The 70948-nt window shown below is 45.1% G+C and overlaps 6 protein-coding genes across 6 annotated transcripts in view; 3 read left to right on the forward strand and 3 right to left on the reverse strand.

The window, feature by feature from the left end:
• Window positions 1-11306: 11306 nt before the first annotated feature.
• Window positions 11307-22312, forward strand: LOC123395190 (E3 ubiquitin-protein ligase listerin). The gene is made up of 14 exons (XM_045090130.1): window positions 11307-11504; window positions 11645-11707; window positions 11815-11892; window positions 12416-12507; window positions 12909-13011; window positions 13846-13998; window positions 14930-15588; window positions 15685-16171; window positions 17068-17555; window positions 17736-18531; window positions 18982-19672; window positions 19770-20806; window positions 20930-21400; window positions 21541-22312. The coding sequence occupies exons 1-14, from the start codon at window positions 11322-11324 to the stop codon at window positions 21997-21999; spliced, it is 5760 nt and encodes a 1919-aa protein (XP_044946065.1). The 5' UTR covers window positions 11307-11321; the 3' UTR covers window positions 22000-22312.
• Window positions 22313-32167: 9855 nt separating this feature from the next.
• Window positions 32168-35539, reverse strand: LOC123395192 (exosome complex exonuclease RRP46 homolog). Its single transcript, XM_045090134.1, has 7 exons — window positions 35299-35539; window positions 35113-35213; window positions 34151-34171; window positions 33875-33947; window positions 33715-33782; window positions 32744-32873; window positions 32168-32652 (listed from the first exon to the last, which is right to left on the reverse strand). Exons 1-7 carry the CDS (start codon window positions 35522-35524, stop codon window positions 32549-32551), a joined length of 723 nt encoding a protein of 240 aa, XP_044946069.1. The 5' UTR covers window positions 35525-35539; the 3' UTR covers window positions 32168-32548.
• Window positions 35540-35758: 219 nt separating this feature from the next.
• On the forward strand, window positions 35759-39758 carry LOC123395191 (nucleolar protein 12). Its single transcript, XM_045090131.1, has 6 exons — window positions 35759-36411; window positions 36507-36565; window positions 37471-37540; window positions 37677-37799; window positions 37929-38057; window positions 38974-39758. Exons 1-6 carry the CDS (start codon window positions 35842-35844, stop codon window positions 39421-39423), a joined length of 1401 nt encoding a protein of 466 aa, XP_044946066.1. The 5' UTR covers window positions 35759-35841; the 3' UTR covers window positions 39424-39758.
• A 225-nt stretch (window positions 39759-39983) lies between these two features.
• On the reverse strand, window positions 39984-40916 carry LOC123395193 (protein NUCLEAR FUSION DEFECTIVE 2). The gene has a single exon (XM_045090135.1). It carries the CDS (start codon window positions 40711-40713, stop codon window positions 40189-40191), a length of 525 nt encoding a protein of 174 aa, XP_044946070.1. The 5' UTR covers window positions 40714-40916; the 3' UTR covers window positions 39984-40188.
• Window positions 40917-41153: 237 nt separating this feature from the next.
• Window positions 41154-41735, reverse strand: LOC123399620. The gene has a single exon (XM_045094018.1). The coding sequence runs from the start codon at window positions 41733-41735 to the stop codon at window positions 41349-41351; it is 387 nt and encodes a 128-aa protein (XP_044949953.1). The 3' UTR covers window positions 41154-41348.
• Window positions 41736-64983: 23248 nt separating this feature from the next.
• LOC123395197 (heat stress transcription factor A-1-like) overlaps window positions 64984-70948 on the forward strand; it is a 7259-nt gene continuing 1294 nt past the window's right edge. The window contains exons 1-2 of the mRNA XM_045090141.1: window positions 64984-65400; window positions 70410-70948. The exon at window positions 70410-70948 is cut by the window's right edge and continues 1294 nt beyond it. Of these exons, the coding sequence (XP_044946076.1) occupies window positions 65143-65400; window positions 70410-70948 (797 nt within the window). The 5' untranslated portion in view covers window positions 64984-65142. The remainder of the gene's footprint in view (window positions 65401-70409) is intronic.

The raw sequence follows: 70948 nt of genomic DNA on the forward strand, positions 1-70948 counted from the left end.
GCCTAGAATGTAAGCAGCTTCTCCTAGGTCCTTCATAGAGAAACTTTTATTCAAGTAACCTTTTATGCTTTCCAAAAGCTCCACGTTGTTTCCAATCAGTAATATGTCATCCACATATAATATTAGAAACGCCACAGAGCTCCCACTCACTTTCTTGTAAATACAAGATTCTCCAACCACTTGTATAAACCCAAATGCTTTGATCACCTCATCAAAGCGTTTGTTCCAACTCCGAGATGCTTGCACCAGTCCATAAATGGATCGCTGCAGCTTGCACACTTTGTCAGCATTTTTAGGATCGACAAAACCTTCGGGTTGCATCATATACAACTCTTCCTTAAGGAAACCGTTAAGGAACGCCGTTTTGACATCCATCTGCCAGAATTCATAATCGAAAAATGCAGCTATTGCTAACATGATTCTGACGGACTTAAGCATCGCTACGGGTGAGAAGGTCTCATCGTGGTCAACTCCTGGAACTTATGACAAACCCTTTGCCACAAGTCGAGCTTTATAAACGGTCACATTACCGTCAGCGTCCGTCTTCTTCTTAAAGATCCATTTGTTCTGAATAGCCTTGCGGCCCTCAGGTAGTATCTCCAAAGTCCACACTTTGTTCTCATACATGGATCCTATCTCGGATTTCATGGCTTCTAGCCATTTGTTGGAATCTGGGCCCACCATTGCTTCTTCATAATTTGCAGGTTCATTGTTGTCTAACAACATGATTGATAAGACGGGATTACCGTACCACTCTGGAGCAGTGCGTGATCTCGTCGACCTGCGTGGTTCAACAGAAACTTGAACTGGAGTTTCATGATCATCATCATTAACTTCCTCCTCAACCGGCGTCGCAACGACAGAGGTCTCCCCTTGCCCTGCGCCACCATCCAGAGGGATGAGAGGTTCGACAACCTCGTCAAGTTCTATCTGCCTCCCACTCAATTCTCTCGAGGGAAACTCCTTCTCGAGAAAAGTTCCGTTCTTAGCAACAAACACTTTGCCCTCGGATTTGAGATAGAAGGTGTACCCAACTGTCTCTTTTGGGTAACCTATGAAGACACACTTTTCCGCTTTGGGTTCCAGCTTTTCAGGCTGAAGCTTTTTGACATAAGCATCACATCCCCAAACTTTAAGAAACGACAACTTTGGCCTTTTGCCATACCACAGTTCGTATGGTGTCGTCTCAACGGATTTTGATGGTGCCCTATTTAAAGTGAATGCAGTTGTTTCTAATGCATAACCCCAAAATGATAACGGCAAATCAGTAAGAGACATCATAGATCGCACCATCTCTAACAAAGTACGATTACGACGTTCGGACACACCATTACGCTGTGGTGTTCCAGGCGGTGTTAACTGCGAAACAATTCCACATTGTCTTAAGTGAGTACCAAACTCGAAACTCAGATATTCACCCCCACGATCAGACCGTAGGAACTTGATCTTCTTGTTACGATGATTTTCCACTTCACTCTGAAATTGCTTGAACTTTTCAAATGTTTCAGACTTGTGCTTCATCAAGTAGACATAACCATATCTACTTAAATCGTCAGTGAAGGTGAGAAAATAACGATATCCACCGCGTGCCTCCACGCTCATTGGACCACACACATCGGTATGTATGATTTCCAACAAGTCATTTGCACGCTCCATCGTTCCGGAGAACGGAGTCTTAGTCATCTTGCCCATGAGGCATGGTTCGCACGTGTCAAGTGAATCAAAGTCAAGTGACTCCAAAAGTCCATCAGCATGGAGTTTCTTCATGCGCTTTACACCAATATGACCCAAGCGGCAGTGCCACAAAAATATGGCGCTATCATTGTTTACTCTAACTCTTTTGGTCTCAATGTTATGTATATGCGTATCGCTATCGAGATTCAATATGAACAATCCTCTCACATTCGGTGCATGACCATAAAAGATGTTACTCATAGAAATAGAACAACCATTATTCTCAGACTTAAAAGAGTAACCGTCTCGCAATAAACAAGATCCAGATATAATGTTCATGCTCAACGCAGGCACTAAATAACAATGATTTAAGTTCATCACTAATCCCGATGATAGTTGAAGTGACACTGTGCCGACGGCGATTGCATCAACCTTGGAACCGTTTCCTACGCGCATCGTCACTTCGTCTTTCGCCAGTCTTCGTCTATTCCGCAGTTCCTGCTTCGAGTTGCAAATGTGAGCAACAGAACCGGTATCGAATACCCAGGCACTACTACGAGAGCCGGTTAAGTACACATCAATAACATGTATATCAAATATACCTGATTTTTCTTTGCCCGCCTTCTTATCTGCCAGATACTTGGGGCAATTGCGCTTCCAGTGACCCACACCCTTGCAATAGAAGCACTCTGTTTCAGGCTTAGGTCCAGCCTTGGGTTTCTTCGGCGGATTGGCAACAGGCTTGCCGCTCTTCTTCGAATTGCCCTTCTTGCCTTTGCCGTTTCTCTTGAAACTAGTGGTCTTGCTCACCATCAACACTTGATGCTCTTTACGGAGTTCAGACTCTGCGACTTTCAGCATCGCAAACAACTCGCCGGGAGACTTGTTCATCCCTTGCATGTTGTAGTTCAACACAAATCCTTTGTAGCTTGGCGGCAGTGATTGAAGGATTCTGTCAGTGATAGCTTCTTGCGGGAGTTCAATCCCCAGTTCAGCTAGACGGTTTGAGTACCCAGACATTTTGAGCACATGTTCACTGACAGACGAGTTTTCCTCCATCTTGCAAGCATAGAATTTATCGGAGGTCTCATACCTCTCGATCCGGGCGTTCTTCTGAAAGATAAACTTCAACTCCTGGAACATCTCAAATGCTCCATGACGCTCAAAGCGACGTTGAAGTCCCGGTTCTAAGCCATACAAGACTGCACATTGAACTATTGAGTAGTCCTCCTTACGTGCTAACCAAGCGTTCTTAACATCCTGATCAGCCGTAGCGGGTGGTTCATCTCCTAGCGCAGCATTAAGGACATAATCCTTCTTTCCAGCTTGCAAGATTAGCTTAAGATTACGAGCCCAGTCTACAAAGTTGCTTCCATCATCTTTCAACTTAGCTTTCTCTAGGAACGTATTAAAATTCAGGATGACACTTGCGTGAGCCATGATCTACAACACAAATATATTCAAAGTGGACTTAGACTATGTTCAAGATAATTAGAGTTCAACTTAATCAAATTATATGCTAAACTCCCACTCAAAAAGTACATCTCTCTAGTCATTTGAGTGGTTCATGATCCACTTACACTATCCCAAGTCCGATCATCACGTGAGTTGAGAATAGTTTCAGTGGTAAGCATCCCTATGCTAATCATATCAACTATATGATTCATGATCGACCTTTCGGTCTCATGTGTTCCGAGGCCATGTCTGCACATGCTAGGCTCGTCAAGCTTAACCCGAGTGTTCCGCGTGCGCAACTGTTTTGCACCCGTTGTATGTGAACGTTGAGTCTATCACACCCGATCATCACGTGGTGTCTCGAAACGACGAACTGTAGCAACGGTGCACAGTCGAGGAGAACACAATTTCGTCTTGAAATTTTAGTGAGAGATCACCTCATAATGCTACCGTCGTTCTAAGCAAAATAAGGTGCATAAAAGGATTAACATCACATGCAATTCATAAGTGACATGATATGGCCATCATCACGTGCTTCTTGATCTCCATCACCAAAGCACCGGCACGATCTTCTTGTCACCGGCGCCACACCATGATCATCCATCAACGTGTTGCCATCGTGGTTGTCGTGCTACTTATGCTATTACTACTATAGCTACATCCTAGCAAAATAGTAAACGCATCTGCAAGCACATATGTTAGTATAAAGACAACCCTATGGCTCCTGCCGGTTGCCGTACCATCGACGTGCAAGTCGATATTTCTATTACAACATGATCATCTCATACATCCAATATATCACATCACATCATTGGCCATATCACATCACAATCATACCCTGCAAAAACAAGTTAGACGTCCTCTAATTTTGTTGTTGCATGTTTTACGTGGTGACCAAGGGTATCTAGTAGGATCGCATCTTACTTACGCAAACACCACAACGGAGATATATGAATTGCTATTTAACCTCATCCAAGGACCTCCTCGGTCAAGTCCGATTCAACTAAAGTCAGAGAAACCGTCACTTGCCAGTCATCTTTGAGCAAAGGGGGTTACTCGTAACGATGAAACCAGTCTCTCGTAAGCGTACGAGTAATGTCGGTCCAAGCCGCTTCAATCCAACAATACCGTGGAATCAAGAAAAGACTAAGGAGGGCAGCAAAACGCACATCATCGCCCACAAAACCTTTTGTGTTCTACTCGAGAAGACATCTACGCATGAACCTAGCTCATGATGCCACTGTTGGGGAACGTCGCATGGGAAACAAAAAATTTCCTACGCGCACGAAGACCTATCATGGTGATGTCCATCTACGAGAGGGGATGAGTGATCTACGTACCCTTGTAGATCGTACAGCAGAAGCGTTAGAGAACGCGGTTGATGTAGTGGAACGTCCTCACGTCCCTCGATCCGCCCCGCGAACAATCCCGCGATCAGTCCCACGATCTAGTACCGAACGGACGACACCTCCTCGTTCAGCACACGTACAGCTCGACGATGATCTCGGCCTTCTTGATCCAGCAAGAGAGACGGAGCGGTAGAAGAGTTCTCCGGCAGCGTGACGGCGCTCCGGAGGTTGGTGATGATCTCGTCTCAGCAGGGCTCCGCCCGAGCTCCGCAGAAACGCGATCTAGAGGAAAAACTATGGAGGTATGTGGTCGGGCAGCCGTGAGAAAGTCGTCTCAAATCTGCCCTAAAAGCCCCATATATATAGGAGGAGGGAGGGGGACCTTGCCTTGGGGTCCAAGGGACTCCCAAGGGGTCGGCCGAGCCAAGGGGGGGAGGGCTCCCCCCCCAAACCGAGTTGGACTTGGTTTGGTGGGAGGAGTCCCCTTCCCTTCCCACTTCTTCCCTCTTTTTTTTTCTTTTCCTTTGATTTCCTTCTCTTGGCGCATAGGCCCCTTTGGGGCTGTCCCACCAGCCCACTAAGGGCTCGTGTGTCTCCCCAAAGCCTATGGGCTTCCCCGGGGTGGGTTGCCCCCCCCGGTGAACTCCCGGAACCCATTCGTCATTCCCGGTACATTCCCGGTAACTCCGAAATCCTTCCGGTAATCAAATGAGGTCATCCTATATATCAATCTTCGTTTCCGGACCATTCCGGAAACCCTCGTGACGTCCGTGATCTCATCCGGGACTCCGAACAACATTCGGTAACCAACCATATAACTCAAATACGCATAAAACAACGTCGAACCTTAAGTGTGCAGACCCTGCGGGTTCGAGAACTATGTAGACATGACCCGAGAGACTCCTCGGCCAATATCCAATAGCGGGACCTGGATGCCCATATTGGATCCTACATATTCTACGAAGATCTTATCGTTTGAACCTCAGTGCCAAGGATTCGTATAATCCCGTATGTTATTCCCTTTGTCCTTCGGTATGTTACTTGCCCGAGATTCAATCGTCAGTATCCGTATACCTATTTCAATCTCGTTTACCGGCAAGTCTCTTTACTCGTTCCGTAATACAAGATCCCGCAACTTACACTAAGTTACATTGCTTGCAAGGCTTGTGTGTGATATTGTATTACCGAGTGGGCCGCGAGATACCTCTCCGTCACACGGAGTGACAAATCCCAGTCTTGATCCATACTAAATCAACTAACACCTTCGGAGATACCTGTAGAGCATCTTTATAGTCACCCAGTTACGTTGCGACGTTTGATACACACAAAGCATTCCTCCGGTGTCAGTGAGTTATATGATCTCATGGTCATAGGAATAAATACTTGACACGCAGAAAACAGTAGCAACAAAATGACACGATCAACATGCTACGTCTATTAGTTTGGGCCTAGTCCATCACGTGATTCTCCCAATGACGTGATCCAGTTATCAAGCAACAACACCTTGTTCATAATCAGAAGACACTGACTATCATCGATCAACTGGCTAGCCAACTAGAGGCATGCTAGGGACGGTGTTTTGTCTATGTATCCACACATGTAAATGAGTCTTCATTCAATACAATTATAGCATGAATAATAAACTATTATCTTGATACAGGAATTATAATAATAACTATACATTTATTATTGCCTCTAGGGCATAATTCCAACAAGAGCAGCGGCAGGAGGAGCAGCCTCAAGAACAAGCTCTGCAGCTGGTTCGGCTCTCCCTTGGTCACCCTCGTCCAGGCAAATCGCCCCTGACAGGTCGAATGACACGAGGTCTTAGAAAAAGAAAGAAGCAGGACCTATGATAGAATTAGAGATGCGATAGTATAAAACACTCGACGTCATTACAACGCACCTGGCTGGGACGAGACGACGTTGTCCGTGTCCATGGGATCATCTTCCTGACGCGCCGGAGAGGTGGCAGAAGTAGCGACTCTGTCGAGTGAAATCCATTCGACCAGTAAACAGGAGTTCACTCGGATATCAGAAAGAATTAGAAGATCAATACACTTACGTGGAGGTGACGGGGACATCAACCCTCATCCGCGGCAGAGCCTTCCGAGGTTTGGACCCACTCGGTTTGGCCGCCTTGGAAGACTGACCCGCAGGTTCAGCGGCGGCATCCCTGGCCCTCTTGGTGCTCCGAACGCTCGGAACCGCTGGAGCAGCGAGCGGGGCGCTCGAAGATGCCGGAGGAGCCGAGGGAACGACAGGGTTGTGTCGGCGCTTGGTCCGATGCTCTAATTGCGGAGGCGGCGAGTCCTGCTCCTCATCTTCCTCCTCTTCCTCGCTAATCTCTTCCCCCGACTCCCCGCTGTCGGAGACATACTCAGCGCTCTCCACGCTGCCCTCTTGGCTACCTTCTTCCTCCTCCTCGTCTGGGTTCCCGTTCGAGACAGGAGAAAACCAGTTGGTCCACTTCTGCGTGAAAAACAGTTGGCGACATCAAGCGATAGGCAGAGATTCAAAAAAGCAATGAAACCAAAACAGATACGTGCACTCGGCGCATAGTACTCACCCGATTCGGAGGAGGATTGTCCGTGCTGAAAGCCTTCACTCGCCGAGACCCCCTGGGGTTCTCGCAAGCGCCAGTGATCTGGAGCACCCACGACGCCACCTTCTCCTCGGTCACACTCAAGACGTTGGTCTGAGTGGAGTCCTCGACCCTCGAGTAGTGCCACATGGCGTGGCCGCGGGCCTGCAGCGGTTGTATGCGCCGACCAAGGAAAGTCTCCAGCAAATCCATGTCGGTGACTCCTCTCCTGACGACGTCCACGAGCGTGTCTACCAGGGGCTGGACGTCGAGCTTCTCTGCCTTCGTGAGCGCGAGCTGCTTAGGTGGAGCGGGACAATCTAGGCTAAAAGGGGGCAGCCCTAAGGAGGCATTCGGACAGGCGACGTCTTGGCAATAAAACCACATCGACTGCCAGTTTCTGACCGACTCGCTCAGCTGGAGAGCAGGATAACTACTCCGACTCTTTTTCTGGAAACCTAAGCCTCCGCAGAGTTGGAGAAGATGCGTTTTATCATCCGACTGGCTGAGTCGTTTCATAGTCTGAGATCTGGCAGAGAATATGTGTTTGAACAACCCCCAATGAGGGGGGCAGCCTATGAAGCACTCGCACATAACGATGAAAGCGGAGAGATGGGCGATGGCATTCGGAGGGAAGTGGTGAAGCTGTGCCCCAAAGTGATTCATGATGCCCTTAAAGAAAGGATGCGGGGGCAGGGAGAAACCTCGGTAGACATGGCTGAGCAGCAAGACGCGCTCCCCCTCCCGGGGCGCCGGCTCGACCTCGTTCTCCGCCGGCAGCCTCCAAGACTTGTGGACGATCATCCCGTCCTCCACCAGCTGCAGCAGATCCCCCTCCGTCACCGTGGAGGGGAGGAAGTCGTCTTGAATCCACCCCGCCGGCAACGGCCGCTGCCGCTGCTGAGCAGGAGCAGCCGCCTTCCCCTTCTTCTTCCTCGCCTCCATCTTGCTGGTCTGACCCTTGGTCATGGCGGAAGTTGCGAGTTCGCGGGGAGGGAGGAGGAGTGGAGAGGGCAGGCGCGCTGGAAGAGGCGAGGAGGACGAAACAATGGCAAGAGATCCGCGCGGGCGTAACGAAAAACCCTTGCCGCCGGGATTTAAGTAAGGCTCCGACTGAGTCGCTGGCAAGTGGACCCGAAACCTTATCCTCCGACCTGCCGCGGCGATATCAGTGGAGGAGTTGAAGGCGCGAGAATCGAGGCGTCAGGCGCTACTCGAGCGCGCCGGCGTCATCCCCGCTGGGCGCACGGAAACTGAAATTTGAAGATCCCGGAAAATCCGCCGCTGTCAGTTGATGGGTCGCGTCAAGAGATACCCCGAAAACACTCGGTATCCGACAGTTTGTTCCACGGAAATTTCCACTTGGATCGTTGGTCAGAAAATATAAAATGGATCGAGGCAAGCAACGCCCAAGCCAAATCCGTTCTAGTCGGATTCAAACTTCAAGCATTGCCTCGTCGTTCCAACCCCAATCCATTTGGGGACTAATGATGGGGTTATAGTCCTAGGGTAGGGTCATAGGCCTGACCTATAGGTCCTACCCAAGGACTACCCCTCACAAAGAACAAGAGCCTTAGTCAGTTCCGACTGAATTAAGGAGTCCCCATCATCCAGTCGATAACAGGTCCTCGATGATCCAGTCGGGGACTAACATTCGGAGGATATCAAGCTGACCGACTGGAGACCACTCGGTACATCGTAACCCCCTGGAGGGAAACGGTCGTACGTTTCCATGCGCATTTATTAGCATTTAGGTCGTACGTTACCTGTAACGTACGCATTCAATCGCCACTACTCCACCCCTGTACCGGAACCGTTGTGGAGGGTAGCGCACTCTATATAAGCCACCCTCCCCGCTGGTAAAGGGGTTAGCAACTCATTGTATTCCCTATTCCACTCGACAACAAGCTCCTTGAGCACTGAGACGTAGGGCTATTACCTCCACCGTAGAGGGGCCTGAACTCATACACTCTCGCCGTAGCTAGGACTCTGCCCATCATTTTCGTACCCTACACATCTACTGTCAGGCTTATACCCACGACACCCATCATTGGAATATACAAGCCAAGTTATATAATAAAGATTCCCACTAGCATATGGTGGTGACAAAGCAACAAGCTCTCAATCATGAAGAACGTGGTGCTATTATGAAGCACAAGTGTGGAAAAAGATAGTAGCATTGTCCCTTTTTTTTATTTGGGCTCTTGGGCCTCTTTTTTCTCTTTTTTTTGTATGGGCTATTTGGCCTCTTTTTTTTATTTCCTCACATGGGACAATGCTCTAATAATGATGATCATCACACTTTTATTTACTCACAGCTCAAAGCTTAGAACGATGATGACTCTATAGGAAATGCCTCCGGCAGTGTACCCGGATGTGCAACGATCTAGCTTGGCGTATGACGTTGAAACATCTCGCTATCTATCTTACGATCATGCAATAGAAATATGAGAGTGACGGAACAAGTCATGAGACGGAACGGTGGGAGTTGCATGGCAATATATCTCGGAATGGCTATGAAAATGCCATAGTAGGTAGGTATGGTGGCTGTTTTGAGAAAGGCATATGGTGGGTTTGTGCACCGGCGAGAATTGCGCGGCACTAGAGAAGCTAGCAAAGGTGGAAGGTGAAAGTGCATCTATACCATGGACTCACATTAGTCATGAAGAACTCACATAGTTGTTGGGAAAGTTTTTATTAGTAATCGAAACAAAGTGCTAAACGCATACTCCTAGGGGGAGGGTTGGTAGGTGTTAACCATCGCGTGATCCCGACCTCAACACAAAGGTTGACAATCAATAGATCAATTATGCTCCGACTTCCTAACATAGTGGTTCACCATACGTGCATGCTACGGGAATCACTAACTTCAACACAAGTATTTCTAGATTCACAACACCCTACTAACATAACTCTTAATATTATCAAGTCCACGTCTCAAAACTAATTGAGAGGAATCAAGACTTCTCTTTCTACTCAATGCATATAAAGATGAAGGTTTTTTTATATCCTCTTTGGGTACCTATCACATTTGGGACTACTAAGCCAACTACCAAGTCACACACCGTCGTGCTCTAAAAGATATAAGTGAAGCATATAGAGCAAAATTATCTAGCTCACAAGATATAAGTGAAGCACTAAGAGCATTCTAGCAAAAATCACGATGATTGCATGTCTCTCTTTCTCTCAAAAAGGTGTGCAACAAGGATGATTGTGACACAACAAAAAGAAAAGACACTTACGATGCAAGACGCTTCAAGCAAAACACATATCATGTGGTGAATAAAAATATAGCTCCAAGTAATATTACCGATGGATTGAAGACGAAAGAGGGGATGCCTTCCCGAGGCATCCCCGAGCTTAGGCTTTTTGGTGTCCTTGAATTTGGCTTGGGATGCCTTGCGCATCCCCAAGCCTGAGCTCTTTCCACTCCTTATCTTTTTGTCCATGAGAACATCACCCAAAACTTGAAAACTTCACAACACAAAACTTAAACAGAAACTCGTGATAACATTAGCACAAGAAAACAAACTACCACTTATTATAGCAAACTTGAATTCTATCTATATTTCAGATACAATACCCATTTTAGAACAACTCACTACTAAAAAATATAAAATAACAAATAATATATTTAACGGTTCCAAATTTTTTAAATTTAGACCCAGCCAGTACAGATAAAATCAAAATGAAACAACCAACGACGATAGTCCACGGGAGAAGAAAAAGACTTTATACTATGAATGAAGAATGACGTGTCATAGTATTATTAGCCTGGAGTTACATCAAGCGTTAGCCTCTAGTAGACATGGGGATTCCGGGTTTCAGACCGGGTTTCAAAAAGGCCGACCTCAAAATACGAACGGAGCCCAGGCCCAACCCGGATCGGCTGCCGGCGTGGCAAAATGCTAATCTTTCGTGTTTTAAATTACTACTGAAGCTATTTTTAGGATTAGTACTATAGTAACATACATATATTCATTTATACCCCTTTCGTCTCAAAATAAATGACTTAATTTTATAATAATTTTGTATTAGAATTAATAGAAACCCGAGTCCCTTATTTTAGGACGGGGTGAAGGAAGCCCCAAAATCATGTTTCATCGGGCTTCGGGCCGAGCTGCCGGTTGGAAAGTTTATTTTCATTTTGTTTTACCAGACACAAGCTCCTCCTCCTCTCTCGCGTCGGTGCTACGCTACTCCCCCTATACTGCGGCGGCGGCCGGCGGCCGGCGGCGACACACAGAAGAAGAAGAAGGATGGGGAAGAGCAAGGGCCGGGCGTCCAGCAGCGGCCTGGCGGCGTCGCTGCTGCCCGACGCGCAGGGCCCCGCCGTCCCCGCCGTCGGATTCGGGGGCTACCACGGCGCCTCCCGCGTCGACCCCGCCGCCCTGCACCTGCTCCCCTCCGACGACCCCGACGCCCCGGCCCGCGCGCCCCCCGTACGCCCCCTCTCCTCTCCTCTTGTTATAAACCCTACCGAGTTCCGCCGTACCACCACTCTAGCTAGGCCAGGCTAGGGTTTCGATTGATTCGCTCGCTCTCGAGCTCACTGACAAACCTTTCTTGTTCATGCCGGCAGGATGTGGACGCCCAATTGCTTCAGCACCTCAGGAGGCTCGGCCGAAAAGATCCAACCACCAAGGTCTCCATCCCTCCTGCTTCTGCGCCCATAAATCATTCATTGTTATGATGTTATCACAAGAAGCAACTTGACTCAATTAAATTCAAATTCAATTCAATTGGATGCAGCTCAAGGCATTATCTACGCTCTCGGGGCTCTTTGCGCAGCAACCTGCCGACCAAGTTGTGCAGATTGTTCCTCAATGGGTACTTGCTCTCTTCCCCTTGCTTGTGTCACATAACATGTTTTCTTACTCATCATATATGCTCCTCATTCCATCATTAGTTGATTCTAGGACTGATTCATTCTATCTTCCTTAGCAGCAGCACCTGCAATAATATCATTTCTGTCTGTGAGAAGGATACGCCAATTGCCAAGCTAGTATTGTTTCCAGTTCCACAGCACGTACTAATGTTAATTCATTCACCCATGTAGTAAAACATATACAGCTGTAGATTAGCATCTATCTTCTTCCGCTGTGATTCATTTTCTATTCTATTCTCCCTGGTACGCTTGAATACCTGCTACAGCTGAATGCAGGGACGAAATGCACAGTTTCCTGTTAAGTGATTGTTCGTTTGGTGACAGGATCCTGTTTTTTCCTTCAGAGTGTTTTGCTCCTTTCATCTAGTGATGATACCGCATCTATTTCATGTCATGCTTATGACTCGTCCTGAAAATATGCTGCACCTACAGTAATCAATCTACCTTCTCCATTTTATTTTATAGGCCTTCGAGTACAAGAGGCTGCTGCTTGACTATAACAGAGACGTCCGTCGTGCTACTAATGATACCATGTCTAGCCTAGTCACTGCAGTCAAGTATGACCATCTCCTTTCTTTGGACTTCTTTATATGCAACTGCTCTGTGCTCTACTGCTTTTATCTTTCTCTACCATGACATGGCTTTTCCTCCAGTTAATAAAGGCCTTATGCTCAGGATTCTGTTTGCTCCCTCCCTCTGTTCCCATCAACCTGACACTTGTTTTTTGACCAAAGATTTGTTTCTGCATACTTGACACATACAAGTCCACGCTAAGATTTATTGATCTCTGCTATCTTGTTACTTGTGCTTGAGATGTTACTCTGGGCCAGCATATATAAAGAATATGATCCTTACTTAAATATGCGTGGGTGTTTATTCCAAACTGACAAAATATCTAGAAACACAGCAAATTCTTTCAATCTTCAATGGTTATGGATGTTTGAACTGACTGTTTCAGGAAGGGTCTAGCTCCGCATCTCAAGTCTCTGATGGGTCCTTGGTGGTTTTCTCAGTTTGACCCTGCTGCTGAGGTTGCACAGGCTGCTCGTCGTTCATTCGAGGTGCTGCATATGATCATCTTTCCTTTATCTGGTTGATTGATGATATTGGCTCTAAGTCATAGTTCCAACTGGATTTTGCATTCATTTTTCAGCTGCGATGTTTTTCTGCAGTAAACTTTAAATCCACTGGCTTGGAAGAACTAAAAACAAAGAACTAAAAACAAAATTCATGAATGAATTTCATGTCAATCAACTACCAAATATTTGCCCTTGATGCAATAGCATTAATTTAGGCTTATATTCAAACTTAGTCTGGGCATGTTGGCTTAGCCAGTTCATATAATTTTCTTATTGGTTGTAGCATATCACTTAACGCGGTGCCTGTATGGTACGTCCTTAAAATGTTTGGGGAAACTCAGATTTTTCCAGTAATGCCGAAGCTCAGATTTCTAATCATAGCAAACATGCTGGATGTTTAGGCTGATTAGCATATATTACTGTTAGTGTTGAACTTGATTAGCTAGTAGATGTTGCTTTTGGACCAAACAGGCTTGGTTATTTGTTTAGTTCTATTGCTCTGTAGTAACACGTTATGTTGGTTTGCTACACTGACCTGTCGAAGCATAAACAGGTAATGCTTTCTCATTCTTGAAATTAAGACCTGCTGTGCCCTGCACATAAAAAGCAAGAGTTAGCCACCTTTAAACTGAAATGCTCTTCAGTTAGCTCATGATTTCTTTTGCGCAGGCCACAATTGCTCATATTTTTGGATGAAATTTTGTAGGTTCACATATTTTAGTGCACTGTATGCATGAATATCATAATCTTTGAAGACATCTGGATGCCTCAATCGCTCATATATGACTTTCTAACATTTTTCTACTCTATTTGTAGGCAGCATTCCCACAATCGGACAGAAGGTTGGATGCTTTAATGCTGTGTGTGAAGGAGACGTTTGTGTACCTAAATGAGAATCTGAAGCTAACAGCACAAGCTTTATCTGACAAGGTTACGCCGGTGGATGAATTAGAAGATATGCATCAGCGGGTATGCTTTATGGCCTTAACCCAACGTGCAATTCTGTGATCAGTTATCTTCATGTTTTAACCTGTTTTTGTTCTGCATGCAACCTGTTCTAAAGAATTTCCAGCTGCAATGGAAATTGATTATTTCTGCAATTTTGTAAACCAGATTGATTGATCTCCTAGCTTTCTTTGGGCAGTAAGGCTAAGATCAAGTATTCTGTTTCAACGTTTTGGAGTTTTGACTTTTGAGGCTCATACTTTAGGATTCTATGGGGTGTGCAATTGTCTTTGATCCATAATGGGAAAACATCAGGGAGAGAGGCTGCTGTTAATACATTGAGGGTAAGATAGTACTAAGAGGGAGCATGAGCAGTGGATAGGGTCTGCCCTGTCTTGGCTGCATTGCAGGCTGCCGCTACCAATTTCCCAACACGTATGCCTTGTTGTGCGGGTAGGGGGCTGGGCATTGAGCGGTGGTTCAAATCGGGAGTTGTAGATAGATCTCTGTGTGTTCCTTGTGCCGTGCGAAATGGTGCTTAGATCTGTTGCAGTTGGTTTTGGGGTTGTCGACTGGGCCATCAATTTGTTGCTTTGCTGATGCGCCTGCTATTTTAGTATCATACCGCTGCTTCCTGTTATTACTCCGAATCTGTATGTGCGTAGAAATGCTGCACTACTGCCTGCACATTCTCCACCTCCATGGCCACCACATGGCATGTAGCAGGGGAAAGGGGGTTAACCAAATACTGCCACGCTTTATTTTTCTGCATGCACAGAGGCATGGAAAAGCTATGCCTTGAGCCTGCTTGAGCCTCTATTTTCTTATGAAAGGGAGCTTTCATTATGTTTAGCTGCTGGAAATAATTATGGCCTTTCATTTATGGTATTCTACCTCCAAATGCCCACTGTGTTTCTAATACCCGCCACCCACTTTTGTTTTCGCCCTGTATTAGGTAATATCATCATCACTGTTAGCAATGGCAACTCTTATCGACATTTTACTCGGAGTAAAATTACAAAATAATGGTGGTGAAAGTGCGAATACCGAAAGCAAGAGTCATTCAAAAGTTCGATCTGCCACATTGTCTTCTGCTGAAGCTGCACTTTCTATGCATAAATATTTTATCGATTTTCTGAAGTCAAAAAGTGCTGCTATACGGTCAGCTACATATACTCTGCTTACAAGTTACATCAAGTATGTTCCTCATGTTTTCAGCGAAGAAGCCATGAAGACACTGTCTTCCACTTTACTTGGTGCCTTCAATGAAAAGGACCCATTGTGTCACTCTGCTATGTGGGACACTATTCTTGTTTTTTCTAGAAAGTTTCCAGAGGCTTGGTCATATTGCAATATTCACAAGGTTATCCTCAATCGGTTTTGGCACTTCCTACAAAATGGTTGCTATGGGTCTAAACAGGCCTCATACCCTCTAATTGTTCAGTTTTTGGATGTTATACCATCTAAAGAAGTTGCTACAGAGAAATTTGCTATTCAGTTCTTACAAAATCTTTGGGCTGGTAGACACCAGAGGCAGTTATCAGCTGCTGACACTTCGGCTTTCTTCAATGCCTTCAAACAGAGTTTTCTTTGGCTTCTTAAGAAAGTACCAAGGTATCCTTTTAAAACATTCACAGGTTTATTAAGTTTGATTTCATTGTTTGCAAGTTCTCCTGTTTCTGCATAATTACCTTCCCCTTTTCATTTCAGAAATTCTGTAGGAGATTCTTCAGATAATATTCACAACATGCTTATAGCGAATGTTCTAGTCAAAATTGTTTGGCATGATTACCTTCAATTATCGTTATCCAAAAACCTGGACGCAATTCCAGGTTTATTGTCTGAAGAAGCAACTACTGATGATCACCAGCTATCTCATAAGTCATTGTTGGTGCCGAACGTGCGCCTTCCGATTTACTATTATCAGGACTTGGGGAAATGTATTGTTGAAATACTGGATGAGATTTCAGTTGCAGAAAGCCATTTGTTGGAAGTTGCTTGTGAGTCTCTGTTGAGGGACTATTTGGACATAGTTCACCAAGGGGAGAAGCTATCAAAATTTCAGGATCATGTAGACCAACTTGCTTCTTTCTTTTGTTCTTTGGATCTACTCGTGGTACAGAACGGTAGGACATGGCCGCTGGAAAACTTAGCAAGACCACTGGTTGTACATTCTCTGCCAGCTATCAAGTCCATGGTAAGCTAAGGCACTGAATCCATCCATCTTCTCTAGACTCTTGTGTTACATAATATTTTATTGTACAGAACATATAATCTTTTGTAACACCTGCTTACCTTTAGGTAATTACTTGCTCTCGATTGAGTGAAGGGCCTTTTTCATTTAGTGTTATATTTATCTAGAAATAGTGTCTTGCATGCAGATGTTCTCCGTAGATCATAAATCTAGATATATGGGTACTTAGTTGCAGCAATGTGAATTCTTGATCTTGTTCGGTTGTACTACCTCCTTATCAAAATATAAGACGTTTTTGTAGGCGTCTTATATTTTGATACAGAGGGAGTAATAGTTTGACATGGGTTGAGGTCTACGACACACAGGTCCGGGCACACGGACACATGAAACTGTCCATAGAAGTTTAACACTGGACACCGATTAGTGCAACTGAGCATGTATATTTATTTGTAAAAATATAGAATCTTTGTAACTCTTCTTGACACCATTGGGTAAATGACTTGCTGTCAATAAAGTACAGGGTCTGTTTTCACCAAGTGTTGCGTTTTTCTAGAAATGGTCTGTTGCATGCAAATGTTCTCTGTTAGATATAAATCCAGATGTATGGCTACGTAATTCATTGTGGCCTACAGCAATGTGTATTCTTGATCTTGTTGAACTATAAGGTCATGTGTGGAAGAAGTAGGCAGTCACGGTCTTGAGTGGCCACCAATGCTTTTGATTGTCCTCCATGGATTTGAAGTTAATTATTTTTTGTAGGTAGAAGCTTCGTCATATCTGTTTGTTTAATGGTTCCTCAACTTATATCATGCTAATATTGATATATACTGCAGCAATAAAGTGTTGCAAATTTATGATATATTGTGCTGATATTCAAGATTTTTTTTGCATTGATGCAGGACTCCCCAAGTCTTGTTAAACTCCTTATAAGTTTGGTTGAAATATTCGGGCCTGCCCACCTGTTCTTGAAATATTCTGAGAAAAATGATGATAAATCATATGTTGAGCCTTATCTGAATGTATTCAATTCCGACTTTGTCCCTTGGTGCTTGGATGGGAAGGATATCACCTGCAGCTCAAAGATTGATTTATTGCTTTCTTTAATGCAAGAAGAGTGCTTCTTTGACCAGTGGTGTTTGATCATCAAATACATTATAGCTAAACAAAAGCGATCAGTTGATGATAAAATCTCACACACGAATGACCAATTTGAACTGCTGACACTTATACTTCAAAAGGTCAGAGAAAGAATTGCTGGGGGAAAGCTGAGAAATTTGCAGAGAAGTGGTTCCCTGCCAGAACATTGGCGACACGATCTATTGGATTCTGTTGCAGTTTCTGTCTTCTGTGATCTGCCCGCTACAGATTCTCGTGTACATTTTCTATGGTATGTGCTTCTAACTTTGTTATGTCCGTTCTTTTAGTCAAAAGTTATAATTCATTTTGGTTACTCAGCGGCAGAAACTGTTGATAATTTGGTTTACTCTAGTTGCCATGTTGGTGATGTTCCACAAAATATGTGGTTGATGTGGGCTTGACTTCAATTTTATAATATGTGAAATTGTAGTGCTGCACTTGGTGGCTCCAGTCAAGATGATCAAGTTTGTTTTCTTTCTGCTGAGGCTGTTCGCAAAATTAGTGAATCCATTTTGAAGTCTTTGGCATCGGTACTCATCACATCAACTTCTGAATGGACAAAGCCTGCACATTTTCTGTTGTTGCCAGCAGAACATGAGCATTTCAAGCTTCTAGGAGAACAGTCCTTGGCAAACTTTGAGATGGCTCAGTTCGCTTTTCAAGTTTTTGAACGTAGCTTGTTTGTGCTAAGGATACATGAGGAAGATTCGGTTTTCTCTCATATTCTGGCGGCTTTGTTTATCATCGAATGGGAATGCAGCATGGCTTTGACTCTTGGAGAAGAGAATGATTTGGAAGTTCACAAGGAAGAAATCGATGTTGAGACTTCGATGTGCAACAGTTCAGATGATCATTTGGGTGCTACAGTGCATTTGAAGGCTGACCTTGCAGAACATATACATGCTTTCCGCCAAAGCTTAATTTCATCCTTTTGGAACGGCCTTCATTCAGGCACTTTGAATAGGCTGGCTAATATTCTAGCACAGTCTGTCAGGTGTGCTGTATTTGATACAAGAAACTTAAGTATTGACAGGACTGCAGCCTTATGTTCTGAGTGGGTGGTGGACATGTTGAAACTTATCTGTCTTGACCACATGAAGCTGCAAAGTTTTTTTGATATCTTGTTATCCGAGGGAGAAAATTGGCCGCTCTGGGTGAAGCCTTCTTTACAGAATGACCATGCGTCAGTGAAGATCCAATGTGAACCGCTTGCTGCAGAAGAAACTGTAAGAATCTGTTCCTTTTTACTCCCACCCCACCAAAACCAGTGCATGCTTCTATTATTTGCACACTAATAAGACATGCTCCAGTTCTCTCTATGACTATAATCTCTCTATCTGATTTGAATACTGCTAGCTTGAAGAATGACAGGATGAGGCTTAGCCTCATTATCTTTTCCTTTCTTGATTGTTTTGCAAAGTGTTCAGAAAATACAAAATGAAGTCCTAAAATTTGACCGATGGGATGTCTACATAGTTATTAAATATTCTGAAGCGGAATAGACATAAAAACTTGAAACCGTATTTTTCATAATGAAGTAAATTTATTTTGTTCTTGACAAAATTCTAGGCAAGCTTAAGTCGATTATTTAGTTTCAAAAGATCTGAGTTGTTACGATTGAATACAGTGCAAAAATAACTAAATGTGCCTAATATGGACATTTTTTTTTTATGCAGGAATTGAAACATCAACGGTTCGTTGCTTTTGTTGACAAGCTTGTCCTAAACCTTAGCTTTGGTGAAGTGATTCTAGGGATTCCAAGAAATCAGCATTGTACCACATTATCATCGATTGGTGTTACCTCATCTGTTTCTTCCTTCTCCAGAGCATGGGTTGCTGCTGAGATGATCTGCACCTGGAAGTGGAAAGGGGGAAGTACATTTAGCACATTCTTACCTTCTCTGGTTCAGTACATGAAAACAGAGTCATGTCCTGAGGTCAGCATCATGCCCTTTTTGCTTGACACGTTACTAGAAGGGGCCCTTATGCACGAGAGTAGTAACTGGGCACTGTTCAATGTTTGGCATCTGTCTGACAGTGAGATTGACAAAATTCAAGATCGTTTTCTCCGTGCTCTTGTGGCTTTGTTATTTACTACTTACACAAAGGAATGTATTTGGAGAGAATCTGATGCACTTGTACTTTTTGAAAAGCTACTGGGTAGTCTCTTTGTCAGTTCAACAGTAAATAGAAAATGTTTAAGGACTCTTCCCTTTGTCATGAGTACAATCATCAAGCCCTTGACAGAAAAAATGAAGTCGGGTGAAGCTTCTTCGTGCACTGATTTGGTAGGAGAAAGCATATTGAGTTGGCTTAACGAATCCATCTCTTGTCTGCCATTGAGCCCAAGGGAAGTGACACAGCAAGGTAAGACTACACTATAATCCTTTCAAATTGTACTAGTGTATGTATGTAATATGCTTTTACAGTCAGATAATAAATATATCATCTGTTGCTTTGACAGATATTGAGGATTGGATGCAAGTGGTGTTATCTTGCTTCCCATTGGAGATAACTGGAGGAACAGCGAAACTGGTAGTTAAGTTTGAACGTGAGATCAGCGATGCAGAAACATCATTACTCCTTACCCTGTTTTCGAGGTACCGGGCTTTCTATTCTAGCGCAGATCCGTCATTGTCCTCTAGTGGAACTAGCCTGTCAAAAACTGCTGAACTTTTGGGAGTGAAACTAACAGCGGTTATGGTTGGTTATTGCTGTACAAAACTTGGTGAAGCTGATTGGTGCTTCGTGTTCCGTATTCTACGAAAGTGGATTGAATCGTCTGTTTTACTTGTTGAAGAAATGACAGATGGCGTGAATGACGCTGTAATAAACCGTACATCCGCTGAGGATATTTTGGAGAAGCTTAAACTGATAGCTTGCACCCCAGAGGAGCTAACATTTACTTTTGCTGAATCTGCTCTGGTTACATTGTGTTGCCTCAACCATGTTGACAGTCTCCATGAATCCCAAACTCTGCAGCTTATTAGATCAGGGGAGTATGCAGAGAGTAACGACAAGATGATGGAGAATGTTCTCCGTTTGTTCTTGGCTTCTGGTGTTTCCGAGGCAATTGCGGGATCTTGTAGTGAAGAGGCTTCATCCGTCATAGCTTCCGGCCGTGTGGTTTATCTGCATTTTTGGGAACTAGTGGCATCATTCATCATTGGTACTTCACCACAGATTAGAGGATGTGCACTGGAGTCCATGAAACTGTGGGGACTAAGCAAGGATTCAGTCAGTGGGCTATATTCAATTCTTTTCTCCTCGGAGCCAATATCCCATCTACAGTTTGCAGCTTATTCTCTACTTATGTCTGAACCCCTCTGTGAAGTTTCACTAGTCAATGGAGAAAACCCTCAGGAGTCTGGCATGGATCAACAAAGTATTGAGTCGACGCCAGATTCAGAGAAGGCCCTACGCCTCAGGGATGAACTCTCGGCCTTGATTGAGATGCCTACTTCTGAACTTGCCAAAACAGATCTGATTGCACGGGACAGGGTATAATAATTAATATACTTGCATTTCAGCTGTATTATTATTAGTTCAGCTATATATATCTCTTGGTTCATACATCCATGTGCTAATATTGGATTTGTTTGTGTTTTGACTCACTGTACATAGGTTAATGTGTTTGTTGCCTGGGCGTTGCTGTTATCGCACTTGCAGCGACTGCCGTTATCATCCACTAGCAGGGCATTGCTGTTATCATATGTCCAAGATAAGATTAGTCCGTGCATATTGGATTGCATTTTCCAGCATATCCCATTAAGGAGTGGGAGTGGTGGTGGAGCTAGCTCTAGCGGGAAGAAGAAAGATGCTGAGCTGGTGCCTGAAGCAAAAGCTGCCGCAGAGGCTTCCAAAGATGCCATCGTAACATGCTCATTGCTGCCGTATGTGGAATCCCTTTGGCCTGTTGGGGTTTTGGAGATGGCCTCACTGGCAGGGTCATTATACGGGATGATGATTAGACTGCTGCCTTCATATGTGCGCACATGGTTTACTAGCTTGAGAGATCGTTCACTGTCATCATCCATTGAGTCCTTGACTAGAGCATGGTGCAGTCCTCCGCTTCTACTAGATGAGTTTTGTCAGGTATGACATTCATTTTACCAGTTTTTTTTAACCTTTTTCTTCTTGTTAATGATCATGAATTGAGTTACTTTATATTGTTATATAATTGCCGGTCTGTCTTGTTGTTAAACTGACTAACAAAGTATATTAATTTCAAAAAGGTCAAGGAGTCTGTTTACGCTGACGAGACATTCTCGGTGAGCGTGAACCGGTCGGCGTATGAGATCATTGCTACATACAAGAAGGAAGAAACAGGGATTGATCTTGTGATACGGCTTCCGAGCTGTTACCCTCTGCGGCATGTGGAGGTTGAATGCACGAGAAGCCTGGGCATCAGCGAGGTCAAGTGCAGGAAATGGCTGCTGTCGCTGACGTCGTTCGTGCGCAACCAGAACGGCGCCGTTGCGGAGGCGATCCGGACCTGGAAGAACAACTTTGACAAGGAGTTTGAGGGGGTGGAGGAGTGCCCCATCTGCTACAGCATCCTGCACACGAGCAACCACGGGCTCCCGCGGCTGGCGTGCAAGACGTGCAAGCACAAGTTCCACGGCGCCTGCCTCTACAAGTGGTTCTCCACCTCCAACAAGTCCACATGCCCGCTATGCCAGACCCCCTTCTAGTCTAGTTTAGTTAGCCTCCAGAAGCAAACCCTTTCATGATTAGTTCTTGCTTGTTCACATGATTCATGTTTCCTTGAGTTATATACGTCAAGTTTGTTTGTTGTTTGCTGGGGATGTATGACAAGTGTAAGAGAAACAAATTTTGGAAAGCAGAAGGGTACTAGTCTTTGACCAGGGAACATCCAAATTTTGGGGATGTATGACAAGTTTTGTGCAAATAGAGGGGACATGTTGTAATCAGGAATTATGCGAGATACGTTGTAGATGAGGATGAAGAAATCACATGAGCATGATGTAGTATGTTCCATCCCTATTTCCATTTTCATGTGTGTGGAATCCCTGATTTGATTAGTTTATGCATCTTGACATGAGGATGAAGAAATCACATGAGCATGATGTAGTATGTTCCATCCCTAGTTCCATTTTCATGTGTGTGGAATCCCTGATTTGATTAGTTTATGCATCTTGACATCCGCACTTTATTTTAGGCTAGGCACAATTGTGAAGAAAAATGTGTTATTGTGCAAATTGGTTTGCACATTAATTAGTTACTACTAATAGGACGACCAGCAAATTTGGAGTGTAATTCCTCATGTATGCGCTAACTGCCGACCCTAATGGCATTCTTATGGAATCATATACTCCACCGTCCCGAATTACTTCCGTAGAAATGGTTAGAAATGGATTTGGTAGGGCCACATCAGTTCCTTGCTACATATCAAATGATTCAACATTCACAAATGAAGCTAGTGCTACATTTTCCACAAAATTTGTTTCATCGTCACGCTTTCTGTGCCAACACAATTACACAACCACGCCTCAGCGTTGCAATCACACTTTGTTTGCAGCATGACCTGTCGCTAAATCAGGCTGAGTTTTTTTTTGCGACGAAATCAGGCTGAGTTTTGACGCCTCTCTCTCTTTGAGATAGTTGGGTGTGTGCTAGTGCAAGGTGGTCCTCATGAAATCTGAGATCCATGCGGATGCGACGAGGCCCCCCTTTATAAAATTGAAGTAACTGTCCTCTGGATACAAATGAAACAAATCAGGATTAGAATGACAAAGAATGCCTAGAAGAACACATAAATCAAAGGCATGAGACGGGCAGAACCGTACATATCTCCATGGGTGATGAAGTTATCAATCACTGTTTTTAGAGTTCCCATCTCCTGTTGTGATTCTTTCACATCAACATACTTGCAGTTGTTGCAGTTGATGATTTCAGTTGTTGCAGGCACGTTGTGACAAACAACAACATTAAGTTTTCATGGTATAGACCCCCGAGAAGTTCTTGTGGTAACTGTGCGGAAGAGAGAGACAACTCTTCACCGCCCCACTCCACTTCATGCACTTTTAATCTTTTGTAACTCGCAAAGTTGTTAGAATGCAAAAGGTCGATGAAGCTAGGGATAGAGGCAGGGGCCTAGAAAGTTGCCATGGAGACTGATAGCCAAGGAGCCGCTAGAAGCATGGGTGACCCAGGGATCAACCCAGCAATCGGGGGACCTTCTTATACAAGAGATCAAAGATCTGCTCCACTTTGTTGGCGAGCACAAAGTGAACTGGATGTCGCGAATGGTGCTACAGATGGATTATCTAAGGAAGCTTGCCAATATGTCGGGACTCTTATGTTTTGGTATATCTAATCATTAACTAAAGGATGCTATCTAGTTATTTCTTATACCATGATTTGTAGAAACCTCTACCAAGATATTTAAGCATACACACGTAGACACTATATTAATGCAAGTGTCACAAATTAATCTGACAAGACATACAAATTTCTCTTTCTTTTTCGCATTTCAGAGTATTTAATTTTAATATATTTTCAGGTGCAATGTGATGAAAATGATATTTATAGAAAAAAATATATTCAACATTAACATAATATATTATCCATAATGTGTGACTTACAAAAATGGTTATAAATAAGTACACATTTCAGTATAAATAATTATATTTATTTTACCTCACCCGAACCAAAGGCAATAAGTTATGAGCAGCATCAATGACAAGCGGGACGAGGCGAACTCTTCTGAAGAGGAGTGTGGCGAGAACATTGTTGCTGGTTGCAGCTTCCGTAGCAATCTCCTCAGCAACGATGTACCTGAGCATCGGTGGAACAAGGATGACGCTGAGACTTTGTGCAGCGAAGCTGGGTGACGTCAACGTCGATGAATTAGACGTATAACCCATCCAATAAACGTAGGAGAACACTACACCATGATCTGCTGCAAGAGAGAGAGAAAGCAAGTGATTACATCTTATTTTGTATTTTATGTCGGTTCGATTCCGTTTTATTATATTCAATATAGTACGGATGGAAATTAAAATTGAGAAATGAAACACAAACAAATAAAGATAAAGGCAAGCCATTCAGTTTGGTCTGAAATAAAATTCAGCTAGTGACAATAAAATTTCCTACATTAGTAATATTAAATATTGATAACAAACATATTTTTTAATAAAGAGTATATATTAATATCACGAAGATACCAATTACGCTCAGCCTCTACAATAACACAATGCTCTAGTGACATGACGGATGCACACATTCAAGAAAAAGAAGCTAAAAAGAGTTCTGCTATAGCATTGCAGGCCTTGGAGCAGCAGCACGACCATCATCAAGACAACACCTGATGTCCAAGTTCTCCAAAAGTGACACCTTTAAGAAGGAAACAGTGCACCATCATCGTCGTCGCTCGATCGTAGATCTTGGTTTTTCACCCCGGAGATAATCGCTACTCTCAAAACAATACCTTCAAGAAGGTCATTGCGAGGCTCAACAAATTAAAGTCGGACCTTGGATTTTCATCCTGAAAAGCAAGACATAGAATTTCACCCGTGCTGTCGCCCCCACTTACATACCGCTGCTACCAATCCCGAAACTCCAAGCAAACTCCTCAATGTCGTAGGCTCCAATCACCATTACAAATCCTCCAATATCGAGTTCCATGACATTTTCCGCCTCTGACTTCACCATGGAGCTAAATTTATCTCCTGATGGCAACAGATAGCACAGCTTCGCGATGCTCGCTCCTCAACTAAGAACCAATGGGTACGACCGAATCCCGCCCAGTCCAGCAATCCCTAGGCATAACACACCCATGAGAGTTCGCCGACGGAGCCTTCCAGAACCCGCCACTTCGGCCAGATCTGGAAGGACATGCGTCACACAGATCTTTGTCTTGGGGCAGGAGAAACCCTAGGACTGCCGCCTTTATCTGAGCACACCAGCACGCCCCCACACCGCCGGTCGGAGCAACATTGGATAAGGCAGCCACAACGCACAACCACAAGCCATCCTTGGCGGGGGCGACCCAGATCAGGCCCTTAGGCCAGATCCAACCAACCACCACACCGTTGGAGATTGGTGCCAATGTTGCGCACCACCCACCGCGAAGATGCCTCTCCAGCTTCAGGCCACGGCTACGCCGCCCTTGAACCGCTGCCAGCATTCCACAAACGCCCATGGAGCCGCCGCCATGGTGCACTCTCCTCCCCTCCGTCATTAGACAAAGAAGGGTGCCGCCACCGCCATCGCATCGGCGGCGTCGCCGGCCAAGGGAACGTTGATGAAGGGGGCTAGAGGGGACGAGGGAGGATCCTCTGGAGTCACTCGGGCGGAGGCGACCCGGGAGGCGGAGCCAATAAACATATACAAGGCAAGAACTGCGTGGATAGACAATATTTACAACAATTCAGAAGCCCTAGAACAGTTGCTATCTCGTCCAACAGCTCAACCATTGCAATCGCATCGTGTTGCATTGTTTGTGCTCGAATGCCGCGACATGGCGAGGAACCAGACTAGGTTACTCTCTCTCTCTCTCTCTCTCTCTCTCTCTCTCTCTCTGTGACAGCCCGATGCCGACGTTCCAGAAGATTCCCCTTTATTTCCATTTCCGCCGTGTGGTTATTTTATTTTGTGGCCTCTTCATTTAGTTTGCATCATCACATCATGCATGGCATCATGTCAACTGTGTTTTGTCGGTGTTGCTTGTTGCTCCGTGTTGTTGCTTGTGAGTGCTTGTGAGTGTGGCGTTGTTCGTTGGCGTGACGAGAGTGGGTGCAACAGAGCCGCCTCAAAACCCTATGCACCGCGGACCTAAAACCCTTCTCTCCTCTCTTATTCTATTTTTGTGGCGGCGTAAAAGATTTCAGTTTTAACCCCCTTTTAAAAATTCGTCTTCTTTTCAAATCATTTTATTTAATGTGGGGGCAACCCTTGGGTTTCCTTTATTTTTTCCCTTTGTTTATTTTAAAACAGTCTCATTTTCTTTTCTTCTTTAAAGAGTTTTTATTTTATTTTTTAAATAAAAGAGGTTTTATTTTATTCACTTGTCAAAAGGGGTTTAGATTTTATTCTTTTGTGAAAGGGTTTTATTTAATTCTTAAGAGAGAAAGGTTTTATTTTTATTTCTTTAAAAATGCCCAAGCTATTTTATAGTTGGGGTATAAATTTTTAAAGGAGCAAAGGCATTTTTTTAATTTTATCTTTGTTAAAAGCTTTTCTTTGTTTGAAAGTTTCTGTTTTAAAAGTTAAAAAAAACAACAATAGGGGGAGGGAGCACGCCCGGCCGAGCTGGCCCAAGGCCCAGCTCCCCCCTACCCTAGCGCAGCCAGGAGGCCTCCCCTCCAACCCAGCACTCCGTCGTCCTCCCCCTGCCGAGCCCCCTTGCCCGATCCCCTTCTCCTCTCCTGCCGATCCCCTCTGTCTCCTCCCCTCGTCGCGCAGCCACATCCCCTCGTCCCCGTGTCGTTCTCCCCTTGTCTCCATGCCGAGCAGCTCCCTGCGCTGCGCTGCGCCCCGCCGTCGCCGGCTCCCTCGTCCATGTGCGCCGCCTCGCGAGCTCGCCGCAGCCGCCGGTTGTACGCCTCGTCGCCGAGCCGCTTTGGCCCCGTGCCTCGTCCCGTGCTGCTCCGCCCGCCATGGCCTCTCCCCGCCGGTGCCCTGCCCGCGCCGCCGTTGTGGCCGTCTCCAGCCCGTCGCCCGTGTCCCGCCGGCGCCGCCATGCCATGGCCTCGGCCTCGCCCGTTCCTCGCCTGCGCCGCTGTGCTCGCCGGTGCGCTTGCTGTTTTGCTGTTGCTTGCAGTGCTGCGATTTGCTGTTGCTTGCTGCCGACAGCCGCCGATGCTCCTGTTGCCGTGTAGCCGAGCCGCCTGCTGATGTGCGTGTTGCTGCGTTTTGCTCTTGATGTGCCATGCTGGCTAGCTGATGCATGCCGCTGTCTTGCTGCTTGTGCTGCCGCAGCTAGCTAGCTTAGCTGCTGCTAAGTTTGCCTGCCTCCGCTAGGTAGTTCCTGTGCGTGCGCTTGCTGTTGTTGTCCTGCTGCTTGCTGTGCCGATAGCTGCTTGTTGCTGTTGCCGCGTGCTGCTGCGTAGCCTGCCGAGCCGGTTGCTAGTTTGCCGTTGCCATAGCTGTGCTGCCTGTAGCTTTTGCTGTTAGGTTGCTGTAGATGCTGCTGCTTTGCTAGCTAGTAATTGTTAGTAGCTTTTGCTGTTAACTGCTATTGCATGCCGCTTAGCTAGCTTGCTTTGCTGCGTTATGCTTGCTTGCGTGTTGCTGTAGTTAGTTGTTGCTTGCTTGCTAGGTAGCTTGTAACTCTTGTTGCCAGATGCTAGTTGCTGCTGATTTTTGCTGTTGCCGAGGTAGATTGTTGTTGCTTACTTTTGTTATGTCGCCGCGTAGACCATTCCTTCCTTCGTGGAACCGACAAATTCGCCGAGCACCACGTCTTCCTTGACGACGCCGAAGACCCGTGTTCGACTACCGATGCCGAAGACCCGTGAACCACAATGCCGAGCGAACGACTACCGTCGACGAGACTGTGTACCACGACTTCCACGACGCCCGCTACGAACCGATCTGCTCCGATATGCACGCTTCGAAGGTATACCGATGGGACGTTGTCGTGACCGTGTGCATGTGATGTATGAGATGAATGTATGTTTGTGTCGTATGTTTGCCCGTTGCACGTGTACCTCTTTCGTTGAGCCTCGACACATGGGAACCCAGTAACGGGATCACCCCATCTTATTTAGCGTTCCCGCACGTGCTTCCTATACGTTGGCACGATATCTCGACGAGTTATCGGGATAGGAACGTTGCCGTGTCATCGTTTCTGTTTTGCCGCCATGGTTCCCTCTCTCTCGCCATGGCGACACATGTTTCTTTCTCTTCTTGCCCGTGATGTTTGAACTTGCATGCATGACGCATTCATGGCATATATATCGTGCGTTGCATGTCTCTTGTGCCGTAACTCCGTTCTAAGTCCCGCGTGCTATCGACTAGGATGACATGTAGGACCACCGCTTCACCCCTTGCCATGTTAACAACGATTTAATATTGCCGTGTAAATAATTGGGAGTGAATTAAATAATTAATCGTGGAGTTTCGTTGATATGCAACCCGTTGCATATCGAGCTTCACTTAATGTATAGAGTTTGCGTGAGGTGAACTGCCATGCCATGCCTTGCATCATTGAACTGATCATGCATCATAGTAGGTTGTGCATCATGTTGTGCATCGTGAGGTGAATATCTGTGTTGATGTTTGTTTCCGGTTTGCTCCGTCTCGATAGAGTTTCGCAAGCGTGTCGGATTGTGAGGACCCGTTCGACTACGTTGGTTCGCCGACTTTTCGGAGGCATTCTTCTTCGAAGCGGGATCTCAGGCAAGATGACCATTTACCCAGATACCATTACTATCATTGCCATGCTAGTTTTATAGCTTCTAACGTTATGTCTCGTTGCCTACCACATGTTTACATATCAGCCTCTCAACAATGCCATGATAACCTTCAACCTGTTGGACCTAGCAAACCACTGATTGACTATGTTACCGCTTGCTTATCCATGTTGTTAGCGTTGCTAGTTGCAGGTGTAGTTGCTTCCATGTGATAACATGGGTTCCTTGTTATATCACCCTATTTAATGTTATTTAAATTTAACGCACCTATATGATTGGTAAAAGGTGGAAGGCTCGGCCTTTATAGCCTGCTGTTTTGTTCCACCTTTGCCCCCTTAGTTTCGGCTACCGGTGTTATGTTCCATAAATGAGCGCTCCTAACACGATCGGGGTTGTTATGGGGACCCCCTTGATAATTCGTTTTAGATTAAAGATGGTCTGGCAAGGCCCAACTTTGGTACTACATTTGCCTAATAACTAATGAACTGCATAGGGAGTAATTAACCCGAGGATAATTTAATCAACCCCCGGGCATGTACTCCTCATGAGTGTTGGTCCAAATTGGCAGACTACGGGGCCACCATGGGGCAACCCGAGGTTTGGTATCTCCTAGTGTGACCCATCCGTCGTGTCCTGAGAACGAGGTACGCGACTCCTATCGGGATCGTCGACACGTCGGGCGGCCTTGCTGGATTAGTTTTACCTTTGACGAAATATCCTGTGCATCGGGATTCCGGTGATGCTTTGGGTAATCTCAAAGTTGAGGTTTTCCACTAGGGAATCCGACGAGATCGCGAGCTTCGTGATTGAGGATTTCTATGCGGCTTGTGGTAATTTGTGATGGACTAGTTGAAGCACCCCTGCAGGGTTAAATCTTTTCGGAAAGCCGTGCCCGCGGTTATGTGGCAACGTGGAAACTTTGTTAACACTCGTTCTAGATAACTTGAAGTTACTTAATTAAAATATGCCAACTGTGTGCGTAACCGTGACTGTCTCTTTCGTGAGTTCCTTCTCCGATCGAGGAAACGGTGGGGTTATGTCTGACGTAGGTAGGTGTTCAGGATCATTCATTTGATCATCAGTAGACACGTCCGTTATGCGTAGATCTTCCCCCTCTTATTTCTTGTACTCGTAAGTTTAGTCACCAAATATATGCTTAGCCGCTGCTGTAACCTCACCACTTAACCATGCCTCACCCAGTAAGCTTTGCTAGTCTTGATACCTTTGGAAATGAGATTGCCGAGTCCCCTGTGGCTCACAGATTATTACAATACCAGTTGCAGGTACAGGTAAAGGTTACTCGATGCGAGCGCGTTGATTATTCATTTGGAGTTGCTTCTTCTTCTTCTTCTTCTTCTTCTTCTTCTTCTTCTTCTTCTTCTTCTTCTTCATCGATCTAGGATGGGTTCCAGGCCGGCAGCCTGGGATAGCAAGGATGGACGTCGTTCTTCTTTTCTCGTTTGTTTTCGTCCGTAGTCGGATCCTACTCTTACTCTTGATGATTATGTAATGTACTGATGTGACTCTGATGTAGCTTGTGGCGAGTGTAAGCCAATTCTATATATATATATCTCTTCTTTTCAGTACATGTACTTGTAACGATATCCATTCTTGCGACACGACAAGATGCGCTTCTATCCCTGACGAGGCCTTCGTGCCAAATTGAGTATAGGATCGCATCTTGGGCGTGACACACTCTCTCTCTCCCCCCCCTCTCCCTCTCTCTCCCTCTTTCTCTCCCTCCCTCCCTCTCACTCTCTCCCTCCCTCTCTCTCTCTCTCTCTCTCTCTCTCTCTCCCTCTCTCTCCCTCTCCCTCTCTCTCTCCCTCCCTCCCTCTCACTCTCTCCCTCCCTCTCTCTCTCTCCCTCCCTCCCCCCCTCCCTCTCTCTCTCTCCCTCCCTCTCTCCCTCCCTCCCCCTCTCTCTCTCTCGGCCCCTCCCTCCCCTCTCTCTCTCCCCTCCCTCCCCTCTCTCTCTCTCCCCCCTCCCTCCCCTCCCTCCCTCTCCCCTCCCTCCCTCCCTCCCCCCTCTCCCTCTCCCTCTCCCTCTCCCCCTCTCTCTCTCTCTCTCCCTCCCTCCCTCCCTCTCCCTCTCCCCCGCCCTCCCTCCCTCTCTCTCTCTCTCACGCACGCACGGTCATGAAACCCAAGATCCGCACGAATGCGGTGAGCCTCCTCTCTACGGAGTTGAAGTAATCATCCTCTGGATACGAATGAAGAACCGTGATTAGAGTGACAATGAATGCCTAGAACGACATGAGAGTATGCAAGTGCAGGAGGCATGATCAAGGCAGAACCATACCATACCATCTGTGGGTGACATAAGTTATCCAGCCGCATTCAGAATGCCTGTCTTTCTGTTGTGATTCTTTCATATCAAACGACTTGCTTGAATTAGGGGGCACCAAGTGAGCAAACAATTTCACAAGTTGTGACGAACAATAATATTTTAGTTCATGTGGTACCAAATGTAGACTCCATAAATATCCCTGTAGTAAAATTTGGTTTGATTTCGAAGAACAACACGTTAGAGATACAAATAACATAATATTCAACTTGTCAGCTATGCAAGATCAACATGAACTTAAACTTATGTTGGCATCGACACTTGGAAGTATAGTGTAAGAAACTGTGGATTGGGAGAAGGAGGGCATACTTAATATGTACTTCTCCCAAGAGACTGCAAATTTGTATGATATGCATCAGGTAGAAATAAAGTAGTACATACTTGGTGACAAGAGTTTGAAGAGCACACTAACAACCAACAATACGGAAATGTCTAGAAAGGGAATCAGATACATTTTGCGCTTCCATTTCGGAGTGGAGCTCGGATGAAAAAGATATGATTTAAAAGAGCGCACAACATTTCTTGCCAGTTAGAATTTATGTAGCACTTGGTTTTACCTTGGTCATTTGAGGTGTTCACAAACCTAAAAAAGCATTACCATATTTGGCACACTGATCATTACATAAGTAATGTTGAGCGATGTTCCTTAGCACGAGGGTTTGTTTCTAGTTTTTCTTTTGCCAACCATGAAAAAGAAAAATCCCCCTTTGAGGTCAAAGTTATTAATCTGTTCCTTTTTATTATTTTATTTATTGTAAGTGATTCTGCTCGCTGATGGTCTCATCATGTACCGCAAATGGTGGAGGAAGAAAAAACCTTGATTCTCATGAAGGCCTGTCTGTAGTGGACTTTTGCTGATTATTGTTCGTACTTTTAACCACTCCTAATTCTTTTGTAAATGGGCTGGATGGTAATGAAGCAGAAAAGACTCCGATATGCTTCTATGTCTGTGACCTACCACAGAAGACGATCTCAATGTGGAGTGGAATTGCTAAGACATGATCAGCAATAACTGGACAACAGCTTAGAACTTGTGCAATAATCCACCATCACAACAACTATGGACAATTCAACCGTGTCATCACTCTCATGATGTGCTGCGAGCGCGAGGATAGTTCAGCCAACAGGTAAAACATCAGAATAAACACCAACCACATTCACATGTGCCGCAACAGTTTAGTACATGAAACTACCTGCTGAATCAAGTTGATGCTATATTCTTGTGGAGTCGATGGCTATATATGCACAAAAAATGTACATACATAGCCCCAACAACCCTTTCTATTCGATCAGCACAACATGGGTGACAACAGATAATTAAGGTTCTACAGGGCAAGAACTGATATATGTTTCAGTGGTTCAACATTCCAAAATGAAGCTAGTGCTGCATTTTCCTGCAAAACTGTTCCTCGTGCATGATTTCCATGCCAACACAACCACGCCCCAAAGTCACCAAGGCGCTATGTTTGCAACGCGACCTGTCCACTAAATCACGCCAAGTTTCGACGCTTTTCTCTCAGAGATACTCAGGTGTGTGCTTCTGCAAGGTGGTCCTCATGAAATCCGAGATCCGCGCGGATGCGGCAAGACCCCTCTCTATACAGTTGAAGTAATCGTCCTCTGGATACAAATGAAACAGACCAGGATTAGAACAGCAAAGAAGGCCAAGACAAACACAGAAATCCAAGGCACGAGCCAGATAGAACCGTACGGGACATCACTCCATGGGTGATGGAAGTTATCAAGCCCCGTTCAGACTGCCCATCTTTCTGCTGTGGTTCTTTCACATCGACAGACTTGCTTGAATTCGGGAACACAAGGTGAGCAAACGATTTCAATTGCTGCAGCAGGTTGTGACAAACAACAATATTTCAGTTCCTGTGGTACTGAAATATTATTCTACAAAAGTTCTTATGGTAATGGAAGCACTGGAAAAAATTACTTTGATCTTGAAGAACAACACATTAGAAAAACAAGTAACACAATATTTCAATTTGTCAACTATGCACAATCAACATGTGCAGTTAATATTTTTGTTGGCGTCAGCACTTGGAAGTACACTAAACACCATCAAAAAGTAAATCACATGATCTCAGGAAACAGTTGTTAATGGCAGTGCCCCACTTACAGTGACCATGAGACTAAAACAATACTTCTGATAGACTAGAAAATTTTATGCTATGCATCATGTAAACATAAAGTACTCCCACCAATCGGAAAAAAAGTGTCTCAGCTTTGAAGCTATGAGGGATGGCTTACTTCTAGCCCTCGATTGGATGTAATGTGGTGGCTGCTGAGTCAGACTCACTCGAGGTGATTAACTTCTGTACTCGTGAATTACAATGGTGGGACCCGGCAACTGCAGTCTATGCAGAATGTCTCGATGTGACACTTGATAGGGAAGGCCATTTTATGGCATTGTAAAAGAGAAGCTAATGGCGTCTCACATAAGCTAGCTAGATTTAGTTATTCGAATAAAATTTCCTGTGATTGAGTGGATGACCCTCCAGACTGGATGATTCCTGTCCTGGCAAACGATGTAATTGTTGCTTAAGTTAATAAAGCTAGCCATGATGGTCTTTCCCTAAAAAAAAAGGTCGAAAATTCCTAGTGGAGGAATCAGATAAATTCTGTACTTCCATTTCAGAGTGGAGTTGAGATGAAAAGAACAATTCTATATACCTGCTCTTCTGCCTTGCTTGTGTCCAAAATCACAGAACCATCGGGCAACACTCCGCAGCCAATTGCAACTACAGCACATAATCTTGTCAGTGAACATAGAGAAATCATTGAAAATACCCGCAAGATGCCTCAGTGAACATACATAAATTAGTAAACTTACCAGCAAGATGTTTCATGGGGATGCCAGCAAAAACAAGGGCAGCACAGGAAGCATTAATTGCACATGGAAGAAGCTAAGTACTGTCAAGGGTTACTCTTTATTGAAATAAGATACAGATATTCAGAATTTGTCAATTTGCAATGCATATTGAAACTTCCACCAGTTCTTGCCCACCATTACAGCCAACAAAAACGGTTTGCAAGGCAGTGCAAGACAAAGAAACACGTTTCATAACTCAGAACACTATGGTGAGATATATAACGGTAAAAAGGATACAGAACCATCGTCACCCATAACCTGCAAAAATAGAAATAAGCAAGATGAGATAAGACAATATATGCAATGAAATGACACATTAATTACAAAAGACCCGATCAACAGCATTAATTAAGTTTTTCAAAAACAGCCAGTTGCAACTTGCAACAATGGTTGCAGAACCTAACCCCGCCAAGTGCAGCCATTTCCAACAGCAGCATGTTCCTTACAAGTATACAGGAACACATTTCAAATTATTCCCTAGTGGAATCCCATGGTAGTGGCCATCCTAGTTGTTACATCTTCTGTGTTTCGCAAGCGCAGACATAAGATTCATAGCCAACTAGTGAGCCCACAATATTGCCCCTTCGAAAAGAAAAGAAAAAGTCATCATGTAGGCTAAATGGGCTAATCTTCTTGACAGCACGATGCATAAGGCTGTAGAAATAAGCATGGGTGGGATAAAACAATATAAGCCACAGTGTGAATGATAAAACAATATAAGCCACGGTGTGAATGATACACCAGTTCTTTGAAAACAGCAAAGCTTGAAGTGCCGAGAAAGAGTTTCAACTTGCAACAACGGTTGCAGAACCTAACTCCGCCTAGTGCAGCCATTTCCCGCAGCAGCACATTTTGTTTCCACTCATGTATACAGGAAGGACTGCATTCCGTAGCGAAACTCCATCGTAGTGACTGTGATAGTCATTGCATCATTCTTGTGCGTTTCGCGAGCAGAGACATGCGATTTGTATCCCAACTAGCGGGCTCATTGTGTAACCACAAGATCTCCATTCCGAGAAACACGGTCATCAGGTAGGCTAAATGGGCCATCGTCGCGACGATACAAAACGACACGATGCGCATTTAAGGCTACGCATCACAGACAATGAGCTATAAACAGCCGGGCAATCCTGGCACATGCGTATAGAAGAAAGCAAAAAAAAAGCAGAGCAAGTGGAAGCAGAGGAAGGATGCTTGACCTGAAGAATGATGGAGGTGGTGGTGTTGGGGTGGACGGTGAGCAGGCAGATGCTCTGCAGCGTCCTCTTGAGCGTCATCTCGTACTCCTTCTCCTGCCTCCCTGCCAACACAAACAAGCACCGCCGGCGGTGAAAATGAAAGAGCACTCGAGAGACGGCCAGCAGGAGGTGGCGAGGAACACTGACCGATCTGGCCGGTCTTGGGCTTCCAGACGACCTCGAGGGAGGCCTTCTCGGGGTTCTCCCCCTTGCGGGTGCCCGGCCGGGGCCCGTACACCGCCGCCAGCACCACCGTGTCGCCCTGCGCCCACCGCGCCGACCCGTGCGCCCGCTCCAGCGGGTTCCGCGTGCACGAGTACGCCCTCAGCTGGTTCGCCTTCCTCCCTCCCGCCCGCTCCCCTCCCCCCTCCATCCCTCCCCTCCCTCACGGCGTAGGCGGCGGCGCGGCGAGACCAAACCCTAGCTAGCTTGCTAAACCCTGGAGCGCTCTGCCGGGCCTCCTCGCCACCCGCGCCTGATGAGGGGCTCGCGGCAGGGGCAGAGACGATCTGGACCGTCCGTGGTAGATCGGACGGTTGCCGTCGCTCGGGACCCTCCGGGCCGCACGTCTATTTTCGGAGGGTTTGCTTGGGTGGTTGCCCACCGTCCGGGCCACATAAATTTCCGACCTTTTTTGCTTCTCCTCGCCGCCGCCGCCGCCGCAGAACGCCGACGACGAGGACGGGGGAGATGGCGAGGAAGGGGAAGGAGGCCGCCGAGCCCGACGCCAAGGCGGCGGCCGTCCGCTCCCTCTTCTCCGCCGACAACCCGTTCCGCCGCAAGGAGTCCGCCCCGGAGGAGCCCCCCCGCGCTCCCCCGCCAACCCCTGCATCCGCCGTCCCCACGCCGGCGCGCAAGCCCTCGAAGCGACCCGAGGCTAAGGCGGAGGCGGAGGCCGTGGAGCCGTCCCGGAGGAAGCGGGGCGAGGAAGGGGAGGGGGAGGGGCCGCCAGCGCGGCGCAAGAGGAAGCGGGACGAGGTGGAGGCCGGGTACGAGCGGCGGACGCTGGGGGCGGCGCCCGCGGAGGAGGAGGTGCGGTCGCGGCCGGTGGTCGGGGCCAAGAGGAAGGCGACCCACGACGTCGAGGCGGTGGCCTCCGGGGGGGAGGAGGACGAGGCGTTCGACGACGAGGGCAAGCTGCTCAGGACCGTCTTCGTCGGGAACCTGCCGCTGCGGACCAAGAAGAAGGCGCTCACCAAGGAGTTCGCCACCTTCGGCGTGGTCGACTCCGTCAGGATCCGCTCCGTGCCCCTCGGCGACGTCAGTGCCGTTCATTGGGTCCCTTCTTGTGCTATTGGGGATGGTTTTTTCGCCTTCGTGTGCTAATCGGTCATCTGTTTGTGTGCTCGCTGCAGACCAAGATTCCGCGGAAGGGGGCCGTCATCAAAGGGAAGATCAATGACTCGGTCGACAAGTGAGTGCATTGCGTTACATATAATATGGATTGCTAGCGATGCATTGTTCGGGTCATTATTGTCTAACAAGTGGAATTCATGCTATAGTTGGATAATTACTAGATCATTTTGTTATCTGCTTTGTTCTGTTTGCCATAAAATTTCAGTTGGAATTTCTTAATGTAACAAGCACCTGACTGCAATTAGAAATTCAGGACTTCCCCTGTTATTAGGGCTCGGTCTTTCTGTGCTACTCCTGCAATGACTAATTATTCCTCTGTACATTTAAATGGCCTTCATTTTAACTTGGTGCTGCATTTTTATCCTTTGATTTTACGAGCTGTTAATATGCATATGTTATTATGTTCTATTTAGTTCCTGTTGATACTTGAAAGATAAAAGTATCTAAGTAATATTCAGCATCACATAATTTTGAGTAAAAATAAACCAGAATAGCCATAGCTCAGGAGTTGGGATCCAAAGGTTATGAAAGTAATTTTTGCATGGAAATTGGTTTGTTTCGGTGAAACTATTGCAGTCCCTTGTTCACACATCTATGTAATAATTCCTTTTTTTTTTCTCCATATACTACTTTCCATAATAAAACAAAGTAACTCATCGTTTTCATTTCTAGTTTAGTCCCTCTGTGCTGTTATGATGCTTATGCTATATGGTACTGAGCTGGCGCACAAATATCTAGCACAGTGACACCAGAAAGGCACATCCTACACAGAATTTGTATGCGTTTTCATAGCTTTCGTGTTCTTGGTATAAATAGTACCGCCACTTGATATGTGTCCAAATTAATAGACCACTATGTTGTAAGACGATGATGGAACACAAGGAGTTGTTTAGCTGTTTTGTGCCACAAACATACTGTATGCCTGTTGCTTTTCAAACTCTTATCTTCTTATATCCTTTGCAGTGTGCATGCCTACATCGTCTTCAAAGATGAGCAGTGTGCGCGGACAGCTTTATCTCATAATATGGCACTGGTGTGTTCCTTGTCTTACAAGTTACAACCGATAAGAAATTACTTCTTAAAGCTTAAGTACATCTTTAAGAACTTTCTGTGTCATGTCTTATATCTAATAATACAATGTATATATATATGAATTTTGAATCTTCTAGTTCAATGGCAATCACATCCGTGTTGACATGGCGTGTCCGCCTCGTAAAAAGCTAAAAGGAGAAGGACCTCTTTATGACAGAAAGAGGACAGTGTTTGTTGGTAACCTTCCATTCGATGTAAAGGTATGTATGATGTGTCCATTCTTGTATGGCTCTTTGTTGTTCTTTTTTAAAGAAATGATAGCAGTAACACCACAATGTCCACATAAACTAAGTATCCAGTGTCAACTTTGCTTCTTGGTGGCACATCAGGATGAGGAGCTCTACCAGCTGTTCTGCGGTCCCAGTGGACCACAAGGTGATGTTGAAGCTATACGTGTTGTCAGAGATCCAGATTCAAGCCTTGGAAAGGGTATCGCTTATGTTCTATTCAAAACAAGGGTATAATTCTTATCCTTCCTATTTCTTTTTGTGTTATTCTGAGTTCTAATTCTGTGCAACAGTCAAAAGTTTGTCGGGTGCATAAGAAGTTTATGGATAGTTAATTTGTTTTACTTTACATGATTGTGCAAAACATTACTGAAAGATAGCATCGTTAGTCATGTCGTACGGTTAAGGATAAGTTGAAGATTTTCTTGCTGAACTGCATATTTTACAAAGGGAACATCAGTTATAAGCAGGGTTGTAAATGTTTAAGCCAATTGTGGACTCAGCCTGATACATGCTGAACTGCATATCTATCCACTGAGTTCTCTTGTATCCAGGCTGTGTCTTACAATGTTCATTCAGTGTTGCTTATCTTTTACCTACTGAGCAGGACGAAAAAAATGATAGAATCTTGTTAGCATGACAAGTTTACAAAGTTTTGTCCAAAAAAGTGTCTAATTCAATTATAAACTACTCCCTCCGTCCCATAATATAAGAGCGTTTTTGACTCTAGTGTAGTATAAAAGTAATACTCCCTCCGTCCGAAAATACTTGTCCTAAAAATGCATATAATGGATGTATCTATAATTAAAATAAGTCTAGATACATTCATCTCTAGGACGTATTTCCGGACGGAGGTAGTACTAGCTAAGAGTAGTAAACTTCATTCATGCTTGGTAACAATATCTGCTACTTTGAAGGCCTATTGTGATCCTGGCTTGTCAATTGCATCTGTTTACTAGAATTGCCTAGCCGGTTCATTTCTTTTATCCTCTGATTATATACCGTATGATACTATTCTGATGAAGATAACATCTTATAATGACCTTTGGTTATCATCTTGTGAAATGCTTTGAACAATTTTCCACATTATCTCCATGCATTGTTATCTCATCAGGATCTCATAATTGTTTCAATGTGTGTTATGCAGGAAGCTGCTAACTCCGTTGTCAAAAAACGGGGCCTTAAGATTAGAGATCGCTTTTTGAGGCTCACCCATGCAAAAGCAGCCGACGCGACACCAAAGAAGACGGTTGCTGGGAAAACACGCGGCACTCCAAAACAGAAGACCCCTTCTACGCCAGGCAGCAAGTCCCGCGAAGGCAGCGACAGCAAGAAACGCAAGGCCCCGGCGAGTCTGTCTTACCAAGGCCTGAAGTCGACCAAATCTGGCGTCGTGAAGAAGGTGAAGCTGGCCCGGCGCCCCGTCAACCAAGGGAATCAGCAGGGAAGGCCTAGTGAGACGGGACAAAGCGAGAGTGCCCGCAAATCTAAGCGGCCCGCAGTGGCAGCAAGGAAGGCGAAGCAGCTGACCAAGAAACGGAAGCAGGATGGCCCGACACCCGAGAACACGCACCGCAGCAAGAAGGCGAGGAAGTAGCCGTCCCTGTGATGGATCGTTCGCTTCACTTCGTAGTAGGAGTGTGAGGTTTTGGATGAAATGAATCCCTGATGGCCTTTGGTTCGGCGAGGGAAAAAAAAATACGAGGTTGACATTGCTAATGTAATGCGGAGAAGAGTCGGGTGTAGTCATTTGGTACTTGCCTTTGGAGTCTTAGCCCCTGTGCTAATGTCAAGATGATGCTTATCTATGTAAACATCATGTACTGACACCATTTTTGCCTTGCTTGTTCTCATGCTGGTCCATGTCAATCAAGTGATACAACTACAAGTAGCATGTTTGGTAAAAAATAAAAAATCAATTGTCTTGGTAAATACTTTCTCCATTCCATAATTCTTGTTGTGGTTTGAGTGCAGATGCAACAGAGAGATTGTTTGGCAGTGCCAAATGCAGTAGAAACATTTGATTCTCAACATCAAACATGGGTTTAGGTTTACTGAATTTGACAAGGAACTCTTTTGCTCCATGATCCATCTGAAATCAGAAATTGGATGGCGCATTCCTGGATCTGGATGGATATCACACCAAACAACAGCACAAATCGAAGTGGAATTTCATAATTTGCATACAAAATCGAAGTCCAAGTTCATGATTTTCATCCAAGCTCTAGGTGGCAGTTCATAATTTACATACGAGTTTGATTGCAGCTTCACTTATCCTCAAACATAGTAGTAGTACTCTGTAGCACTTGTGAACACTGATGTGCAAGTGCAAACCGTCTTGAACGATCTACTCGTACCCGCGTCACATGTCGGCGGGGGTTGCGGCGTTGAGGCGCCAGAAGACCTCCGCGGCGGCGTCGGCGGTGCCGTTGTCGACGGCGACGGCCCCGAGGAGCGCGCGGAGTGCGCCGCACACCACGGGCGGCGCCGACGCCTTGGTGGACCCGGCGACGCGCACGACGGCCGGGATGCCCGCGCGGGCCCCCGCCGTGGCGCAAGCGGCCTCCCCCGCGGCGTCGCGCGCGGCGCGGGAGACGGCGGAGGCCGGGGCGTCGCGGTCGGCGGCGAGGGCCCGCAGCGCGGCGGCCGACTCCGCCGCGGCCAGGCCGAGCACCGCCAAAGCCCGGCCGTTCTCGCGCGAGTAGGAGGCGTGCGTCATCGCGCGGCGGAGCAGGTCTGGGGATTGGAACGCGTAGCCGATCCGGCCCTGCAGCGCCGCCAGCGCCGCGTCGAACGGAGACGATTCGAGTCCCGTGGCGAGGGAGACGGAGACGAGGATGAGGAGGGCGGCGGCGAGGGTGGTGGTTGCCGGCGGCGGGGGCGCCATTGCTGGTCTGCTAGGTTTGGGTGGTCAAGTGCGGGAGACTTGGAGGGGAAAGGGTGATGTACGTACCGACGTGGCGATTCTTTCTCTCTCTGGTTGACGACGTGGTGCGGGACTGGGCATCGGGCTGTGTATGGGCCGGGCTGGACTCGGGCCCGATGACCCATCGGCACGGCGGCATGGGGAAATTGGTCTCGCTCGTAGCTGTCACTATGGCCTGGCCTAAACTCGAAGCGACGACGGGTTTCCATCGAAAGTGTTAGAAATTAATTAGTAGATTAATTTAAAGGATACGTCCAACCCGAACAGTCGTGTCTTCTTTTTATGTCTATTGCCAATAGGCACCTGTTCTGGAGGGATGCCTCCAAACAGACACCTCTTCTTTGCACCTCTTTCAGATGTATATATACTTAAGAATCAATAAAAAGAGGATTGCTGGTCCATTCATTTTCATTCAATCTCGTTTTACTCTAACACGTTATCACGCACTTGCTCTGTCAAGAGTAGAAGGCCACAAGGAAAGAAAACTCCGCGACGACGAAGGGCAAGCCCTCCTGCTTGCAGGTGCACGAGGCGCCCGGCTGCGTCGCCTCCATCGCGGGGCTAACCATGATGGCGGCGCCCTCCAGCGCCAAGGTCTACAACCACGCAGAGCCGAGCAACGGCGGTTCGGCCAGCCCGCGGCCACTGCATCGGTGTGTCCTCAGGCGCATAAGCTGGCGGCCAGCAACGCCCTCAGACGCGTGGGGAACTAGCCCGCCTCCACGCACCACAACCACCCATGGCGCAACGGACGGCACCCGTCCTGGTGGCAGCGCAAAGCGCGGCGCCCTCAGGAGCATGGACCAACGACGCCCGCGTCTGACGTCGGCAGGCAACGGCCGACGCACGACGATTGGTTCATTGGTCACGACGACGTCCGCCCCATCTCCACGCTCGGCCACCCACGACGCGGCGGTAGGCGAAGACGGCAGCCAGCACCACCCATCCTGGCTCGGCTCCTTGCGGGACGATGCGCCGTGCATAGCCTATGGCTGCCCTCTCCACGTAATTGTTTCGCCCGACGACACCGGATGGCAATACGAATCGGTTGATTCGTTTGTGTCACACACGCACACACGAAGAGATAAGGCAGAGAACGTTATCTCTTTGAGCAGTCGTCTGTGTCTATATCCAGGCTAATTGCATTCAGACTTATCAAGTTTCCTGGACTCGCTTTTGGCTAATTGTATTATGAAGTTAATTCTCAACCCTCTGCTATTTTGTATTTTTTTTCTTCTTGAGGAGGGACTCTGCTATTTTACAGGCCATCAGGTTTAATACTAACACAAGCCATCAGGCTTAGTGTTACCTCAGATATTCGATAATACCTTGTAATACCATATTGGTTGAGTCCCAAAGCATTGACCTTATGTTATTGGGTGTGTGGATCATTCCATCTCGAATGGATCCCAAGATACTAAGTGCAACAACTGTTGGAATTATGCCCTAGAGGCAATAATAAATATGGTTATTATTATAATTCCTGTATCAAGATAATCGTTTATTATCCATGCTATAATTGTATTGAATGAAGACTCATTTACATGTGTGGATACATAGACAAAACACCGTCCCTAGCAAGCCTCTAGTTGGCTAGCCAGTTGATCAAAGATAGTCGGTGTCTTCTGATTATGAACAAGGTGTTGTTGCTTGATAACTGGATCACGTCATTAGGAGAATCACGTGATGGACTAGACCCAAACTAATAGACGTAGCATGTTGATCGTGTCATTTTGTTGCTACTGTTTTCTGCGTGTCAAGTATTTATTCCTATGACCATGAGATCATATAACTCACTGACACCGGAGGAATGCTTTGTGTGTATCAAACGTCGCAACGTAACTGGGTGACTATAAAGATGCTCTACAGGTATCTCCGAAGGTGTTAGTTGAATTAGTATGGATCAAGACTGGGATTTGTCACTCCGTGTGACGGAGAGGTATCTCGGGGCCCACTCGGTAATACAACATCACACACAAGCCTTGCAAGCAATGTAACTTAGTGTAAGTTGCGGGATCTTGTATTACGGAACGAGTAAAGAGACTTGCCGGTAAACGAGATTGAAATAGGTATACGGATACTGACGATCGAATCTCGGGCAAGTAACATACCGAAGGACAAAGGGAATGACATACGGGATTATATGAATCCTTGGCACTGAGGTTCAAACGATAAGATCTTCGTAGAATATGTAGGATCCAATATGGGCATCCAGGTCCCGCTATTGGATATTGACCGAGGAGTCTCTCGGGTCATGTCTACATAGTTCTCGAACCCGCAGGGTCTGCACACTTAAGGTTCGACGTTGTTTTATGCGTATTTGAGTTATATGGTTGGTTACCGAATGTTGTTCGGAGTCCCGGATGAGATCACAGACGTCACGAGGGTTTCCGGAATAGTCCGGAAACGAAGATTGATATATAGGATGACCTCATTTGATTACCGGAAGGTTTTCGGAGTTACCGGGAATGTACCGGGAATGACGAATGGGTTCCGGGAGTTCACCGGGGGGGGGGGCAACCCACCCCGGGGAAGCCCATAGGCCTTGAGGGTGGCACACCAGCCCTTAGTGGGCTGGTGGGACAGCCCAAGAGGGCCCTATGCGCCTAGAGAAGAAAATCAAAGAGAAAGGAAAAAAAGGGAGGTGGGAAGGAAGGGAAGGACTCCCACCCACCAAACCAAGTCCAACTCGGTTTGGGGGGGGGAGCCTTCCCCCCTTGGACTCGGCCGACCCCCTTGGGGCTCCTTGAGCCCCAAGGCAAGGTCCCCTCCCTCCCACCTATATATACGGAGGTATTGGGGCTGATTTGAGACGACTTTTCCACGGCAGCCCGACCACATACCTCCACGGTTTTTCCTCTAGATCGCGTTTCTGCGGAGCTCGGGCGGAGCCCTGCTGAGACAAGGTCATCACCAACCTCCGGAGCACCGTCACGCTGCCGGAGAACTCTTCTACCTCTCCGTCTCTCTTGCTGGATCAAGAAGGCTGAGATCATCGTCGAGCTGTACGTGTGCTGAACGCGGATGTGCCGTCCGTTCGGTACTAGATCATGGGACTGATCGCGGGATTGTTCGCGGGGCGGATCGAGGGACGTGAAGACGTTCCACTACATCAACCGCGTTCACTAACGCTTCTGCTGTGCGATCTACAAGGGTACGTAGATCACTCATCCCCTCTCGTAGATGGACATCACCATGATAGGTCTTCGTGCGCGTAGGAAATTTTTTGTTTCCCATGCGACGTTCCCCATCAGTGGCATCATGAGCTAGGTTCATGCGTAGATGTCTTCTCGAGTAGAACACAAAAAGTTTTTGTGGGCGGTGATGTGCGTTTTGCTGCCCTCCTTAGTCTTTTCTTGATTCCGCGGTATTGTTGGATTGAAGCGGCTTGGACCGACATTACTCGTACGCTTACGAGAGACTGGTTTCATCGTTACGAGTAACCACGTTGCTCAAAGATGACTGGCAAGTGTCGGTTTCTCCAACTTTAGTTGAATCGGATTTGACCGAGGAGGTCCTTGGATGAGGTTAAATAGCAACTCATATATCTCCGTTGTGGTGTTGCGTAAGTAAGATGCGATCCTACTAGATACCCATGGTCACCACGTAAAACATGCAACAACAAAATTAGAGGACGTCTAACTTGTTTTTGCAGGGTATGCTTGTGATGTGATATGGCCAATGATGGGATGTGATATATTGGATGTATGAGATGATCATGTTGTAATAGAAATATCGACTTGCACGTCGATGGTACGGCAACCGGCAGGAGCCATAGGGTTGTCTTTATACTAACGTGTGTGCTTGCAGATGCGTTTACTATTTTTGCTAGGATGTAGCTTTAGTAGTAATAGCATGAGTAGCACGACAACCCCGATGGCAACACGTTGATGGAGATCATGGTGTAGCGCCGGTGACAAGAAGATCGTGTCGGTGCTTTGGCGATGGAGATCAAGAAGCACGTGATGATGGCCATATCATGTCACTTATGAATTGCATGTGATGTTAATCCTTTTATGCACCTTATTTTGCTTAGAACGACGGTAGCATTATGAGGTGATCTCTCACTAAAATTTCAAGACGAAATTGTGTTCTCCCCAACTGTGCACCGTTGCTACAGTTCATCGTTTCGAGACACCACGTGATGATCGGGTGTGATAGACTCAACGTTCACATACAACGGGTGCAAAACAGTTGCGCACGCGGAACACTCGGGTTAAGCTTGACGAGCCTAGCATGTGCAGACATGGCCTCGGAACACATGAGACCGAAAGGTCGATCATGAATCATATAGATGATATGATTAGCATAGGGATGCTTACCACTGAAACTATACTCAACTCACGTGATGATCGGACTTGAGCTAGTGTAAGTGGATCATGAACCACTCAAATGACTAGAGAGATGTACTTTTTGAGTGGGAGTTTAGCGAATAATTTGATTAAGTTAAACTCTAATTATCTTGAACATAGTCTAAGTCCACTTTGAATATATTTGTGTTGTAGATCATGGCTCACGCGACAGTCATCCTAAATTTTAATACGTTCCTAGAGAAAGCTAAGTTGAAAGATGATGGAAGCAACTTTGTAGACTGGGCTCGTAATCTTAAGCTAATCTTACAAGCTGGGAAGAAGGATTATGTCCTTAATGCTGCGTTAGGAGATGAACCACCCGCTACGGCTGATCAGGATGTTAAGAACGCTTGGTTAGCACGTAAGGAGGACTACTCAATAGTTCAATGTGCAGTCTTGTATGGCTTAGAACCGGGACTTCAACGTCGCTTTGAGCGTCATGGAGCATTTGAGATGTTCCAGGAGTTGAAGTTTATCTTTCAGAAGAACGCCCGGATCGAGAGGTATGAGACCTCCAATAAATTCTTTGCTTGCAAGATGGAGGAAAACTCATCTGTCAGTGAACATGTGCTCAAAATGTCTGGGTACTCAAACCGTCTAGCTGAGCTGGGGATTGAACTCCCGCAAGAAGCTATCACTAACAGAGTCCTTCAATCACTGCCGCAAAGCTACAAAGGCTTTGTGTTGAACTACAACATGCAAGGGATGAACAAGTCTCCCGGCGAGTTGTTTGCGATGCTGAAAGTCGCAGAGTCTGAACTCCGTAAAGAGCATCAAGTGTTGATGGTGAATAAGACCACTAGTTTCAAGAGAAACGGCAAAGGCAAAAAGGGCAATTCGAAGAAGAGCGGCAAGCCTGTTGCCAATCCGACGAAGAAACCCAAAGCTGGACCTAAGCCTGAAACGGAGTGTTACTATTGCAAGGGTATGGGTCACTGGAAGCGCAATTGCCCCAAGTATCTGGCAGATAAGAAGGCGGCCAAAGAAAAATCAGGTATATTTGATAGACATGTTATTGATGTGTACTTAACCGGCTCTCGTAGTAGTGCCTGGGTATTCGATACCGGTTCTGTTGCTCATATTTGCAACTCGAAACAGGAACTGCGGAATAGACGAAGGCTGGCGAAAGATGAAGTGACGATGCGCGTAGGAAATGGTTCCAAGGTTGATGCAATCACCGTCGGCACAGTGTCACTTCAGTTACCGTCAGGATTAGTGATGAACTTAAATCATTGTTATTTAGTGCCTGCGTTGAGCATGAACATTATATCTGGATCTTGTTTATTGCGAGACGGTTACTCTTTTAAGTCAGAGAATAATGGTTGTTCTATTTCTATGAGTAACATCTTTTATGGTCATGCACCGAATGTGAGAGGATTGTTCATATTGAATCTTGATAGCGATATGCATATACATAACATTGAGACCAAAAGAGTTAGAGTTAACAATGATAGCGCCATATTTTTGTGGCACTGCCGCTTAGGTCATATTGGTGTAAAGCGCATGAAGAAACTCCATGCCGATGGACTTTTGGAGTCACTTGACTTTGATTCACTTGACACGTGCGAACCATGCCTCATGGACAAGATGACTAAGACTCCGTTCTCAGGAACAATGGAGCGTGCAAGTGACTTGTTGGAAATCATACATACCGATGTGTGTGGTCCGATGAGCGTGGAGGCACGCGGCGGATATCGTTATTTTCTCACCTTCACTGAAGATTTAAGTAGATATGGTTATGTCTACTTGATGATGCACAAGTCTGAAACATTTGAAAAGTTGAAGCAATTTCAGAGTGAAGTGGAAAATCATCGTAACAAGAAGATCAAATTCCTACGGTCTGATCGTGGGGGTGAATATCTGAGTTTCGAGTTTGGTACTCACTTAAGACAATGTGGAATTGTTTCACAGTTAACACCGCCTGGAACACCACAGCGTAATGGTGTGTCCGAACGTCGTAATCGTACTCTATTAGAGATGGTGCGATCTATGATGTCTCTTACTGATTTGCCGTTATCATTTTGGGGCTATGCATTAGAAACAGCTGCATTCACTTTAAATAGGGCACCATCAAAATCCGTTGAGACGACACCATACGAACTGTGGTATGGCAAAAGGCCAAAGTTGTCGTTTCTTAAAGTTTGGGGATGTGATGCTTATGTCAAAAAGCTTCAGCCTGAAAAGCTGGAACCAAAAGCGGAAAAGTGCTTCTTCAAAGGTTACCCAAAAGAGACAGTTGGGTACACCTTCTATCTCAAATCCAAGGGCAAAGTGTTGTTGCTAAAAACGGAGCTTTTCTCGAGAAGGAGTTTCTCTCGAGAGAATTGAGTGGGAGGAAGATAGAACTTGACGAGGTTGTCGAACCTCTCATCCCTCTGGATGGTGGCGCAGGGCAAGGGGAAACCTCTGTCATTGCGACGCCGGTTGAAGAGGAAGTTAATGATGATGGTCATGAAACTCCAGTTCAAGTTTCTGTCGAACCACGCAGGTCGACGAGACCACGTACTGCTCCAGAGTGGTACGGTAATCCCGTCTTATCAATCATGTTGTTAGACAACAATGAACCTGCAAATTATGAAGAAGCAATGGTGGGCCCAGATTCCAACAAATGGCTAGAAGCCATGAAGTCCGAGATAGGATCCATGTATGAGAACAAAGTGTGGACTTTGGAAGTACTACCTGAGGGCCGCAAGGCTATTCAGAACAAATGGATCTTTAAGAGGAAGACGGACGCTGACAGCAATGTGACCGTTTATAAAGCCCGACTTGTGGCAAAGGGTTTTTCACAATTTCAAGGAGTTGACTACGATGAGACATTCTCACCCGTAGCGATGCTTAAGTCCGTCAGAATCATGTTAGCAATAGCTGCATTTTTCGATTATGAAATCTGGCAAATGGATGTCAAAACGGCGTTCCTTAACGGTTTCCTTAAGGAAGAGTTGTATATGATGCAACCCGAAGGTTTTGTCGATCCTAAGAATGCTAACAAGGTGTGCAAGCTCCAGCGATCCATTTATGGACTGGTGCAAGCATCTCGGAGTTGGACCAAACACTTTGATGAGATGATCAAAGCATTTGGGTTTATACAAGTGGTTGGAGAATCTTGTATTTACAAGAAAGTGAGTGGGAGCTCTGTGGCGTTTCTAATATTATATGTGGATGCCATATTACTGATTGGAAACAACGTAGAGTTTTTGGAGAGCATAAAAGGTTACTTGAATAAAAGTTTCTCTATGAAGGACCTAGGAGAAGCTGCTTACATTCTAGGCATTAAGATCTATAGGGATAGATCAAAACGCCTGATAGGACTTTCACAAAGCACATACCTTGATAAAGTTTTGAAGAGGTTCAAAATGGAACAGTCCAAGAAAGGGTTCTTGCCAGTTCTACAAGGTACGAGATTGAGTAAGACTCGGTGCCCAGCAACTGATGAAGATAGAGAGCATATGCGCTCCGTCCCCTATGCTTCAGCCATAGGTTCTATCATGTATGCGATGCTGTGCACTAGACCGGATGTTAGCCTGGCCATAAGTATGGCAGGTAGGTTCCAGAGTAATCCAGGAGTGGATCACTGGACAACGGTCAAGAATATCCTGAAGTACCTGAAAAGGACTAAGGAGATGTTTCTCGTGTATGGAGGTGACGAAGAGCTCGCCGTAAAAGGTTACGTCAATGCAAGCTTTGACACAGATCCGGACGACTCTAAGTCGCAAACCGGATACGTATTTATTCTTAATGGGGGTGCGGTAAGCTGGTGCAGTTCCAAGCAAAGCGTCGTAGCAGATTCTACATGTGAAGCGGAGTACATGGCTGCCTCGGAGGCGGCTAAGGAGGGTGTCTGGATGAAGCAGTTCATGACGGATCTTGGAGTGGTGCCAAGCGCACTGAATCCAATAACCTTGTTCTGTGATAACACGGGTGCCATTGCCTTAGCAAAGGAACCACGGTTTCACAAGAAGACCAGACACATCAAACGACGCTTCAACCTCATCCGCGACTACGTCGAGGGAGAGGACGTAATATATGCAAAGTGCACACGGATCTGAATGTAGCAGACCCGCTGACTAAACCTCTTCCATGGCCAAAGCATGATCAACACCAGAACTGTATGGGTGTTAGATTTATTACAATGTAATTCACATGATGATGTGAGGGCTAGATTATTGACTCTAGTGCAAGTGGGAGACTGTTGGAATTATGCCCTAGAGGCAATAATAAATATGGTTATTATTATAATTCCTGTATCAAGACAATCGTTTATTATCCATGCTATAATTGTATTGAATGAAGACTCATTTACATGTGTGGATACATCGACAAAACACCGTCCCTAGCAAGCCTCTAGTTGGCTAGCCAGTTGATCAAAGATAGTCGGTGTCTTCTGATTATGAACAAGGTGTTGTTGCTTGATAACTGGATCACGTCATTAGGAGAATCACGTGATGGACTAGACCCAAACTAATAGACGTAGCATGTTGATCGTGTCATTTTGTTGCTACTGTTTTCTGCGTGTCAAGTATTTATTCCTATGACCATGAGATCATATAACTCACTGACACCGGAGGAATGCTTTGTGTGTATCAAACGTCGCAACGTAACTGGGTGACTATAAAGATGCTCTACAGGTATCTCCGAAGGTGTTAGTTGAATTAGTATGGATCAAGACTGGGATTTGTCACTCCGTGTGACGGAGAGGTATCTCGGGGCCCACTCGGTAATACAACATCACACACAAGCCTTGCAAGCAATGTAACTTAGTGTAAGTTGTGGGATCTTGTATTACGGAACAAGTAAATAGACTTGCCGGTAAACGAGATTGAAATAGGTATACGGATACTGACGATCGAATCTCGGGCAAGTAACATACCGAAGGACAAAGGGAATGACATACGGGATTATATGAATCCTGGGCACTGAGGTTCAAACGATAAGATCTTCGTAGAATATGTAGGATCCAATATGGGCATCCAGGTCCCGCTATTGGATATTGACCGAGGAGTCTCTCGGGTCATGTCTACATAGTTCTCGAACCCGCAGGGTCTGCACACTTAAGGTTCGACGTTGTTTTATGCGTATTTGAGTTATATGGTTGGTTACCGAATGTTGTTCGGAGTCCCGGATGAGATCAGGGACGTCACGAGGGTTTCCGGAATAGTCCGAAAACGAAGATTGATATATAGGATGACCTCATTTGATTACCGGAAGGTTTTCGGAGTTACCGGGAATGTACCAGGAATGACGAATGGGTTCCGGGAGTTCACCGGGGGGGGCAACCCAACCCGGGGAAGCCCATAGGCCTTGAGGGTGGCACACCAGCCCTTAGTGGGCTGGTGGGACAGCCCAAGAGGGCCCTATGCGCCTAGAGAAGAAAATCAAAGAGAAAGAAAAAAAAGGGAGGTGGGAAGGAAGGGAAGGACTCCCACCAACCAAACCAAGTCCAACTCGGTTTGGGGGGGGGAGCCTTCCCCCTTGGACTCGGCCGACCCCCTTGGGGCTCCTTGAGCCCCAAGGCAAGGTCCCCTCCCTCCCACTTATATATAAGGAGGTATTGGGGCTGATTTGAGACGACTTTTCCACGGCAGCCCGACCACATACCTCCACGGTTTTTCCTCTAGATCGCGTTTCTGCGGAGCTCGGGCGGGGTTGTTGATGGGGAACATCGCATGGGAAACAAAAAAATTCCTACGCGCACGAAAACCTATCATGGTGATGTCCATCTATGAGAGGGGATGTGTGATCTACGTACCCTTGTGGACCGTACATCAGAAGCGTTAGTGAACGCGGTTGGTGTAGTGGAACGTCCTCACGTCCCTCGATCCGCCCCGCGAACCGTCCCGCGATCAGTCCCACGATCTAGTGTTGAACGGACGGCACCTCCGCGTTCAGCACACGTACAGCTCGACGATGATCTCGGCCTTCTTGATCCAGCAAAAGAGACGGAGAGGTAGAAGAGTTCTCCGGCAGCGTGACGGCGCTCCGGAGGTTGGTGATGATCTCGTCTCAGCAGGGCTCCACCCGAGCTCCGGAGAAACGCGATCTAGAGGTAAAACCGTGGAGATATGTGGTTGGGCTGCCGTGGCAAAGTTGTGTCAAATCAGCCCTAAAACTTCCGTATATATAGGGGGAAGAGGGGGAGCCTTTCCTTGGGGTCCAAGGACCCCTAAGGGCTTCGGCCGAGCCAAAGGGGAGTTCTCCCCTTCCAAACCGAGTCCAACTAGGTTTGGAAGGAGGAGTCCTTCCCCCTTTTCCCACCTCCTCTTTTTTTTCTCTTTGATTTTTCTTCCTATGGCGCATAGGGCTCTTTTGGGCTGTCCCACCAGCCCACTAAGGGCTGGTGCACCGCCCCCAATGCCTATGGGCTTCCCCGGGGTGGGTTGCCCCCCCGGTGAACTCCCGGAACCCATTCGTCATTCCCGGTACATTCCCGGTAACTCCGAAAACCTTCCGGTAATCAAATGAGGTCATCCTATATATCAATCTTCGTTTCCGGACTATTCCGGAAACCCTCGTGACGTCCGTGATCTCATCCGGGACTCCGAACAACATTCGGTAACCAACCATATAACTCAAATACGCATAAAACAACGTCGAACCTTAAGTGTGCAGACCCTGCGGGTTCGAGAACTATGTAGACATGACCCGAGAGACTCCTCGGTCAATATCCAATAGCGGGACCTGGATGCCCATATTGGATCCTACATATTCTACGAAGATCTTATCGTTTGAACATTAGTGCCAAGGATTCATATAATCCCGTATGTCATTCCCTTTGTCCTTCGGTATGTTACTTGCCCGAGATTCGATCGTCAGTATCCGTATACCTATTTCAATCTCGTTTACCGGCAAGACTCTTTACTCGTTCCGTAATACAAGATCCCGCAACTTACACTAAGTCACATTGCTTGCAAGGCTTGTGTGTGATGTTGTATTACCGAGTGGGCCCCGAGATACCTCTCCGTCACACGGAGTGACAAATCCCAGTCTCGATCCATACTAACTCAACGAACAGCTTCGGAGATACATGTAGAGCATCTTTATAGTCACCCAGTTATGTTGCGATGTTTGATACACACAAAGTATTCCTCCGGTGTTAGTGAGTTATATGATCTCATGGTCATAGGAACAAATACTTGACACGCAGAAAACAGTAGCAATAAAATGACACGATCAACATGCTACGTCTATTAGTTTGGGTCTAGTCCATCACGTGATTCTCCTAATGACGTGATCCAGTTATCAAGCAACAACACCTTGTTCCTAATCAGAAGACACTGACTATCTTTGATCAACTGGCTAGCCAACTAGAGGCTTGCTAGGGATAGTGTTTTGTCTATGTATCCACACATGTATATAAGTCTTCATTCAATACAATTATAGCATGGACAATAAACGATTATCTTGATACATGAATTATAATAATAACTATATTTATTATTGCCTCTAGGGCATAATTCCAACAATAATTTCATAGTGACTAACCAATGTTAAGCATGCAAGTCTATACGTTTTGGCAGTGACTCTAAAGTCACACACTTCCTCAAGAATGAAGTCCAAAACATTAGCAATAATTTAATCACATGTGTTATATTGAAGGATACACCCAGGTTCACCAAGGATCACCTTGACCATGATTGTTCTCAAACAAATCATTTATTTATAGATGCCACTTACTCCTAGAAGTAAATTAAATAAATGCATTAGCATTTTCAAGTAACGCATGGCTCACATTTCCAAATACAGTAAGTACATGTTAGGTGAGATTATTTATTGTAAGATGATTTACGACATCAGTCGTTGTATCCACCCGAGGTATTATTGCTACTATAACCTCACCTTCAGAATATGTGTCATGGCTATTCTCTTAATAGCTAAGTATGATCATATGTATTTCATCTCTCACCAACTTCACTTAGTTCTCAAACTAAGTACATAATGGATGAATATTTATTCACCTTGAATATTTCCCTTAAGAGAAACATGTTGCCCCGAGCACATTTGGAATGATCACCCAATAATTTTTCAAGACCTCAAGTCTATCGCAACTTACAATTTTGGTAATTATAAAATCAACTTGAAGCTGAGATCTCATGATCTGACATTTTCATATGCAGATCAGGTTGAAAAGCCCTTGATACACTTTACATCTCCTTATGATGGTATTACCATTTTCATGGTAAATAAACATGTTATTTCTTAAACTCATCATATTCACCCAACGGGTGCTTCAAATATTTGCTAGCATTGAGAATACTATGCATGACAGTGGTCACAAAATAGAACAATGAGGCATTCAAAGTAAAGTGGAGGATAAAGACAACCAATGACATAATTACCTTTTAATTAGTAATTGATCATTTTAAAAAGATTACAAAGACAACTCTCAAGTTTGTCAAATGTGTGGTTGCATGAATATCGTACCTATGATTACCAAACCCTCAAACATATGGTCAAACCACACCATGAGTTTATTAAAAGGCAAATAAGTTCATTGTGGTATTTGAAAATTTGCAAACATACGACCAGAAACTATTCTGGTAAATGATGTTCTCGAATCTTCATCAGAAGGAGAACCAAAAATATAGGGCAATAAAAGAATGATCAATTCGTTTGTGCCTATGATATGTTTGCATAACTCATTTTTCCGTAATATGGGAGACCTCATGTAATATCCCGATTATTCCCAAAATATTGTTTGCCTATAGTCGTACTACTACATGTAGTATAAATGTCCAATATCCTATTTCTTGGACATTATATTTGATAATGTTTGCATGTATGAATTAATTCATACTCAGTTTTGTTGCGTACACAATAATTTTCTAAATCTTACAAAATATCTGATTTTAAGCCTTACAATCCAGGTTTGGGGTTGTTTAGAAAATTATTGACAATTCTATTGGTCACAACTTAACAAGTTGCAAAATTTCCCAAATCATCAGATTTTATGTGCACCACATGTGCCATAAGGGAAATTAATTTAAGGAACTCTCACCTTACAATTCTAAATGAGCCAACTCATTCTTCCTTGAACACATTCAGAAGATATGTGCATTCTCAACCATTGTGTGGTATTTTATAGATACTTTTTGGTACTCATGGAAACATTTATAAAATGATTTCTAGTGTATCTCTTGTCACACAAACCATGAATGATATAACTAAATCAATTGCTCAAATTCTCAAAGTAAGAGCAAATTATCCTAAACAAGGGATAAATCCATTCGAATGGACAACTTTGTTGAACTCATTTCACAAGAATTATCTGATTATATATAATACTTTATGTACATACCCAAAATGGTTTAGTTCAATATCTTATCAAAGATAGTGAAATTAACAATATGACCAAACTTATAGAATCATGATTTACTAGCCTCATGCTAGACAAATACGGCATTACACACCGTAAGTATGATATAAAATCATACCAATTGCATAGCATACTACTTTCCCCTTTTAGTAATTACGTGGAAATCAACAAAGTATTTCCTATCTGCGATAATTCGGTTACATACCAATATCACCACTCCAGCATACATCAATGGGCTCTCACAGAAAATTAGGGATCTAAGTGAGGAATGACAATTTATCCGTCAAACAAAATTATTCATAGCCCGTATGGTGATTGCATCAGCAATAAGGACATTTCTGGCATTAGGGGGAGATAAGTACCACAAAGAATGCCAAGAAATAAATTAGGAATGTTATTCACATTCAGTCCTTATATCCACGTACTCAAAGAATCTGAACAAGAAGTTTAGAATCACATATTTGCAACACATTGCAAATCTGCCATATACATTTGCTGATGACAAAGGTGTCACTCAATTTTATATTCCGGCAGTAAAGTGTCAGAAAGAGTGAAGGTACCTGATAAACCACTCTTCTCCCGAAATGAGATCAAGAGGGGGAGAAATCTGACCACACGAGATATAATCTCGCATATGCTTCCGCGGAAATAGAGGAAATCAAATCCTCAACCAGTAAATGTAATTCAACATCAAGTTGAAAGGCACCTCACTGGATGGTCATCATCCAAATCCTGACATAAATGTGCACAAATGTTTTTGTGTCGGGAGATCGGAACACCTTGACTCCATTGTTGTAGGAAATCACAAGGAGTTAAAAGGAATAAATACATTTCCACAAATTTCATCGATTCCATCAGAATCATATAAAATAAAGACTACATTTGTCGACATATATTTATTCTCAAAATTGCTAAGACCTTTTGGGACCTGAACCAAAATCCATGGTAGAGTGCCTCTTGCACTCATATTGGTTCACATAAAAGGAAGCAAGTAATGAAGAATAGCCTCGCTCTACAAACGAGTGGTATTTACCACAGTAATACCTACTCCTCATAAGTATCTTCCATATGGAATACTAAAAACTTCTCATTCATAGACAAATTCAATGAGGTGGTGTGAAAGCGAGGCTTGTAGCAAAAGGGTTCACGCAGAGACCCGACATCAAATTATGATGTAACATACCCTCTTGGTATGAGTGGAATTAAGTTTCGATAATAAACACCATTGGCAGTACAAATAATATTATCCATGCAGTTGATGGATGAAGTGGCTACATACTCATATGAGTCACTCATTTCGGAAATATATATTAAAGTCCCTGAAGGGCTTACAATTCCGAATCCAAAATAAACCGCAACATATTTGTGTAAAATTTCAGAAGTCACTCTATGACTAGAAGTAGTCGTGAATCATATGGTACTACCGACTAGACGAATTCCTTCTTCACAGGATTACTCAAAGGATGATGATTGTTTATGTGTTAATAAAGGAATACCAAAATTTTATTTCCTTACATCACCTCAGTGTATATGATGATTTCATCATCAATGTCTCTTCAAGACCTAAACATACATAAAATCATCTCACAACGGAAAATTTGGATTCAACCAAATTTAGCTTAAGTTTACAACCTGAGCATTCTCTCAAGAATACATATCAGTCTACATATATCCAAACATATACGAGAAGTTCAATTTGGATATATCATATCAACAAAAGACATGTATGGTCATACTACCTTTGATAAGGTACAAATCCATTTATACCTAGGGGTGATAATGAAGTGATACTAGGACCTGAAGTTCTATATCTCACTAATGTCAAAGCACTCATATACTTGCAAACTACGTCAGGCCTGACACTATATTTGCTATCTTTATTCAGAGTGCAACCCCCAACAAAAGGTATATGGTTGATATAAGTAATATCATCTTATATCTGAAGATTACAGTAAATCTTGGATATTTCCATCAGGAAATAGAAGATATGACCATGATATGATGTAATGATATTGACTCTTTATTTGATCCCAACGACGCCATATCAATGACTGAATTTGCTGGAATAGCCTTCACATGGAAGTCATATAAATGGATTTTAGTGGTTATTTCCAGTTATCATTCTAACATAATTGCTTTATCTAAAGGCATTGCAAAATATGCATAACTTAGTAGAATGGTTAACCACACTCAAAATCATGTGGTTGAGATTCATCAGAATCACATAACTTGATTTATCAAGATACTTCCACTTGTGTTACTCAATACCTATAGGTTATATGAAGAGCAATATCATAAATCACATTGCTCGGAAATTACTTAGCCTCACGGATTATAGGAAAGTGAGGAAATAATTTGCAAACAAACTACTGTTATAATCCAACAGATTATACACAATCTCATGTTCATGTCAATGGAATTGGTATGAGACATCCTTCATATTTGCAAAGTTCAGGGGGAGTAATCTCCCAAACTATAACCTATTAACAATCATCAGATTGCATATATTGTACTCTTTTTCCCTTGATGAGTTTTCCCTATTGGTTTCTCATAAAAGGTTTTTAACGAGACAATATAAACACAAGTGTCTTTATATGCCATATCATTTTCTCCTTGTATTTTTCCCATTGGGTTTTAAAGGAGTTTTCAATGGCATGTACGATTGCACTCTTTTCCCTTATGAGTTTTCTCTCAAAGTTTCTCATAATGGTTTTTAGTGAGGCAATATCTTCTCAAAGATCATATGTCATACTTTCTATTTTCCCTACCAGGGTTTTTAAAGGAAGTACTCAAGACATATTAATTGTTCTCTAAACTTATCAATGAGTTTTCTCATTCTTCAAAGGTTTTTCTCATATGAGTTATCAAGAGACAATAATCATCGTATGTTGCATAATTTTCTCCTTATTTTTTCCACTGGGTTTAAAGGAGTTTTAGCAACATATCTACTCTATTCTCCTCATATTTTTCCCACAGGGTTTTTGGGGGAGACTCTCAAGATTATCTGGAAGATTTCTCAAGATGGAAGATCTATATGCAAGAAGCTTTCAACGATGAAACATTCAAGGAGCGGTGTTGTACAAGGGGGAGTGTTAGAAATTAATTAGTAGATTAATTCAAGGGATATGTCCAACCCGAACAGTCGTGTCTCCTCTTTGTGTCTATTGCCAACATGCACCTGTTCTAGGGGGATGCCTCCGAACAGACACCTCTTCTTCGCACCTCTTCCACATGTATATATACTTGAGAATCAATAGAAAGAGGACTGCTGGTCCATTCACTTTCATTCAATCTCGTTTTACTCTAACAGAAAGAAAGAAAAAGAAAAGTCAGAAGCGATGACGGTAGTACGTATGGCAAGTAAGGTGCAGTGTACATTCACACATCCGATGCATCTGTTTGACTGGTGCACTGCAATGCAGTGCAGGTGATATGCTACTCTACTTCTCCCATGCTTGCATTCTCCCATTATAATACAACTAGCTCGTCGGGGCCGCAACACAAACAAGCCTAAAGGAAAAAAAAAGATAAGAGAAAAAATGCCGACGTCAGGAACTCAACGAAGTGAAGATGGCCGACAACTGTTGCATCCTTCGAAGAAGTACCAGCGCATGCTAAGCACTCTGAAGCTTCGCGTACCAAGCAACACCTTCACGAAGGAAAGCGACGACGACGCTGCTGCTGTCCGGACTATACCGGGCTCGAAGTAACCGCGACGCAGTCGACCGGAGGGGACAACCTACACCATCGCGCGGAGGCGACCGGACGTAGCGAGAGGGATTTGTCAGGCCATCACGGGCCCGGCCGGACCCCAACGGGTCCGTTGAGGAGCAAAAGGAGAAATCCACCCACGGAGGGGCTCGCGTCTGATTAGCTAGTTGGTGAGGACTGAATGTAGCCAGGAGTTGTCTTAGGTTAGTCTAATGTGCCAAAATGTTAGTAATACCACCCAGGTTTGTGTTTGTTCTCGAAAGTTCGGCTAGGACAGTCCCAACAGCCAAACTGCAGCAAGCTGGCCGCCGGAGCCATCACCACCGACCCGCAGCCGCCTTGCGGCACCACCAGGGAGCCGCACCGCCGTGACCTGAATTGTCGGCCCGCCCCATCCCAGATGGGGCCCGAAAGGGCCCAGATCTGGGTCGAGCGGGCGACGCCGGCCAGCCGCACACCGTGCCACCCCGCGACCAACGACCGTGCTGCCGTGTCAAGGGAGCCCGTGGCCCGCAGGATCTCCGCCGTTGGGCAACACCGTCGCGGCCGAGCAACATCACCACCGACAGAGGGCCCCCGCTCCCCCGACACACACGCGGGGAAAAGCCGACCCGCCGCCACCAACGCCGCAGGGGCAGGGTTCGACGGGCCATGCCGACGACGATGGAGGGAGGGTAGGAAGAGGGGGGGAGCTGGAAGAGCACGGAGGTTGGAGTCCGCCCGTTGCCCGGCGGGTGGGAGACGGGGGTTTTTCCACGCCACCATATGCAACTCTTTTCTTGCAGTTCTTCCCATGCTTGGAGATTTGAGTGAGACGTTCAACTTGCAACGCAATGTCAGAATGTCAAATCGACCATCTGACAATCTAGCTAGGCGTTCCTGCCGTCGTGGCTACGAGTCTCACGACTCTTCATCTGCGTCTTCTTATTCTTGTGTTCGTACTGCAGTGAGAGCTATTTTATGTGATCAAACAACGAACAATAAAATCGGTTGTAAACGACAACAAGGTCGGTTGTAAACAAACATAAACAAACTTCACATCATTCAAAAGATCATTTGAATTTGTGGTCGGACAAGTTCTTAAACTTCAACAACTAGAAACGCTATAAACATATGAGGATGAGAGGGATTACCACTTTCGCGTCGGACCTTTGCCCTTTCGGTTGCCGGCACAAACTGTAGGCGTCCACGATTGGTGGAGGGTCTTGGTCATCGTCAGAGGAGATAGAGTTGTGGTCGTCGCCGTCATCGAAGTCGGAGTTGGAGAGTACGATCAACCCCTTCATCGATGGACGGCCCTGTCATGCCGTCGCTTCAACTTCGTGACCCAGGCCACCTCCTTCGCCTCGTGCACCAACTAGTCAATAGCAAGCCGAAGCCCCTTCACGTTCTTCCGTCACAAGCGACGAGCGTTCGCCTTTGCCGTTGTGAGGGACCAGCGCTAGACCCATGCGAGGAGCCGCTCGTCCTCATCATGCTCCGCCTCCATCTTGCGGTGGAGCGGCGGCACACGGACTGCTCCACCACCTCCCTCCCCCTTGCCCGCTGCCTCTCGTGAAGGGACGCGCGGGCACTAGCACCCACAGCTAGGAACGACCGATGGTGGAAGGGACTGTTGGAAATATGCCCTAGAGGCAATACTAAATTAGTTACTATTATATTTCTTTGTTCGTGATAATCGTTTATTATCCATGCTATAATTGTATTGATTGGAAACATAGATACATGTGTGGATACATAGACAAAACACTATCCCTGGTAAGCCTCTAGTTGACTAGCTCGTTGATCAAAGATGGTCAAGGTTTCCTGACCATAGACAAGTGTTGTCGCTTGATAACGGGATTACATCATTAGAAGAATCATTTGATGGACTAGACCCAAACTATGTACGTAGCATGTTGATTGTGTTATTTTATTGCTACTGTTTTCTGCGTGTCAAGTATTTGTTCCTATGACCATGAGATCATATAACTCACTAAAACCGGAGGAATGCTTTGTGTGTATCAAACGTCGCAACGTAACTGGGTGACTATAAAGATGCTCTACAGGTATCTCCGAAGGTGTTCGTTGAGTTAGTATGGATCGAGACCGGGATTTGTCACTCCGTGTGACGAAGAGGTATCTCGGGGCCCACTCGGTAATACAACATCACACACAAGCCTTGCAAGCAATGTGACTTAGTGTAAGTTGCGGGATCTTGTATTACGAAACGAGTAAAGAGACTTGCTGGTAAACGAGATTGAAATAGGTATGCGGATACTAACGATCGAATCTCGGGCAAGTAACATACCGAAGGACAAAGAGAATGACATACGGGATTATATGAATCGTTGGCACTGAGGTTCAAACGATAAGATCTTCGTAGAATATGTAGGATCCAATATGGGATCCAGGTTCCGCTATTGGATATTGACCGAGGAGTCTCTCGGGTCATGTCTACAAAGTTCTCGAACCCGCAGGGTCTGCACACTTAAGGTTCGACGTTGTTTTATGCGTATTTGAGTTATATGGTTGGTTACCGAATGTTGTTCGGAGTCCCGGATGAGATCACAGACGTCACGAGGGTTTCCGGAATGGTCCGGAAACAAAGATTGATATATAGGATGACCTCATTTGATTACCGGAAGGTTTTCGGAGTTACCGGGAATGACGAATGGGTTCCGGGTGTTCACCGGGGGGGGGGGGGAACCCACCCCGGGGAAGCCCATAGGCCTTGGGGGTGGCACACCAGCCCTTAGTGGGCTGATGGGACAGCCCAACAAGGCCCTATGCGCCATAGGAAGAAAATCAAAGAGAAAAAAAAGAGAGGAGGTGGGAAAAGGGGGAAGGACTCCTCCTTCCAAACCTAGTTGGACTCGGTTTGGAAGGGGAGAGTTCCCCCCTTTGGCTCGGCCGAACCCCTTGGGGGTCCTTGGACCCCAAGGCAAGGCTCCCCGTTTTCCCCCTATATATACGGAGGTTTTAGGGCTGATTTGAGACAACTTTGCCACGGCAGCCCGACCACATATCTCCACGGTTTTACCTCTAGATCGCGTTTCTGCGGAGCTCGGGCGGAGCCCTGCTGAGATAAGATCACCACCAACCTCCGGAGCGCCGTCACGCTGCCGAAGAACTCATCTACCTCTCCGTCTCTCTTGCTGGATCAAGAAGGCCGAGATCATCGTCGAGCTGTACGTGTGCTGAACATGGAGGTGTCGTCCGTTCGGCACTAGATCGTGGGACTGATCGTGGGACGGTTCGCGGGGCGGATCGAGGGACGTGAGGACGTTCCACTACATCAACCGCGTTTCTTAACGCTTCTGCTGTGCGGTCTACAAGGGTACGTAGATCGAACATCCCCTCTCGTAGATGGACATCACCATGATAGGTCTTTGTGCGCGTAGGAAAATTTTTGTTTCCCATGCGACGTTCCCCAACAATTGGATCCAATGCACTTGGCACAACTCCAAGATCTGTCATGAACTCCTTCATTCACACACCTTCCTTAGCCGCCTCCGAGGCAGCTATGTACTCCGCTTCACACGTAGAATCAACTACCACGCTTTGCTTGGAACTGCACCAGCTTACAACACCCCCATTGAGAATATACACATATCCAGTTTGCGACTTAGAGTTATGCGGACCAGTGTCAAAGTTTGCATCGATGTAACCCTTTACGACGAGCTCTTGATCACCTCCATACACGAGAAACATTTCCTTAGTCCTTTTTAGGTACTTTAGAATATTCATAAATAATTTGCTACCCATGGTGGTAGCTACACATGGCCTCAATTTTTATCTCTAATTAATTTGATATTTTTTTTGAAATATGAAAACTAACTCTATAGCAAAAATATCGTGGTTTTGGACTAGCAAGGCAAGCAAACATGCAATTATGCCGAAAAGGCAAGAAAAAAGACCGAGAGAAGTGAGAAACGCCCTTTCTACACAACGAAAAGACACTTGTTCAAAAAGATAACAAAAGGGACAAATAAAAGTGAGAAAAGGTCATTCATATACATAAAAAATGCACTTGTGCTAATGCCATTGAAACCCGACACCTTGCATATCAAAAAAAGGCATTTATACTAAAGGGGTGTAGCTACCACCATGCAGGAAATCACCTCTCTTAGAATATTCTTGACCGCTGTCCAGTGATCCATTCCTGGATTACTTTGAAACCTTCCCGCCATACTTATGGCAAGACTGACATCAGGTCTTGTGCACAACATTGCATACATGATAGAGCATATGACTAAAGCATATGGGACGACACTCATACATGATTGGAGGACGACCGGCCAAAAAACGATTGCCGTAAAAAAAACGAAGGATGCGACCGTCACGGGCTCGAAGGAAATCCCAAGCGGCACTAGCTGCAGTAGTCCATAGGGAAGTACGGCATAAGCGGTAATACCGCTTGGGTGCTGTAAAAGTGCCCAAACAAACATATGGATTCTCCAAGTTGCCAGAAGGGTACGTGGGTGCATATGAGGTTGTGACATGTTTGTTCCACCCATACCTTTTCAAAATGGACCCTTTCTTAATATTATAAATTTAGAAACGTCTGAAAATCGTCTTCGCTATTTCTATCACCGAGGGAAATAAAACTGTATTGTGCGAGAGAATATCTAAAATGCTTAATGCACACAGTTAGTCCACAATTAACATTGTCATTAATCACCAAAACCATTAGAAAGAGAGATATGCCCTAACATACTTGTAATACAACTATGGGTGTACGTGTCCATACTCGAGCTCATTATGAACATGTTTTGTACTTTCAGAGAGTTCTTCAACATATGTCAGTTGCATCTATTCACTCTCTCCCACACGACCCCTTTACATAGAAGAGAGATACTACGAAGGGCCGACACTATCAGTACACAAACACACACACTTGTCGACTTCTTTTGTGTCGAGTTGTTTCTCCAGTGACCCTATCTCAATGCGTGCACAGTCGTTCGAGGGAGCAGGTCTACGAAACACCATCTCTTGATAACTTGCATCGTATGAGGGCACAATAAAGTTTTTGGGAAGCGCCTCAGTGCGACTGCTCGCTCTAATGCAGCTACATCAATGTCCGTCTATCTGCCTGCTTTCACTACTTCCTCTACGGTGGACAATCATATAGCAACTGAAATATCTAATGACATGAGAGGACTAGTAAATCTTTCGGTTTTAGTGTCCTAAATGAACAAAGACTCTACTGCACCGGAGTTTTTGGTGCCCACGTGTGTTCCTCGCCTATGCGATCGCTAGACCTAGACGTGTGGGATTGACTTGGTTGACAAGTTTGGTATCTTGACATCCCTGACCTTCTCCATTTTAACATGTATTGTACTCCCTCCGTTCCTAAATATTTGTCTTTCTAGAGATTTCACTATGAGCAACGTAGCGATGTATAAACATAATTTAGAATATAGATTCATTCATTTTTCTTTGTATGTAGTCTATAGTTGAATCTCTAAAAAGACAAATATTTAGGAAAAGAGGCAGTATGTCCTACTCCCTCCATTCGAAAATAAGTGACACTTATTTTTCAGAACGAAGGGAGATGTTTATAGTCTATTATATTTGATTTGTCATGTTAATAACCTTGTGTTGTTGATGCTAATCTGGATTAACCTGAAAACATAAACAATCTAATCTCATGACGTACGCATCGCTTGTGATTTACGCAGGATGCAAGGTTTTAGTTTCGTGAAAAACATTGAAAAACACAAAGCTATTTTGTTTCCACATAACTTAAAAGCACCGCATGCGATTTACGGAAGAAACTGAATCTAGTAAAAATTGTGAATCACCTGCTACACCTAATACTCCTATTAGAAATAGAATATTTGATGTGCTTGATCCTTCATATTAGTTTGATGGGGATATTACTAGAGAGTTTATGGCTTATGATGGTGCTAATGGTAATCAAATGATGAAACTTAGCCCCAAATTTGTCACTTCTTCTATTTTTGTGGATGATAAGAACTATGGATTATCTATTGATACCGAACTTATTACTTTGATAGAATTTTGTCCTTTTCATGGTTATGAATCTAAAAAGATTGTTGCGCACTTAATGAAATTAAATAATATGGCCACCCTGTTTACTCAAGAGGAAAATATTCGATACTAGAATATACTAAAGTTATTTTCTTTTTCACTGAAGGGTGATGTAACGATGTGTCCATACTGAAACTCATTATGAACACCTATTATACTTCTAGTTCTTCCATCATGTGACACTTACATCTCTTCAGTCTTCCATGCGTCTCCTCTATGTAGAGAAGAGAGGGTACTCTTCAAACTTCCATACGTCCCTTCTCTGTAGAGGAGAGAGAGTACAAAGAACGGACACTAACGTGTCTCCCTCCCTTTCTCTCTCTCTTTGAATTCGGCCCTGGTGGACGCCCACCTCATCTTCATCATAATGGCTCAAGGCGCGTTGCACATGACTTTTTGGTGACCTTGGACCCCTTTCCCTTGTTTTCCTCTTTTGACACGTGTCGTTGGTCCATACACGCACGTACGGTTTTATTGATGTGTTATATGCGATTTCTTATGTCAATAATCCCGTGACGATGGTAAACTGAAAACAAAGCCCCAAATGCGTCGCGCCGCGTGGGATTTACGCGGAATACGAGGCGGAAAACACCGAAAACACAAAGCTGTTTGTCTCCTCATATCTTGTGAAAACACGGAAAAGTCCCGAGATTTTTTCTTTCCCCCTAACGAACGAACGAAGGAACGAATGAGGGAATGTCGGCATCACACGCACAAGGCATCGCCGCCGTCACCACTCCACTCAAATTAAGTTTGTTTTTACAGAAACGCCCCTCGTTAAACCAGGTATTTATACACCGCCATCTCCCTTCTCATTGTCGTCTCCGTTGGCCCCCTTTCCTCCTCCCCACCCCACCAGACCTAAAATCCCAAATCCAATTCGCAGCACCGAGTCGAATCGAATCGAATCAGCTCCGAGGAGGAGGAGGAGGAGAGGCGGGGCCGTACGGGTCCGGGCGCCGTACGGATCGAGGGGCGGCGATGGAGGGCGGGGTCGCTCTGGCGTCGTCGGTGACGACGGCGGTGGCGCCTCCGGGGCAGGGGGCGGGGGCGCCGCCGCCGTTCCTGATGAAGACGTACGACATGGTGGACGACCCGGCGACGGACGCGGTGGTGTCGTGGGGGCCGGCCAGCAACAGCTTCATCGTCTGGAACACGCCCGAGTTCGCCAGGGACCTCCTGCCCAAGTACTTCAAGCACAACAACTTCTCATCCTTCGTCAGGCAGCTCAACACATACGTACGCATACCCATCCTCCCCTTTCTTCCCTGCTCCGGTTCCCTCTCCTCGGGGACTACCCACCGTCTCTCTGCTATTCATCCGCCGCGCTCAAAATCCGGTCTACGGGATCATGCCCTGGGTTGACTCATCATGCCCTGTGTGCCCGAGCTGATCTGATCCGCCTCTACTTTCTACTTTGTGTCTGCCCTGCTGGTTTACCACTTGAACCGGATCGAGGACACGAGTTTGTCAGGTTTATCACTGCTGCTTTCTTCACTTCAGTAACATAGAGAGGAGGACTTTGTCAGTTTTATTTTGTTCCGTGAGAGTGACAGTAAGTGACAAGTTGCTTGTTTCGAGCCTATGTGTAAGAAACTAAGAACGAGATGCATAGGTTTGCACATTCTTAGGCACAGATTTAAGTGCTTGAGGTTGTTGAATCACGGATATCCGTGTGGTCTTGCATATATGGTATTTCAGCAGTTTACTTTGGTCTTTGAAACTCTCCTTGTAGTATGTGAGGTTAAAACCGTCCCTTCTTGGTTTGAGTGTAGTTTGTAGGCCCCAATGTTTAGGCATGTGAGCCTCTGCTGCAAGTGTGTGTACTTCACCACTCCAAAATTTTCAACCATCCAGTGCTATGATTTTTGGCCAGAGCAGCGCCACCGACCTTATGGCTTTTGATCCTGAATGCTGCCTGCTGCTGTAGTTTCTGCATATTCATCCGTTTTATAATCTTAACCAAATTGCTAGTCTCTTGTTATTTTGGACAATCCTACCGGGAGGCAGTCATGAGGACCAGGAAGTGTGGGATCACTGTGATGAAATTCTATCTCTGGAATACCTCTTTCTTATACTAACTTAAAGAACATAGAAAGGGGTCGGTCAGGTTTAATACTGTTGTCATGTGAGTGCGACGACAAGTGAAAGGTTGCCTGTTTCAAGCTTATGTATGAACAAAGTGCATATCACCTAGGTACTCTCTTAGACAGATGTCTACTTGAGGCATTCAAATCACGGTTATTTGTGTGGTCTTCCATATAGTATTGCAGCCCTTTACTGGATTCTAGGGATTTCCCTCGTCCTAGGTGAAATTGAACCGTCCTACCAATAAACCCTTCTGGGGGTTAAACGATACCTTAGTTGAGTTTAGTTTCTAGACTCCAATGTTTAGCCGTGTGAGCCTGTGCTGCAAGTGTGTGTACTAGACCACTCTAAAAAAATCTTGATTTCTGGCCAAAGGAGGGCCCCCGACCCTTTGATCCTGAATGCCATCTGCTGCCGTAGTTTCCGCGTACGCAGCCGTTTTCAAACCTTAACCAAATTACTAGTCTATTATGGGTTTGGACAAAGCCTACCTCCGGGCAGTCAGGAAGACCAAGTAGCACAGGCTCACTGTGATGAATTCAGTCAGGTAACTCAGGTTTAATACTGTTGTCATGTGTGTGTGACAACAGCTGACTGGTTGCTTGCTTCAAGCTTATGTAAGACTAAAACGCATATGTTGGCAATTTCTTAGACAGAGGTTTACTTGAGGGCACTGAAATCACGGATACCTTCGTGCTCCTGCATATAATATTGCATCTGTTTACTGTAGTCTTGGGGTTCTCCTTGCTGTATGTGAAATTGAATTCATCCTACCAATAAACCCTTATCGGTTTAAAGCATAGTTTAGTTGAGTTTAGTTTGTAGAATCCAACGTTTAGGCATGTGAGCATGTGCTGCAAGTGTAGTTGACCACTCTGAAAGCTTGAACCGTCAAGAGCTTTGATTTCTGGCCAAAGGAGAACTGCCGGTTGGCATAAATAATCGCATAGATCTGGCTAAGCTTCGCTCCCTATTTTCTGTACATCATGACCTATTCCTTGAAACCGCCTTAACTCTGTTTCCGAATAGTTTAATACACTTCTTGTGCTAGAATACCAGATACATCACAGTTTGGTTCCAGTGCGTGTCATACCTTTAAGTCTTAGATTGATTTGTAAAGTTTACCGCTTGAACCGGATCGAGAACACCGCTTTCTTTACTTAAATAACTTAGTCAGGAGTTGCTTAGGTTTATCACTGCTACTTTCTTGACTTCAAGAACATAGAGAGGACTTTCTTAGTCAGGTTTATTACCGTTGTTTTGCGAGTGTGACAGCAAGTGACATGTTGCTTGTTTCGAGCCTATGTGTAAGAAACTAAGAACGAGATGCATATGTTGCCACTTTCTTAGACAGAGATCTACTTGAGGTAGTGAAATCACAGATACCTGTGTGGTCTTGGATATACTATTTCAGCAGTATTCTTTGGTCTTTGAATTTCCCTAGTAGGATGTGAGGTGAAAACCGTCCTGCCAATAAACCCTTCTTGGTTTAAAACATGGGTCTATTGAGTGTAGTTTGTAGGCCCCAATGTTTAGGCATGTGAGCCTCTGCTGCAAGTGTGTGTACTTCACCACTAAAATTTTCAACCGTCCAGTGCTTTGATTTCTGGCCAGAGGAGTGCCACCAACCCTTTGATCCTGAATGCCACCTGCTGCTGTAGTTTCTGCGTTTGTAGCCATTTTTGAATCTTAACCAAATCGCTAGTCTGTTGTGGGTTTGGACAAAGCCTACCTCCCGGCAGTCAGGAAGAACAGGGTAGTAGTAGTGTTGGGTCACTGTGATGAATTCTGTCTCTGGAATACCGCTTTCTTATATTAACTTAAAGAAGTCATGTGAGTGTGAAAGCAAGTGAAAGGTTTCCTGTTCCAAGCTTATGCACAAACAAAATGATTTTTTTATAGGTATACTTGATCCACTCAAATTACAGATCTGTGTGGTCTTGCATATAGTATTGCAGCCATTTACTTGAGTCTTGGGATTTCCTCATAGTGCTCAAGATAAAAAACTTCATGCCAATAAACCCTTCTTGGTTTAAAACATAGCTCACTTGAGTTTAGTTTGTAGACATCAATATTTAGGCATGTGAGCCTGTGCTGCAGCTGCAAGTGTGTGTACTTGGCCTGTTGACCACTCTAAAAGTTTCAACCGTCGATGACTGTGATTTATTGCCAGAGGAGCGCCACCAACCCTTTCATCCTGAATACCACACCTCCACCTTCCCCACTTTGATTGTTTTTCTCTCGGGGATCACTGCCTCTCTGCTATCCACTGTGGTGATTTTTTGGGGGGATTTTGGTCTACAAAATTTGGGATGAATGATCATGTCTGGTTCGCTGGTAGTTTGTGGAGTTTAGATCTTGAACCAGATCGAGAAATACTGCTTTCTCTTACTTAAAGACATACAAGTGTAGGGAGACCAGCAAGTACATAGGGTGGGGCTACCATGATGATATTCTTCCTCTGGAATACTGCTTTCTCGACTTAAAGAACATCGACAGAGTTAGTCAGGTTTATCACTGCCACTTTCTTGACTTAAAAAGCATAGTGAGGACTTAGTCAGGTTTTTTACTGTTGTTCTTTGAGAGTGACAGCAAGTGACCGGTTGCTTGTTTCGAGCGTGTGTGTAGGTACAAAGTGCATATCTAGGCATTTTCTTAGTCAGAGATCTACTCAAGATACTGAAAATCATGGATATCTGTGTGGTCTTGCATATACTATTTCAGCAGTTTACTTGAGTCTTGGAATTTTCCTTGTAGTATGTGAGATTAAAACCGTCCTGCCAATAAACCCTTCTTGGTTTAAAACATAGCTTCGTTGAGCATAGTTTGTAGAATTCAATGTTTAGGCATGTGAGCATGTGCTGCAAGTGTACTTGTCCACTCTGAAAGCTTGAACCGTCCAGTGCTTTGATTTCTGGCCAAAGGAGCGCCACCATTTGGCATAAATAAGCGTATAGATCTGGCCAGCTTTCCTCCCCATTTTCTGTACATCATGGCCTATTTCTTGAAATCGCCTTAACTCTGTTTCAGAATAGTTTAATATGCTTCTTGTGCTAGAATATTAGATGCAACACAGTTTGGTCCCAGCACTTTTAAGTCTTAGATTGATTTATAAAGGTTTTATTTTAACTTACAAAAATAATATTATAATTTGCAAAGTGCTGCGAATAAATATGATCTACTCCATAACCAATTTGGTCCCTTTGTGGCATCTAAAGAAGTACTACTTCTCTGGTGCTGCCCAAGCTCAGATGCCTGGAAACAGTTCTCTCACACAATACATTATGATTGCCTTTTAAGTGATCCCTAGCATTTGATAATAAATTCTAACCAAACCTCACATGCATTATGATTGCCTGTTGTGCAATCTCCCCAACCTCTTGATCTTGGAATGAAGCATGAAACAGCACGTTTATATGAATTGATATTTGCATGTTATCAGATCTGAGGATATGCTTGTTGACGCAACATGTTACAGTCACACGCACTTTTAGAAATTATCCAGAAAGTAGCAATACACAATACAGCGGATTTGCTCCTTTGCTTCTTATTTTTGGTTTGCTTTCTGAACTACCACTTCAGTTTAAAGTGATTACCGTTTATATCCAGTGAAGAACTATTTATTCCAGGTAGGCTGTCTACCCCTGATCGTCTGTAGTTCCATACCGTTTTGATGATTGTTTATCTGGATGTGGTTACACACTCCTTAACTGATGAATGCATATGCGATTCCCAGTCATTGACCTGGGTCATCCTTAAGTTGAATTTGCATTTGCAAAAAATCAAATAACAGCAGCCAATTGCAGGGTTCTTGGATAACGGGATAATAGAACTTACTGACTACCACTATATAGTTGAGTCTTTGCTTATCTTCAGTTCATCTGAGCCTGTTATCGTTTTTAACTATTTATTAATTCTTACACAGATGACCACTAATGCAACCTGTGGTAAATTCATGCCCTGCTTCTGTATTGTGGTCAATTAGCTGTTTCCTTGACTTGCAGACTCTTTTAGGTGAGTCATAGACTGTTAGGATTGTTTGGGTTGCATTGCTGGTGTGATTGTTCTCTACTTCCCCTTTTCGTGATGCTACAAAGTTGGCCACCATTGAAAGCACATTAGCCCCTTTCTAATAATCTCATTGCTGCTTTTGGTAACAGGGATTCAGAAAAGTTGATCCAGACAAGTGGGAATTTGCAAATGAGGGTTTTTTGAGAGGACAGAAACATCTCCTGAAGACCATCAACAGAAGGAAACCATTGCATGCAAACAACCAAGTGCAAGTGCAACAGCAGCAGCACCAGCAGCAGCATCAGCAGCAACCCCAGTTGCAGAATGCGCCAATACCTTCTTGTGTAGAGGTGGGGAAGTTTGGGATGGAGGAAGAGATTGAGATGCTGAAAAGGGATAAAAATGTTCTGATGCAGGAGCTTGTCAGGCTGAGACAGCAACAGCAGACCACTGACCATCAGCTGCAGACTTTGGGCAAGCGTCTTCATGGAATGGAGCAACGGCAGCAGCAAATGATGTCTTTCCTGGCTAAAGCAATGCAGAGTCCTGGCTTCCTAGCACAGTTTGTACAGCAGAATGAAAACAGCAAACGAAGAATAGTAGCTGCCAACAAGAAAAGGAGGCTACCTAAGCAAGATGATGGCCTGAACCCTGAAAGCGCATTGTTGGATGGCCAGATAATCAAGTA

The sequence above is a fragment of the Hordeum vulgare genome, chromosome 5H, assembly GCF_904849725.1.
Source record: "Hordeum vulgare subsp. vulgare chromosome 5H, MorexV3_pseudomolecules_assembly, whole genome shotgun sequence".
Classification (NCBI taxonomy): domain Eukaryota; kingdom Viridiplantae; phylum Streptophyta; class Magnoliopsida; order Poales; family Poaceae; genus Hordeum; species Hordeum vulgare.

Bases quoted from the DNA above. Each gene is read 5' to 3' on its own strand.
- LOC123395190 (XM_045090130.1), top strand. From the start codon at position 11,322: ATGGGGAAGAGCAAGGGCCGGGCGTCCAGCAGCGGCCTGGCGGCGTCG. The intron at 11,893-12,415 runs GTACTTGCTCTC...TTTATTTTATAG, and splicing joins TGCAGATTGTTCCTCAATGG to GCCTTCGAGTACAAGAGGCT. The intron at 18,532-18,981 runs GTAAGAATCTGT...TTTTTTATGCAG, and splicing joins CGCTTGCTGCAGAAGAAACT to GAATTGAAACATCAACGGTT.
- LOC123395192 (XM_045090134.1), bottom strand. From the start codon at position 35,524: ATGGAGGGGGGAGGGGAGCGGGCGGGAGGGAGGAAGGCGAACCAGCTG. The intron at 33,948-34,150 runs GTATCCTTTTTA...GACAGTACTTAG, and splicing joins TTATGGGTGACGATGGTTCT to CTTCTTCCATGTGCAATTAA. The intron at 32,653-32,743 runs GTACGGTTCTAT...ATTTGTATCCAG, and splicing joins CACCCATGGAGTGATGTCCC to AGGACGATTACTTCAACTGT.
- LOC123395193 (XM_045090135.1), bottom strand. From the start codon at position 40,713: ATGGCGCCCCCGCCGCCGGCAACCACCACCCTCGCCGCCGCCCTCCTC.
- LOC123395191 (XM_045090131.1), top strand. From the start codon at position 35,842: ATGGCGAGGAAGGGGAAGGAGGCCGCCGAGCCCGACGCCAAGGCGGCG. The intron at 36,412-36,506 runs GTCAGTGCCGTT...TGCTCGCTGCAG, and splicing joins GCTCCGTGCCCCTCGGCGAC to ACCAAGATTCCGCGGAAGGG. The intron at 38,058-38,973 runs GTATAATTCTTA...TGTGTTATGCAG, and splicing joins ATGTTCTATTCAAAACAAGG to GAAGCTGCTAACTCCGTTGT.
- LOC123399620 (XM_045094018.1), bottom strand. From the start codon at position 41,735: ATGCACGGCGCATCGTCCCGCAAGGAGCCGAGCCAGGATGGGTGGTGC.